We start from the raw sequence: 72,089 nt of genomic DNA, 5'->3' as shown, positions 1-72,089 counted from the left end.
AATTTGCGACTGTGTGCACTTGCATAGCAAAATTATCGCAACAGAACCCTTAAAAGCTTATCTGAGCAGGTTTGCCAACATGGCGGCCCGAGCTAAAGACACGGACAAATGTTCCAGACTCATGGTTATGAGAACTGGAATCCTTGTTGGGGGCGATTTGTGGAAAGAAAACCAGAGGAAGGGTGTCAGCACCATGGATGAATTCCTAAACAAGGCCTAGAGATGGATAAACTTGGAAGAAGCATGAGCGTCGGTCGCAGGAACCGGCCAAGTCCCTGACCAGCCCGCTAGAGCGGAAACGGACGTCGTAACTACGAATCAAATCGTTCCCCAGAATAACCAAGGGGGAGGAAGCAAGAGAAAGGGAAATGGAGAGGGCAACCAGAATGGTCCTAAGAAAAACAAGCCCATGGAGAAGTTCAAACCAGTCTACGCTACTTATGCTGACCTCACGGATACTAGAGAGCGTATTTTTCTGGCAAATTCTCCTCGCCTTCCATGGAAAAAGCCGGAGCCCTTGAAAAATCAAAGGGAAAATAGGGACCCTTCCAAAAAATTTCGATTCCACAATGACATTGGTCACAACACAGAAGATTGCAGGCATTTGAAGGATGAGATCGAGACGCTCATCAGGGCTGGGCCCTTGGCCCAGTATGCGCGGAATCGAGTCCCTTCCAGTAAGCTCGCTGGGCAAAGCACTCAACAAGCTCTGGAGGCTCCTATGAACCAGCCCGTGGCCCGGGTAAATCAGGATACCCCTCCTCCCATAGTGGGGGGAGAAATAACCACCATCTCCGGAGGCCCTCATCTGGCAGGCACGAGTAGATGTGCCCAAAAGAGATACATCAATGAACTGAGGACTCATAACGGAGTTGAGTTTATCCCGGAGCAACATCTGGCTAAACAACAGCAATTGGAGAGACAGCCAATCAGTTTTATCGAAGAAGATGCTGGTCATGTCCAGTTCTCGCACAACGATCCTCTAGTCATAACCGCCTAGCTCGCCAATCGGAAAGTTAGAAGGATACTAGTTGATAATGGAAGTTCGGTGAACCTGTTTTGTTGGTCCACGCTAGAAAAAATGGGGTTGTCTGTAACCGAGCTAAAGGCCACCTCCATGATGTTGTATGGGTTTTCTGGTGAAGGGTCGGCAGCGATAGGAACAATCAAGTTAGTAATAACCTTGGGTGAGGGACCCCGAACTATTTCCAAGCTCCTCGAGTTTGTGGTCATCGATTGTCCCACCGCGTACAATGCAATTTTGGGTCGCCCTACGTTGATGGCATTCGAAGCCATAACTTTTATCTGCCACCTCGTAGTCAAATTCCCCTCTTCTACGGGGATATGTATAGTCCGAGGCAATCAGCTCGCTGCCAGGGAATGCTATAGCATTTCCATGAAGGGAAAGTCACAACTCGGGCAGCAGACAATGGCCATCCAAGACGGGAACGAGGAATCCCAAGAAGTGAGTGATAGCCTTGCGATAGAAGAACCTAAACAAGCCGATGGCGTAGGTACAATCATGAGTGATGATATCGACCCAAGAATAGGCAAAGATAGATCCAAGTTCCAGGCTATCGAAGAGCTCGAAGAGGTAAACATCGATCCTAAAGACCCTTCGAGGGTGGTTAGGCTCAGGAAAAACCTTGGCCGTGAGAAAAGGCGGAGCAGCTGAAATTTCTGCAAGAAAATGTAGATGTTTTCACCTGGGCTCATGAAGACATGGTAGGGATAAGCCCGAGCGTCATCATGCATATCCTTAACTTGGACAAAAACATGCCTGCGAAGTCCTAGAAACAAAGGCGTCTGGGCACGACCCGAGCTGCGGCCCTGGAAAAGGAAGTACCTCGACTTTTAAAATGCAGCTTTATTCGCGAAGCAAAATACCCAATCTGGGTCGCCAATCCTGTTCTGGTTCCAAAACCTAACAGAAATTGGCGGACTTGTATCGACTTCTCTGACCTGAATAAAGCATGTCCTAAGGATTGCTTCCCCTTGCCAAGAATTGACCAATTGGTGGATGCCACGGTGGGACACGAGCTCATGTCCTTCATGGATGCATACTCTGGTTACAATCAGATCGCTATGAATCCCGCGGACTAGGAGCATACAAGCTTCATGACTCCAACCAACGTCTATTGTTATAAAGTCATGCCCTTTGGGCTAAAGAACACAGGAGCTACATATCAGAGATTGGTTAACAGAATGTTCGCAAATAAAATCGGGAAAAACATGGAAGTGTATGTTGACGACATGTTGGTCATGTAAAAACCTGCCGATAACCATGTTCCCGATCTGAGGGAGTGTTTTGAGATCCTAAGGAAGTATGGTATGAGGCTGAATCCCCAAAAATGTACCTTCGAGGTGGCATCAGGAAAATTTCTAGGGTTCATAGTCAACACTAGAGGGATAGAGGCGAACCCTGACAAAATCAGATCGCTACTCAAAATACCACCTCCCAGGTCACGAAAAGACGTCCAGAGTTTGACAGGAAGAGTGGTAGCCCTTAATCAGTTTATTTCAAAGTCTACTGACAAGTGTTTGCCATTCTATAACCTGCTCCGGGGGAACAAAAAGTTTGAATGGACCAAAGAGTGTGAACGAGCCTTCCTCGATCTAAAAATGCATTTAGCCAAGCCATCGATGTTGTCTAAACCAACGACATGAGAGCCTCTTTTTCTTTACTTAGCTGTTACGGAAGATGCGGTTAGTGTCGTGCTGGTCCGGGAAGATGACCGAGTTCAAAAGCCAGTCTATTACATTAGCAAAAGACTTCTCAAAGCTGAATCGTGGTATCCTTTGATGGAAAAGATGACTTTTTGCCTTATCACGGCCTCCAGAAATCTTAGCCCATTCAATCCACGTCATGACCGATCAACCTTTAAGGCAGGTACTCCAGAAACCTGAGGCATCGGGATGTCTTTTGAAATGGGCTATCGAGCTCAGCCAATTCGAAATATTGTACGTACCACGGACAGCAATCAAAAGCCAAGATTTGGCTGATTTCATGGCTGAATGCATTGGATTCCAAGAGGAACCTGTGGGAGAACCGGTGCAGACCCTGTGGAGAGTCTTTGTGGATGGTTCATCTAACGAAAATGGGTCTGGAGCTGGAATTATTTTGATATCCCCAGAGGGGCATCGTTTCCACTCCGCGTTACGATTCGGATTCAAGGCGTCCAACAACGAGGCCAAATACGAAGCTCTATTAGCTGGGCTTAGAGTGGCAAATGAGTTGAAGGCCAGGGCCATCCAGTGCTACAACGATTCCAGCTCGTGGTAAACCAAGTATTAGGGGAATACTAAGCGCGGGGAACCAAGATGGCAGCCTATCTGGCCAAGGTGAAGACAGAGCTATTTGAATTTGAATACAGCCTAGTCGAGCAAATCCCTCGGGAATAGAACGCCAATGTTGATGCTCTAGCAAGACTCGCCACCTCAAAGGAGGCCGAAACCTTGAGCCTGATACCGGTGGAATACTTGGAAAGACCAAGCGTGGTGGAGATCACAAGGGAGGTCGAGATGATTGACACCAGGCCGACCTGGATGACTCCCATAGTCGAATACCTTACAACAGGGAAGTTACCCAACGAGCGAAATGACGCGAGGAAGATACTCTATCAAGCTCCAAGGTATACAATCATAGACGGAACATTGTACCGACATGGCCTTTCCCTGCCTCTTCTGCGATGCGTTCTGTCGGAGGAGGCTAAAACCATTTTGCATGAGGTGCATGAAGGCTTTTGTGGAGATCACACCGGGGGGCAAAACCTGGCCTTAAAAATATTGAGGCAAGGATATTATTGGCCCACTTTATCAAATGACCCAATTTTCTACGTCCGAAAGTGTGACAAATGCCAATGGTTTGTGTGATTGCCCGAGCTCCACCAGTCGAGCTGAAGATGATCTCGTCCCCATGGCCGTTCGCGGTCTGGGGAATTGATTTAATTGGAGCCTTGCCCACGGGAAAAGGAGGAGTTCGTTATGCAGTCGTGGCCATTGACTATTTCACGAAATGGGCAGAAGTAGAGCCCCTGGCAACAATAACGTCAAAGAGAGTCCTCGATTTTGTGGTTAAGAATATCGTCTTCCGGTTCGGACTGCCAAAGAAGATTGTATCAGACAATGGAACCCAGTTCGATAGCGGTGTCGGCGGTGCATTGCGGCTGGCAGCAGCACGTACTCCTCTTCTGCGAACCAGAGGGGCTTCATTGTTCACCGGAGCAACGTTGGAGGCATTTCCATTGGTGCGAGCAGACTTCGGAGCGACATTGCTGTAGAGTTCTAACAGTTGAGAGAAACATGTCAGAACTTTACCCTAATGGGCTCTAAGGAAAAACTTAATATAAACAAACATAACTCGAACCTATTAATTATGACTTCTTATGAAAAATATATAAGCATTCTTTATTATTAGAGTGGGTTTCTATACTTAGAAAAATAAGCCATCTTTATTTTCTAAGTCTGTTTCTAATCATCCTATATGACTTAATTCTCAGACTCAAAACTCATCTTTGTTCCAAAGTTAACCATATTGAGGGAGGGCTGGGATCAGTAAAATCGTTCCCACTATTATGACCCCCTAACTCTCAATATAGAAATATGGTTCATTGATTTGTATCCACCCTCACGAACTTAGTCATTATTTATTATTTATTATGATTGCAAAAGAAAAATCAAACTCATACATGATAACAAAATAATCATGATATTAATTTGGAAGAAAAAGTTTTCACTATTTACAATCATAAAAGTAAAAAATAAATAAATTAAAATAAACATTGAAACTAGTCTATTCTAAAAATTGGGATCTTTTACATCCGATCCTTCATCTATCTCTTCATAGTCATCATTGTCTTGTGCCTCAAAACTCCCTCGAGGAAGATTCGTAAAAATTCTATGTTTTTGTCCATTTGTAAACTGAAATTCCATTTTTGAAGTGAACCTAAGTATGAGAAAGTAATGTAACGCCCTGGTTACCCCAGAACAGTTACGGTGAACGGTGGACCAGAAATTTGACTCGCTACCCGAGTCCTTTGGTCAAAAACGTGCTCTAAGTGTAATTAAGGTATAAAACCAATAAAAAGGGGAATGGATATTTTCATTACAAACTGCTCTGCAGAGCTAATCAAAACATTTACAAGTTGTTCTCAGTACAAAATGGTCACTACTGCTTTAAATTTACAATCCCGCCGACCTAAGCGGCAAAAATAGGGTAAACCCCCTAGTTCCTCTGAGAACTCCTTGGACGTGGTGGTCAAGCGGCCGCATATGTACACATCACCACCTAAGCTCTCCACTCAAGGCTAGGTGAGCTTTTCTTTCCCTTTACCTGGACCACATAGCACCCATGAGCCAAAGCCCAGCAAGAAAACATAACATTATTCATAAACATTATCAAATGATTATCATTATAATCACACTGAGCATAAAGCCTTCAAACAAATGAGTGAACATCACATGAGGTCCTGATAAACCATACTGAGTGGCTGAAAAGCAAGTCACTAAAACAAATGGAAGAGTGGCTGCTAGATAAGTCACTAGCCTTCAACAGGTTCTGGTAAACCATACTGAGTGAATGTCAAGCATGTCACTGTTTCAAGTGGGAGAGTGGCTGCTAGGCAAGCCACTAGCCTCCAAGTGCTTATTTCATTCATCGACCCTCGGGGTCAGCCTAGCATTAATGCTCTTTGAGTCATTCAATGCTGATAATCGATTAGATCTAATCTTTGTTGGCTTGCGTTAGCACGCTAAGGCCATCCTGACTAATGAGTCAGCTCAACGTGACCAGTGCCCAGTACTACTGCCGAACCTGACTAATAAGTCACAGCTTCACTGTTGATACTAGCACCTTTGCCAAATCTGACTAATGAGTCAGTACCATGCACAAGTGAGCAACATATGCTAAACATTCCATATTCAATCCAAGTCCATATTTACACAACCAGCATGCTTCATGAATATCCATGCATGTCACACTTGGGGTGCAGTTTTCTTACCTCTGGTTCGAGCTAGAATGGATAAAAGAACGACCCCTGAGAACGATCAACCTTTTGGTCTTTTAGCGGTTACCTGGTCATAACCAATTATGGGATTCCATCAATAAAATGAATAATAAAATGTTCGCAAACCAAAACCTAACCTCCGGGGCATCAAACACTACTCAACCGGGTAGTAGGTTCAACCCCGAGGCCTTAGGCTTGAATCCCCATGCTAGAAACCCCATTTTGGCCAAAAATTCCCTAAGGGCCGCGTCCCTCCTTGGCCATGCTGTGGCCCACCCCTCAAACAGAGGCTCCCAAACTCAGCATCCCCCAAGGGCCGCGGTGCAACCTCCAGTTCAACCAAAACCCTTGTTTTTCTTCCCTTACGTTTTCTATTGGAACCAACCCTTCAAACCCAGTTTAAACACCACCCAAACCTCCAATAAAATCCCTAAACTTGTTCTATATCACACCCTTAGCAAAACCCAAGACAAACCCCAATTAAAACTTCCATCAATTCCAACAATCCTCCATAAAAACACAAGCTGAAATCTAACACTAAAACGGGGTATAACCAGAAAGTACTAACTAAAACTCACCTTAAACCCAAGTTTGAATCTCCTTCAATGGTTGAACTAAGTCCACCAACTCAACCCTTGGATTTCCTAGCTTGAAACCCCACTTAGAGCTCAAAAACTTCAAAGGAAGAATGAAGGAAAATGATGTACGGGTTGGAGAAGAAAACTCTGTTTTTGCTCTGTACTTTCTACAGCCATCCAAGGTCATATAAATCCAAACCCCAAATGACCAAAATACCCTTAAGTCACTTAAAGCCTCTAAAACCATTCCAAGGGTAAAATTGGTACTTTCCACCTGTCCCGTTAATCATAATTAACGCTTCCCAATTCCCGTTAATCTCATTATGCTCAAACACCAATATTTCACATCTCGTTACCCTTTAATGCCCGGTAACACTCTAATCATTAAAACACCCCGAGACTCACCCCGAGCCCCGAGCATAAGCCTGTTATGACCAAACCGATATTAAATTTACCATGATCGTCTCATGCTGAATGGCTCGAACAAACCCACATCATAATGTGGTCTCAAAATATATCACCAACATGCATCCAAATAAACAATTTACCCTCAACAGGCCAAATTACCATCACACCCCTATAATTAGAAATATGGACCCACATGCATGCATTTCACATCATATCATAATATAATCAACATATACATGCATTTTATCAATTAATAACACAATTAAGCAAGTATGGCCCTCCCGGCCTACTATTCACGCCATTAAACACATCGGGGACATTCGGGGCATTACAAGTAATATCTCATAGCTACCGGCAATTCATCTTCATCATCTATGGTCTCCCAAATTTCTTCTAAGGTTGCAATCACAGTAGGATAATCTCTAAAAAGTCTAATTACTAAAACGTATTGCTGTGTTGATCTCATCATGATCTGCTTAGATTCTTGGAGGTGACCTATCTCCCTGTGGAACAAAAGTAGTATTCGAGTGATTCTTTCTAACACTCCTACGGTGTTTTGTGGTTCTCTAATTATTTTTACAGTCTTAATGGCTCGGATATCCTCATAAGTTTATGCCCCGTTCATTCTTAACTAAAAACATAAAGGCTAAATTCGTTAGCCATACATATAAACATAATAACTATAACTTAAACATTTACTTAGCGGCAGATTCGGAGCTTTGAGTGTGTGTATCGAGGAGAACTTCATGCGAATGAACCGTTGCTCTGATACCAATTGTAATGACCCAACTTATTCTAGACTTTGGACCATTAAAACTACTTATGCATAGACACTATTCTTAAGAAAACTTACATACAAAATAGTCATAACTTTATTAAAAACTGTAAAACCAAGATTAAAATACATGAAATTCGGGGTAGGATATGGGATCCCATTGTTTGAAAATAAAATAAAGCATAACTTAAATCTTAAAATTCGTTACAAAACAAAGTGTGGAAAATACATAGAAACATAATAAAATGACGAAAAACAACTTCATCCTCAAATCGTTCACGCAGTCCACCGAATCCATTCTCCCTCAATACACAATCCCAAGCTGCCAAAATCTTCCCGCCGCCATAACTATTTTCCTACACATATAAAACAAAGGAATGAACCTAATGCCCATCAAGGAAAATCTACTACAAGCATGAAACATATACATAAACATAAGCTATAAACATATAACATATAGTATAAACATATATCATAATTCTAACCCATGTACATGGTAACTATTGGGGTTTGCTAACTAAGCAACTATAAGCCTCAAAATACAATGAGGTTTGCTAGCTAAGCAACTATAAGCCCCAAAAACATAAAAGTGTTGGGGTTTGCTACTTAAGCAACTATAAGCCCCAAAACATATATCATAACATATAAAAACATACTATAGCATAATCATATAAGCATATAATACTATCCTATTTTCCTTACCAAATATCGGGATGTGAGAACAAGGATGGGATTTTGGAACACTCCTAAAAACCATTAATAGAAAGGTGAGTATTCTAAAAGAAAGAGATGAAAAGGAATGAACTAAACCACCGAGAAGGTACTTACCGACAAGAACCTCAAGTTCAAAGAACTTAGATGCCTAACCACGAATGAAAACAACGAGTAAGGAATTGAGTAGAGAAAAACTATAAAAACTAATGAAACAATACAAAAAGGAACTAGAAATAGGAATACCTTGAATGCACTATAACTGAACTACACCTCAATATCGGAATACACACTATTATCCTTACTTCCCAAGTGTTTAATAAGCTTAGAATGATAAAGCTTATAACCCCAACCCAAGTGTTTAACACTCTAAAGTAAACCTAGCTGCTTGAAGGCTCTGAACTCAGCTTGAAGAATGAGATAAATGGCTGGGTACTAGGTCCTATTTATAGAGTTCAAGAATGAAAAGATCTTCATTTAGCTTGAATAAAAATAATGACTTTTTAATTGAAAAACATTTGAATATTCGTTCAGCTGAGGCTTAAGACTCGTTCAAAAAGATTCTGGACTTATCAAGAGGTTATGGAATAAAATAAGCTCGGTTTCAAAACCATTCAAAAATAATGCCCTAGAGCCGATATATCGCTCATGGTAGGCGATATATCGTCTGGGCTTATGTTCTCGAGGCTCGTCAAAGTGTTCGTGCGAAGTTACGTGTTTTTTGTATTCCCCGAGTGGCGATATATCGCCCCTAGAGTTGCGATATATCGGCATACGCTGAAATATTATACACGTAATTGCACTTTTTCAGCCTAATTTAATTGAGTAAACTGCTTTGACTAAGTCCTATAACGATTTCAAAGCTGCTGGAAGACTCTGGGATTTTCAAATATTACTCTTAATAAACTATTCCTCAAAAAATACTTAATTTCTCAATAAACATGCACATGACAAGTGTCATTATCTTATTGGGTCTATCTAAACCTTATAGTATAATTAATACCATCTTCATAATCTGCTGTATTAATCAAACCTTATGTTATAATTAATATTCTTAAACTATAGGTTGTACTTATAAAATATACAAGTGTTGCTACGAGTGTCCAACTAAGTCCCGACTTGAACCAAAATCCACAGTAATAAACATACTATAACTACTACTAGCTATTACCATCTAACTAGCTAAGTAAAGTTCTTGGACTCTACATGGACACGACCAGGTTCCAAAACTTTTTTTTGATCAAGAAGAAGAATTAAACTTCATTAATCTACCAGCAAAACAAACACATTACAAACCAGACAAAACTACAACCAGTCCCAATCGGGACACCCTCCAATGCAAGCTAACAAAACGACAACCAAGAAAAACTTACATGAGTAATCTATCTAAGAACCTCTGCTGAAGGCCAGAAAGTTTCCTATTTTTTACAATGAAAAACCTAAACTTCATACAGTCTATTATATCAGAAGTTATGCTGGTTGCTGTCCTAGAAAAATTGTCAAAAACACACTGATTTTTGTTCCTCCAAACTCCATACACCACAGCTGCTAGCACAGAAAAACAGATGTCTGCTATCACTCCAGTCCGCCTGTTAGCTAGCCAAACCAGCCAGCTAGAAAAGTCTATTGGCCAAGCTTGAAACCCCAGCCAACTAAAGATTAATTTGACAACTTGCCTTGACAGATAACAATCAAAAAACAAGTGACCATGGGACTCATTCACCACTCCACATACTGGACACATCTGAGAATCAATCCTCACTTTGAACCAGACCAAATTATCACAAGTTAGGAGATAAGCATTGACTGTTTGCCACAGCACAAATCGATGCTTAGGCAATGACAGCCTGCACCAGACAACTTTGTGATATCCTACTTGCTGCTGGCACAGAGAGCTGTTGTATAGCTGAGACGATTGAAATTTCCCTGCATGACTAGCTGCTGTAATCTCTCTATAGGTGTAGACTTCCCTGAGTTTACAAAGCTTTCTCCAGTACCAACTTGTGTCTTGAGGAACCTGATATGACCAGAAAGCTTCCCCTTTTAAATAAACTGCATTAATCCATTTAACCCACAGAAAGTCCGACTTCTCAGTGATAGCCCATATGTACTTAGCTAAAATTGTTTTATTCCAAGCTAAGCCATTCCTAAATCCCAGACCACCATAGACTTTAGGGAGACAAACTTTATTCCAAGAAGCTAAGGGAATTTTATTTCTGTTCCCATTAACTCCCCAAAGAAAACTACGACATAATTTTTCAATCTCCTTAATAATGCTCTGCGAAAGAGTAAATATCCCCATCCAATAATTCCTAAGACCAAATAAAACTTAGTGAATAAGCTGAATTCTACCTGCAAAAGATAGGTGCCTACTAGCCCAACTGTAATGCCCCGAATTTCCTAATAAGGGTTAGGACCTTGATTAGGAGGTCGGGAGGGCCATAATTGAATTATGATGTTATTTAATGATCATATGCATGTTCATGTGAATTATATTATTATATGATGGTAAATGCATGCATATGGGTGTATTTATGGTTATAAGGGTATTTTGGTAATTTGGCCGCTGTGGGCGTAATTGTGTATCTTGGGTGCATGGTTGTGATTAATTAATATAGCCACATTATAAGGTGTATTGGTTTGAGCTATTCGGCATGAGACGATCATGAGATGTAAGTGTTCGGTCTAGTCATAACGGGTTTAAGTTCGAGACTCGGGGTGAGTCTCAGGGTCATTTTGATGATTAGAGCATTACCGGAAATAAAAGGGTAATGGGATGTGAATCATTGGTGCTTGGTAATTTTGAGATTAGCGGGAATTGGAGAGCGTTCATTATGATTAACGATATAGGTTGGAAAGGACAATTTTTCCCTTGGGGTGGCTTAAGGAACCTTAAATGACCTAGGGGCATTTAGGTCATTTAGCTTGGATATATATGAGGTTTAGTAGGCTGTGGAAAACAGAACAAAGTAGAGCTTCATCCTCATCTCCTCTTTTCTCTCCCGTACAAGCTTTTCCCTTCATTCTTCCTTTGAATTTTGAGAGCCCAAATTAAGGAGTTAAGCTAGAAGATCAAAGGTGGGAGCTTAGGAACTTGGTTCAGCCATTAAAGGGGATTCAAAATCAAGGTTGAGGTAAGTTCCAGCCATGAATTTTAGTGGTATACTCTGTTTTGGTTTTAAACTTTCAGCTTGTGATTTCTTAGTGAATAGTTGGAATTAATGGAAGTTTAGTTGATGTTTAACTTGGGTTTTAATGTGGGTGAGTTGTAGATGATGTTTAGTGGTTGAATTGAGTGTTTGGAGCTGGTTTGAAGGTTTGGTTCCAAGAGAAAACGCAGGGGAAGTCGAGCTGGTGCGTGTTGTTTTCTTGGCTGGTCTAGGTAATGAGCCGCGGCATGGCTGTGGTGCGCCGCGGCCCATGGTGTCTGTCAGGGAGAGGCCGCCTCTGTTTGAGGGGTGCGCCGCGGTGCAGCTAGGGAGGGCCGCGGCCCATCAGGGCATTTTTGGCCAAAAGTGAGTTTTTGACTTTGGGATGCTAGCCATAGGCCTCGGGGTTGATCCTAATACCCGATTAAGTGTGGATTGATGTCTCAGAGGCTAGATATTGGTTTGGGAACCTATATTGATCATTTTTATTGATAGTGTCCTATACTTGGTTGTGACTAGGTGACCGCTAAAGGACTAAAAGTTGATCGTTCTCAAAGGTCGTTCTTTAAATCATTCTAGCTCGAATCTGAGGTAAGAAAACTGCACCCTGTGTAATGTGACGTGCATGGCTATTCCTGATGCATGTTGGTTGATTATTAAACGTGACATGCATGGCTGTTATTGGTGCATGTTGGATTGTTAAATATAATGCATGTGATGCATGAGAAACATGTGATTAGGACATGCTTTGGATACTGAGTATGATATCGATCAGAGCTTGTGCCTCTGGTTTGTGCATGGTCCTAATTGTATTGATACCTATTTAGTAAGCATGCTGAATACCTTGTTTATGGATATCGAACATGTGATATATGTTTGGTGGCATGGCTTACTTGTGTATGGCACTGACTAGTCAGGGATACTGACCTAAGAGTCAGAAATGGCATAGCGTCAAGAACGCCAGGCCAAATGAAAATTAGATCTAATCTATATCAGCATTGAATGGCTCTATGGCATTAATGTTGGACCGACCCTAAGGTCGAAGAACTTATAAGCGCTTGCCTGGTCTAAGACCAGATGTTCAGAGCCAGGGCATATGGCACCGGTGACTGATTGTCACATGGCTAGGGGACGCTGTCCATAGTTACGACTCTAGAGTCAGGAGGAAGGTTATGTTGGTGACCAATCACCATGCACCTATCCTGTTAAAGCTAGTGAGATGCTCACTTATTTATTAAGCCCTGGTGATCCTACCGTCACATGGCTAAAGGGTGTTGTCCCCAGGTTATGACTCTATGATCACGAGGAAGGTTATGTCGGTGACCACTCACCATACACCTATCCTGATCGAACTTATGAAAGGATAACCTATCAGTTAAGCCCTGGTGATCCTATCATCACATGGCTAAAGGGTGTTGTCCCCACATTTGTGACTCTTGTGTTAGTCACCTATTTGTTTGGACTGTTGGTTCTGAATAGCCAATACAAATATTGTTGATATTATATCATGTTATATTGTGTTTTCTTGCTGGGCTTCGGCTCACGGGTGCTATGTGGTGCAGGTAAAGGCAAAAGGAAGCTGAACCATCCTTGAGTTGGAGAGCTTAGGTGATGAGGTGTACATATGCAGCTGCTCATCCACCACGGCTGAGGTTTAAAGTGGAACTAGGGTTAAACCCTCTTTTGCTGCATAGAACGGCCTGTTGTAAATATTTTCTTATAATAGACTCTGAAAATATAGTTTTGGGATCCCAGCATATATATTAAACGTTCTAGTGAAACGTTACATCTTAACCAAAAATTTTAATCCCTAAACCGCTAATCACACCTAGTTACACGATTTTGGCCAAATAACTCAGTTAGCGAGTTTAGCACTGTTTACAAGGTACACCGTAACGATCCTTGGAGTTGGGGCGTTACACCAACTATGAATTCGCACTCTAAACTTTTGAATTACGATGCCACAATCTTCATGCTTCCATTTTGTGGGTCTCATTGGCACCCCAAGATATTTAAGGGGAAAAGAGCCTTCGATCAGTTGCAACTCAATAGCCAGCCTCTGCCTTTGTTCAATTGGAACCCCTCCAAAATAAACATGAGACTTGCTAGTATTGATTTCCAGCCCAGAAACAGAACTAAACTCCTCAAGAGCTTCCTTCAGCACTTGAACCGAAGTTAAGTTGCCTTTGCAAAACAAGAGTACATTCAAGCTTTTGCACACCAGATGGTGTCTAAAGGAAGAGGCACAAGCAGCCAATTGGAGCCTCCGAGTTAGGTATTCCATGATTAAAACAAATAAAAGGGGGGACAAAGGATCCCCTTGCCTAAGCCCTTTTTCACCTTTAAACTTTCCTTGAACCCTTCCATTCATGAGCAATAAGTAGGAGGTATTAGTCAGGCAAGTCATAATCCATTTGATAAATTTCTCAGGGAAGCACAACTCAGATAGAAGGTCACCAACAAACCACCAGTCAACAGTGTCATAAGCTTTGCTTATATATATTTTAATAGCACACCTTGGGGAGGCAGCTGATCTCCCATAATTCTTGATAAGGTCTTGAAAAATCATTATGTTGTGAGCTATTGATCTGCCTTTTACAAAAGCACCCTGATTAGCTTGAACCAAAAAAGGTAGAACCTTAGCTAATCGAGAACAAATTAGCTTAGAAATACACTTATAAATGGTAGAGCAGCAAGCAATCGGTCTATAGTCACTAGCTCTTGAAGGATTCTCACATTTGGGGACCAGAGATAACGCGGTGTCAAGGAACTCCTCAGGGATTTTCCCTGTATCAAAAAACTGATTAATAGCTTGACAAACTTCATTCCCAACCTCCTGCCACATAACTTTGAAAAATCCTGATCCAAAGCCATCCGGACCTAGGGATTTAATGCAAGGAATGCTGAATAAAGTTGTTCGAATTTCCTGATGAGAAAATGGCTTTAACAAAGAGAGCTATTGGTCAACATTCAGTTTAGGACCCAGCGCTACACATTGAGTATTTATCATCTGCTTAGCTGAACTAGGTCTTCCCATAATACTCCTGAAGTGGTTCAAAAAATGAGAAACCACCTCAAAAAAATTATCCACCAAACTACCTTGCTCATTAATAAACGAGGCTATTATGCTTTCAGCTCTTCGTTTCTTCAAGTAAGCATGGAAATAGGCTGTATTTGAGTCTCCCTTCCTAAGCCAATCTATCTTACTTCTCTACATTAAAGAACTGTGATACATCTATTCTTTCCTGCCATATATTTCAGCAGCTGTCTTAACAGCATTCTGGAGTGCTATATCACATGGGAAGCGCTGAGCAATAAGACAGGCATCTTGAAAGTCAGTTTTAGCCTTCTGAAATTGAGAGCCAATATCTCCTATTTGATCTTTATTGAACTGTTTCAACTGATGTTTCAGCCTCAACAGTTTATAATACAGAGCCTTTAAACCAGAACCCTGAGAAAACTTGCTCCAGCTGTCAATAACCACTTATTTAAACCTTCTATGGTCTGCCCAAAAATTATAGAACCTGAAGAGTTTGACCCCCAGAAACTCCTTAGTCTGAATAGAAATAGTGCAAGAACAGTGGTCCGAAATTATTTCCCATTTGAAAATTGATGTGGCAGTAGGAAATAGATCCTGCCATTTCTCATTAGCAAAAGCATGATCAATTTTAGAATAAATTCGAGCCTGGCCTTCCTGATTGTTCGTCCAAGTAAAAAAAGAACCTGTTTGATTGAGCACTTCAAGCTGAGAATTATTTAACCATTGAGAAGAGTCCACAATCTCAGCCTTGGAAATAGGCTTTCCACCGTCCCTTTCATTAGCCTTAAACACTGCATTAAAGTCTCCCAATATAATCCAACCATCAGCTGTACTCATAGGTAATTTGTGCCAAAGGTTCTTCCTTTCCTCCAACGTGTTGCGCCCATAGACAAACATTACACAGAAGGGAAATTTCAACCCAGCCATTCAAACTTGACAGTGAACAAACTGACTATCTTCTTCAATCACAGTAACCTTAACAAAGGCCCTCCTCTAAATTATTAAGATTCTTCTTTCAGCAACCAAACTAGAGTAGTAATCCCAGTTCATAAACCTATTACTCATCATCTCAGTTATTTTTGACCCCCTCATTTTTGTTTCCAAGAGAGCACCCACTCCAATTTTATTCTTACTACACATATTCAACACTTCAACTTGCTTTTTCAGACCATTCAAACCCCTTAAGTTCCAGCTCATAACATTACAATTGTCCATGAGATGAGCAAGGATCACTGAAACCTCCTTTCCCTCTCTCAACCTGATCTTGCAGAACCACAAAATAGTTAGATTGAGGCCTCTCTAATGCAGCTGAGTCCATGTTTTCCCTCTACTTTCTTCTATCAACCTTCCCCTTCTTATAGACCATCTTCTTAGGAGATTGCCAGGCTGCTTAAGGCCCTCTCAGGCCCTTTTCATCTGTCGAGACCTCAACAGTCTTTTGAGTCTGATCAGTAGCCATTTCTGCATTATTTGAACTCTTTTTTACAAAAGATATCCCAGCAGGTATCTCAACATCTTCCTTTTCCTTATCTTCCCCAGCCACAGCAGACAAATCAGTAGCCTCCTTACCCTTGTCTCTCTCTGTCGGTTCAGAGCCCTTTGAAAGAGAATTCTTCTATATCTCTTGAACTTTCTGCTCCTTACGGCAGTCAGCCATTGAATGGCCATACCCAGCATAAGCTTTGCATTTCACAGGTAACCATTCATATTCAACCCCTTGTTCAACTAACTGACCATGTTCGTTCAAAAACTGAATTGTCCTAGGTTGGTTATCATTGATTTCCATCTTCACCAAAACTCTAGCAAACTGAACTCTGGATCGTTCTCGAGTAAACTTGTCCACCATGATTGGCTTACCTAAGGTACTAACAAGATCACTAAGGCATTTGCTTCCCCAATATTGGAGACCAAGATCTTGTAGTCGGATCCAAAGGGGAACTGACCGAATCAATCGAAATGCACTCAAGTCTACAGACCAGGGTCGAATAATCACTGGTTTCTTGTCAAAGTGTAAAATTCCAGTTTCCAAAACCTGATCCCTTGTGGCTTCATCATTAAATTTAATCATTGTCAAACCCATTGTCGTCCTTGCTATCTGCATAATCCCTAAATGACCCCAAACCCTTTTGATAAACCCTTCAAACACAGCCATGGGTGGGTTTACTCCAAGCACCATGCAAATAACAGCAGAGTTCTAATTAGCTGACTGGCTTATGACTTCCTCTACGTCCATTTGAGCAATTTTCTTGCCTTCCTTTAACAATGGTTCAATATACTCGAGTTTTTGGTCAGAATATGAGAGGTTACCCGAATTGAAGTTCTTCCAATGGCTCTGGGCTAAAGCTTGGAAGTCATTGGCATCCATGGAGTCCGCCCATCTAGGAGACGATTCCCTCGTTATCACATTAGCTCCAATCGCACTGGGAGTAACTTCCGTCATTTTCATTTCTTCAACAACATAGGGCAAATCAACCTTCATTTCATGACCATCCATCAACGTTGCCTCATTAACAACTCCATCCAACACAACTTCTTCTTGGATTGAAGGCAGGCTCTCCGAAACTGATTGCGTAACAGGCTTCCTTGTTGATTTCTTCCGCTTCGCCATTGAAGAGAGGAAAACGAGCCAAACAAGCCTTCCAGGTTCCAAAGCTTAGAAGTTGGTTAAATTGATTAACCAATGTTTTTTCTCAAAAAAACGCAAGGTGTCAATAAAACTAACGCGAACTAAGTTTTTCACATTAAATATCCTGGACACGACCAGGTTTCAGAAACTTAGAAGTTGGTTAATAGATTAACGTTGTTGCTTCTATAGAAATGAGGTGTCGACAAAAATTAACGCAAACTAAATTGTCTCGAGCACATCACAATGTATAAACTTAGCATTTACAAATAAAAATAAATAAATAAAATAAAATACAAAAAACTCTAAGCCCCTTCAAGCCGCTCTGAGGACGTCACCTTCTCAGTCTCCTACTTGCCAGCAGCATAGGCCTCCCTGGTCTCAGTCTGTAGCTCCTGTTGTAGTTGAGTCTTAAACTTCTCGAGGTAGTGCCCCCACCTGTCGGAGGCCATAAAGGAGAAGTTACTGTCCTGGTTAAAGGCCCAGCAGTGGTAAAGCATGCTCTCCATGGAGGAGGTCAATGCTTTGTTCTCCTCCAGAAGGGCCGCCTTGACCTTCAGCTGTTTGGCCTTAGCCCCTTCGAGCTCAGCCTGAAGGGCTGCCGAGGTAGCGTTCGCCGCCTGCTCACCTTCCTAAACAGTGGTTAAGGCAGCCTTTGCCGCCTGTTCACCCGCCTGGACCGCCACCAAGGCAGCCTTGGTGCTCTGTTCTCTTTGTTGAGAGGCAGCAAGAGTGGTTTGGGCCACAGTCAACTCGGCCTGGAGTTCATCATTCCTGGCCCTTGCCCGAGATATACTGTGATGTTGAGCCAGGGCCGCCTACAAAAAGGCAAGGAAATAGTTAGGCACGTACCAAGGAAAATAACAAAAATCATGTCAGGAAAAATGCTTACTGTGAGGTTCATTCCGAGGGCTGACTCCATGACGTTCTCTAGGCTCCTCTCCTCGATCGCCTTCAGGTCGTTGGGCTTGGCCTTGTAAAAATGTTTCACCGCGTAGTTCGCCGTCTCGTAGACAGTCCCCCGAAAGGTGTCTGGAATTTGCTCCAGGTCCTAGGGGTTGACAGGAATGCGGACGGAGGCGGAAGGGATTGCTGGAGCCGGGGGACCAGTTGGTGCTACCTGATCCCGAGCAAGAATTGGAGGAAGGTGAGGAGGTGGTGTGACCAGACCCCTCTTCTCAGCAGGTGCGGCGGGCGCAACTCCCTAGCCCATGCCTACCCCCTTGGCCGGGGATTTGGAAGCAGTCGCGGCCGGAGCAGTTTTCTTCGACGTAGGTCGAAGTTTCTTGACCAGGGGACCCCCACTGGATCTCCCTCTTGGAACATCGCCCGGATATCGGGTTCCCCTCGCTGTGCCATCTCCTCAACTGAAAAAGAAAGAGAAATATGTTAAGTATGCATACACGCTCATCAGTTTGCAAGGAAAGTACATTAAAGGTATCAGAAAATCCTACCCTCCGAGCTAGAGGAGGAGTCTATTTCCACAACCTCTGGCCTCGAAGCTGCTATGGAGGAATGAGAGTCTAAGTCAACCACTTCTTGGATTAAGGGAGGTTCCGGGTCAGGCTCTACCTCGGGGCTGGACTCATCTACGTATTGCCTAAGTCTAGGGGCAACAACACCTTGAAGAAAAGATGGCAACGACCTAAGATTAGTTCCATACTCTTCAAAGAAGGCTGACCTAAAGGACAAGGTATTGTCCACCACTACGGTCTCCCTAGGATGGCCCATATCATACTGGAGAACTAAGTGGTCCACACACTGGAGTATGGTAATATTGCGATCTGGGTCATCTGGGTTACGATGTACGAGCTGGTTGGGGTTAAACCTAACTAGCCTAAGGTCGGCCACAGCCCTATCTAAATCCCTAAAAGAATATGGATTACCTTGGCCGAAGGGGCCGGCTGCTGCCCCCAACGCAGCCCGCTCAACAATGGAGTCCCCGGCGGTCTCAGGAGCTCGCCTTTTTCGCACGAGTGGTACCTTATCCTCCTTCGACTCCTCGCCTGTAACGACCCAAATTTGCTAATAGGTCTTAGGGCCTTGATTATTGTGCCTGGAGGGCAATAAGTAAATTATGGATACAATATGTGAATTTATGTGAATATGTGATAGAGATGCATGTTTAGTTGAATTAAATATGCATGTGGGCCATGTTTGGTTATTAGGGGTATGTTTGTGATTTTAGCCCGTTGAGAGCATAAATGTAATAAATGTGATATGTTTGTGATATATCTGTGTAGCGCGATCCAAGACAGCCCTAGGGAGCAGTTAGCCAGAAAGTCACAACAGGGTTGAATACCTGACTCGGGGCGAGTCGAGGGGTATTTTGAGTATTAGGTGCTTTATGGGGTTATCGGGTTATGGAAATAAATATTTGGAGATATATTTGAGGTTAGAATGTCTAGGAGGGAATATTGGGGAAATTTACCATTTTGCCCTCGGGGACGTTTTTGGTATCCCAAGCCTTGAGGTAACCTTAAGCTTAAGTTAAATAAAACAAAAAAAATAAGAAGCTTTCATAATTTGTAGAAACCGACTTTTAGACACTTCTCTCTTCCATTTTTTTTCTCTAAGGCATAACAAAGGAAAGTGGTGGTGGAAGCTAATCTAACTAAGGAATTGAAGTTAGAGTTTGAGGGCTAGAAGCTTGGGGGCTTAGGAGATCAACTCAGAGACTTATTTCAGCAAGGGTAAACTTTAAATTACAAGAATTTCTCTTAAAGTTTCAGCTGGTTTTCTTAGAATTTGCATGTAGATGGGTGAAGGATTGATTTTGGGTTTGATGAGGTTTTTGGCTTAAGTTCTTGTTAGGTTTTGCTGCTGAAATTGTTTTAAAACTTCTGTGATTAATGTTTGGATTGTTAGGTTGATTTTTATGGATGATTGGCTGCATTTTAGAAGAGAAAATGGAGGATTTTTGTGGGTTCGAAGGGTCGGGCCGCGACATTGTTCTTGCTGAGCCATGGCCCTCTGAAGCATCTAGGTGGCCTAGAAGAAGGGCGGGCCGCGACATGCCCTAGCTAGGGCCGCGGCGCGCCTGCCCTGTTTTGGGTGTGCTCTCGGGTTTGGGGGCGGGCCGCAGAATGGCCTCATAGGGTCACGACTCTTAGTGCCATTTTTGTACTTTAAAGTGTGTTTAGGCTTGGGAACTCAAAGGTTAAGGCTCGGGATGGATTTTATCACCCGGATTGATAGAATTCAAGGTCCCGGAGATTAGAGTTATGGCTCGAAGCTATTTAATGGAATAGAACTTGATGGATGATTATTGTTAATGCGTTGTGATTAGGGTTTCGGCAAGGCTCAGGTTAGGGGACTATGCTCGGGATATCGGTGCTTGGAAGCTCGGGACGTAGGTAAGAAAACCACTGTTCCCATAGAGCTTGTAAGCAGGGCAGAGCCCTATATGATTGTATTGCAAGGCGTAGCCCTTTGATTGAATTTGTTCATGTTCAGTATATGCTTTATTATGCTATGAATGAAAATGTGTGAATGTTCGACAAGAGTCGGGAACGGCGCAGGCCGAGGTCGGCAAGACCGGGAATGGCAAGGGGCCTGGAACAGCGTTAGGCACGTGGAGTGCAAGGCCGAGTGCGGCAAGGGGCCGGAAGCAGCGTTGAGCACGTGGAGTGCGAATTGCCAGGGCGAGACCCTAAAGGATACCTGGGATATCCTCACAGTGTGGACCGCGAACCCAGGGCTTGGTAAAGCGCCTGGGACGGCATGGCCGTATGTGTTTAGCCTATTGATGGCCTGTGTTTATAAGCTAAGTGTATGTTATGCATATGTTTTCTGCTTGCAAGGGTTTTCTTGCTGGGCTTCGGCTCACGCGCGCTCTGTGGTGCAAGTAAGGGCAAAGGGAAAATGGACCAACCATGAGTACAGGAAAGCGTGAAGCGGCGCGTACATGTTTGGCCTGCCTGGCTGCCACAGCCAGTGATTTTGAGAGATGATTGTATTAAAACCTAGATTTTGTCGTCTAGTCGACTTTGTTGTACCTATATGTTGTAAATATTTCTAAACAATATTTTGGGATCCCAAATGTCAAACACTTTATGTTTTTCAGTAAATGGAATTATTTTTGAAGTTTATATCTCTGTTTATAATTTAATTACACTTTTGACCTAAAACCTCGATTAGCGAGTTGAATGCACATTTTAAACTCACTTATTAACGGCTCTAAGGAGGTAGGGCGTTACATCGCCGTCGGCCTCATCATTCTTTTCAGGAATAGGAGGGAGCTCGCGGATTATGGGAACATTGGCCCGCGTCCTTCTCAAGGCCAGGGTCTGGCCTTCATCAATCAGCCTACATGCCAACATCGTGTCATCAGACACGAGCTGGCGGTAGTCCTTCTCATTGGACGGGAGCCCCGCCAAAGTCTCGTACTGACCCCCAAGGGTCACAGATCTGGTCGTCCTTGCAAAAATGGCTGCACGAAAACATTCCAATCAATATACACACAAGGAAGACTAAGTATGAAAGGAATTTTATGCGATCTGAGGAAAGAAAACTTACGGGGGCGGTTGAAGTATCGGTGTTCGCAGTTGCGGAACCCGTTCGACATGAAGAATTGGTCTTTGAAATCATTAGGGTGATTGGGCAGCTCGATGTCTGTAGGCGAGTTCGGGAACTGAGTCAAGTAATAGAACCCGTCCCCTTGACCCCTCTGGTCCGGGCTGGCTTTGAGGCAGAAGAAGTAGAGGATGTCCGCCGGAGTGGGGACCTCCCACTCATGCTTCAGAAAAAGGTATTTCAACCCCGCCAACAGCCGGTACGAGTTGGGGGGAGCTGGAACGGCGCCAACCTCACATAATTGAGGAAGTCCGCAAAATACTGATCGAGGGGAAGAAAGGCCCCAGCCTTCAGATGTTCATCACTCCAGGCCACGAAATCATCCTGGAGTGGTGAACAGCTCCGCTCCCCCTCGTAGGGAGGTCGAGCGATTAAGGCACCTTTCCTAGCCTCAATGTTGTGGGACAAAAGGATTTTGGTGACCCTTCCTTGGGTCGTTATCTTGGAGATGATCCGCTCGGCCTCGAAAAAGGCATCAGGGGCAACTGTGACCTTCGTCTCCACCACAGAACCAAACTAAGGAAGGGGGGAGTCGGGGACGACCTCCTTTTCCTTGCGAGGCTACTGGGACAACGAACCAGCCGCGTTCTTTTTAGATGCTCCTTTCTTTGGTGCCATCAGATCGCCTATCGAATAAAAACGACGGGGTTTTTAGTGGGCGACGTAGAATATTTGAACAGGAGAAATAACAAAGGCGAGATGTCCTAAGACGCGAGCTAATGCAATATCAGCCTGCGTGATGCCACGCGTTGCCTGTACCACGCGCCTAGGTTTTCCAACAAACCCTTGATATTCAGGGATCCGTGTGTCAGGCGAGTCAGGCCACTACTTGCCTTGGGAAGAGGGTTTTAAAGAAAAACCGCCCAAGAAACGTGACCCTTAAGCTACCCAGCTTTATACCCTAAAAACCTCTCGCCTTCCACACCCCGAATGGGTATTTCCTAAATTTACCTAGAAACTTACCCCAGAAATTTACCCAGAAATTACCTAGTTATGAACATCACAATCCTAGTCATGTTTTAGGGTCTACTCAATACGCCTAAAATCTAAACTTGTGCACCAAAGTGATTCAGGAACAACCTACTGTTTATCACTACGAAATGTAGATTTGCATAACAAAGAAAAAGGAAATCAAAACATACGGAAAATAGAAAACTTACAATATATTTTCCAAGCGAAGGTTGCAGGTAGCGTAGAAGTAGGAGTCCTAGGGGAATCCTTAAGACTGGAGTTCTGAAGGGTTTTTGTGGTGAGAGTATGGGGATTTTTGGGATTTTAATCAGAAGAAGAAGAAGAGCTTTTGAAATTCGGAAGAGAGAAAATAAAGAAATTTTTTCAATAAAAGGTGATGAGTACTAAAAACTGCCGACCCTATTTATACGTAAGAGGCGTGAGGAAGCGAGAACCGTCCGATCAAATTAATACGAGGGTCATAACTCGAAAGACAAAATGATAGCAAAAATGTGGCCAGGCCATTTAATACAATCCTCGAAACCCAAACAGACGCCAATCACGACGTTCCACGTGTCTGATACTCAAGTAATGGACAGGGTCCGAATGCTCGCAATAGGCGTTTAAAAGTCCCTACCGTGTAAGTCCGAAGTACCATCATGGAGCATGAGCAGGGACTTAGGGGGCAAATGTACGCCTAAAAAATCAGCACGTACCTTGTTGAGAAAGCTCGGGTACGACGAGCTAATAAAAAGCTGTAATCTATGCACCACGTGTTCACCTCTCAGCCGAGGACATTCGGTACCATCCCCTATACAAATAGCTCGAGCTGATGAGACACTTAGCAACCTGTCACCTGGAACCACTTCATGCAATATGGCATCAAAAGGCACGAGCTAACATTACGTTAAGCTCATGGTACGCCAAAGGTCTGACGTACCTCAGGGTCTTTATAAAGTTGACCACATGATATAAACGTGCATAAAACATACATCACGTGTCTGTTTTATTCCCGAATTCCCGGATACACAATATAAATATGCGTGATCAGACACCAAACGCCTGATTTAGGCCATGCGGCCCATTACCTTTTTTATCTGTTGATTAGACAACACTTCAATGTAAAATTTAGATATTAATCATCAATGTCGCAGAAATGATGTGAAGGATCAAGAGATCATGGGATGACCTCAATACCTACCCAGAGATCATTCTCCTATAAATACCAAGATCCTGGGTAGTGCAAGGGGTTGGATTCTGTAATGCCCCGAATTCTCCGTTATGGTTTAATGACGGGAATAGTAGGCCGGGAGGGCCATACTTGTTTAATTATGCCATTAATTGATAAAATGCATGTATAAGCGGATTATATTATAATATGATGTTAAATGCATGCATGTGTGTCCATTTTTCTAATTACAAGGGTGTGATGGTAATTTGGCCCGTTGAGGGTAAATTGTTTACTTGTATGCATGTTGGTGGTACATTTTAAGACCACATTATAATGTGGGTTTGTTCGATCCATTCGACATGAGACGATCATGGTATGTTTAATAGTGGTCTGGTCATAACAGGCTTAAGCTCGGGGCTCGGGGTGAGTCTCGGGGTGATTTTTAATGATTAGAGTGTTATCGGGTATTAGAGGGTAACGGGATATGAATTATTGGCATTTGAGATTATTGAGAATAGCGGGAATTGGAGAGCGTTAATTATGATTAACGAGATAGGTTGGAAAGGAAAAATATTCTCTTGGGAGCCTTTAGAAACCCTTAAATGACCTAGGGGTATAATGGTCTTTTTACCCCTAGGATAGATATAAACTCCTTTATGCTGTAAGTTGATAAGAGAAACAGAGCAATTTCTTGAGCTTCCTGCACCTTCTCTTTCTTCCATTTTCTTTGTGATTTTTGGTGATCTTGTTGAGGATTCAATCTTGGAAAATAGACCTTGGGAGTTTGGGAGAGTGTTCCACCATTGAAGAGCATCACAACCTGAGTTTGAGGTAAGTTTCTAGCCATTAGTTTACTGGTATACTTTGTTTTGGTGTTAGTTTTTAGCTTGTGTTTTTATGGTGGATTGTTGGAATTGGTGGAAGTTTTGATTGGGGTTTATCTTGGGTTTTGCTAAGGGAGTGGTATAGATCAAGTTCGGGGGTTGTATTGGAGGTTTGAGTGGTGTTTAAACTTGGTTTGAAGGGTTGGTTCCAAGAGAAAACGCAAGGGAAGAAAAACAGGGGTTTTGGCTGAACTGGAGGTTGCGCTGCGGCATGGCCGGGGAGGGCTGCGGCCCTTGGAGGATGCTGAGTTTGGGTGCCTCTGTTTGAGGGGCGGGCCGCGGCATGGCCAAGGAGGGCCGCGACCCTTAGTGGCTTTTTGGCTTAGGGATGCAAGCCTTAGGCCTCGGGGTCGATCCTACTACCCGGTTTAGTAGTGTTTGATGTCTCGGAGGCTAGGTTTGGGTTTGGGAACCCTTTGTTATTCATTTTATTGATGGAATCCCATAATTGGTTATGACCAGGTAACCGCCAAAGGACCAAAAGGTTGATCGTTCTCAAGGGTCGTTCTTTTATTCATTCTAGCTTGAATCAAAGGTAAGAAAATTGCACCCCAAATGTGACATGCGTGGTTGTTCATGAGGCATGTTGGTTGTATAATGTGGACATGAATTTATTGTGGAATTTTTATCAAATGTTGCTCACTTGTGCATGGTACTGACTCATTAGTCAGATTTGGCAAAGGTGCTAGTATCAACTGTGAAGCTGTGACTTATTAGTCAGGTTCGGCAGGGTACTGGGCACTAGTCGCATTGTGTCGACTCATTAGTCAGGACGGCCTTAGTGTGTTCAACGCAAGCCAATAAAGATTAGATCTAATCGACTCTCTGCATTGAATGACTCAAAGAGCATTAATGCCGGACCGACCTCAAGGCCGATGAATAATATAAGCGCTTGAAGGCTAGTGGCTGACCTAGCAACCACTCTTCCACTTGAAATAGTGACTTGCTTGTTAGTCACTCAGTATGGTTTACCAGAACTTATTGAAGGCTAGTGGCTTACCTAGCAGCCACTCTTCCATTAGAATTAGTGACCTGTTTGTCAGTCACTCAGTATGGTTTATCAGGACCTCAAGTGATTTTCACTCACCTGTTTGAAAGCTTTGAGCTCAGTGTGATTATAATGATAATCATTCGATGATGTTTACATATAATGCTATGTTTTCTTGCTGGGCTTTGGCTCATGGGTGCTATGTGGTGCAGGTAAAGGAAAAGAAAAGCTCACCTAGCCTTGAGTGGAGAGCTTAGGTGGTGATGTGTACATATGCAGCCGCTTGACCACCACGACCAAGGAGTTCTCAGAGGAACTAGGGGTTTTACCCTATTTTTGCCGCTTAGGTCGGCGGGGTTTGAAATTGTAACACCCCAATTTGCTAATAAGGTTTAAGACCTTGTTTAGCGTGCCTGGAGGGCAATAAGTGAATTAACATGATAATATACGAATTTGAATGAATATGTGATTAGAATGCATGTTTAGGTGGTATAATTATGCATTTGGGCCCCGTTTGTATGTTAGGGGCAAATTGGTAATTTTAGCCCGTTGAGGGCATAAATGTGATAATTGTATTATGTGATTTGTACCACGTGAGTGTGGTGTTATTATTGTGATGCACGCGTCAAGACAGTCCTAGAGAGCTAATTAGTATAAAAGTCACAGCGGGATTTTATACCCGGCTCGGAAGGAGCCTAGGGGTACTTTGGGAATCTTATAAGTTGAGTTGAGAATTAGTGGTTATGGTTATTGGTGTTTGAGTAACCATTAGTTACTGCTGAGGGTAACAAGTTTAGATGGAAATTGGTAAAATTGTAATATAGGTAAAAGGACAAGAGTGCCCTTGAGGTTTAGTTAGGAAAGGATTTCTATGAAGGGGTAGAATGGTCATTTGGCATGAGTTTAGATAACTTTCAGCTGGGAAAAAGGGTACACGGTTTTAGCACTTAGTCATATTATGGTTTTTTTGCTAGAAATTGAGAGAAGAACAACTAGAAGGAAATCTAGGGCAAGAAGAAAAAGAAGATGAAGAGTAGAAGGAGCTGAAGTGGGAAAGTAGGAGGAGAATCAAAGAAGCTTAAGGTTGAATTCTTCACGTGAGGTAAGGATCCTATGCAATTTTAAGGTTTGATTCTGTTTTGGTTTAAGAGATTTGAAGCATGGTTTAAGTTTTTGATCTATGAGTTTAGATTTTCTGAAGTTTGAAATCAAAGGTGTGGATTTTGGGTATGATTGTGTGTATGATCTTGATACTAGTGTTTATAGGTTGTTAGATGGTTCATTTGAGGTTTCAAATTGGTGTTGGGGTCTAGGTGTGTGTTTAGGTTGGTTTAGAGGTGTTTTGGAGCAGGAAATTGCAGGAGAAAAACCCAGAATTCTGGTTTCGCATATGGGTGCCGCGGCCCTGTTCTTCGGCGCCGCGGCGCGAGGCTGAGTCAGGGGGGGGGGGGGACTTTCTGACTTTTCTGGGCGCCGCGGCCCTCACGGGTAGCGGCGCGACGCTAGGCTATTTTCAGGATGGGAAAATTTGCATTTTTGGGCATTTATTCCGGGGGCTCGAGGGATGTTTCCGATGCATTGTTTTGGGAATTTGGGGGTTCCGAGAGTGTGGGATTGGCCCCGGAAAGTGGTTTTGGATTGGTTAGCATTAAAGGGTGTTTTATATGTGTTGTGACTAGGTTTTCGGAGAGGCTCGGGATAGAGGATCGTGCTCACGACCTTAGTGCATCAGAAAGCCCGGGATACAGGTAAGAAAACTGTAACACCCGTAGAGCAGGGCTTGGGCCCATAGTTTTGTTGCAGGGCGCGGCCCTAGACTGTATTATTTCTAGGATGTAGCATTACATGAATGATTATGTATTTGATTGTTATTTGAGTATGCTAAATGTGGAAATAGCATAATGAACAGCGAAGGGTTGGGAACGGCGAAAGGCCGAGAACGGCAGTGGGGCCGAGAGATACAACTTAGTACATGGAGTGCTTGTGGTTAGGGTGAGACCCCAGTGGATACATGGGATATCCCTACGGTATAGACCGAGATCCCAGGCTTTGGTAACGCCTCTGGGACGGCATGGCCGTATATGTGTTGATTATATGGACTGTCTGACTAGTTATGAGCTATCTGTTGTAGTGACTGTATAATATGCATATGTTGTGTACTGCTTTAGTTTTCTTGCTGGGCTTCGGCTCACGGGTGCTCTGTGTTGCAGGTAAGGGCAAGGGGATAGTCAACCAACCATGAGTACGGAGAGCGTGAAGTGGCGTGTACATGTTTGGCCTGGCTGGCTGCCACGGCCAGTGGTTTTGGGAGACGATTGTATTAAAACCTAGATTTTGTCGTCTAGTCGACTCAAATTTGTAAATTATATGTTGTAAATATTTCTAAACAGTATCTTGGGATCCCAAGTGTCAAACTCTCAACGATTTATAGTAAATAGAATTATTTTCAAAGTTTGTTTCGCTGTTTATGATTTAACTACACTTTTAGCCTAAAAACCTCGATTAGCGAGTTGAGTGCACGTTTAAAACTCACTTAGTAACGGCTCTAAGGTAGTAGGGCGTTACAGAAATCTTGGAACTGTAGTGCCCTTTTTGAGTTGTAAATAACTTGTAAATGTTCTTGTGGGCCCATGAACAGTTTTATGTATCAATAAAACATATCCTTTCCTTTTTATTGGTTTTCACTTAACTTGTTAATAACACTTAGAACACGTTTTTAACCAAAGGACTCAGGCAATGAGTCAAATTTTTGGTTCACCGTAACTGTTCTGGGGTAACCGGGGTGTTACAGATTCTTTCTGTAATGCAAATACTCTGTAAAAATAGAGAGAAGTTTATAACAATAATATCAACTCGTGGACTAGGGGGATTTTGAACCTCCGAACCACGTAAAAAGGAGTGATCATTTTCTTGGCAGCTAATTGCCAACATCCTTGAGCATTATCATTATCATTTTCTTAGTACGGTTTATCATTAAGCACTAATCCATCCTAGTTATTCATATAATTTACTGTTGGCGAAAAACCGCGTCAACAATAATAATTAATCATGTAATAAAACATGTAAACAACGGAATTTGATTGAACAAAATAATTTATACTACTACTTATTGATAATGAATGAATTACGTGAGAAATGTGGTTTTATAAGAACATAAAATCCAACACATATATTACACCCAGTCATAAAGGATTAGTTTATAGCTCTAGCGAAAAATGACAAAGAGGCCAAGTGGCTTAGGGATTTCATGAGGAATATCCTAATGGTGATAGTCGAGCCACATTAGCTAGACCCTACAATGACATAGACTATGAGAAATTCTAGACATATAAGTCTAAGTCATGGATATGTGATATAATCGATTCAAAGATGGAATCATATGTGAGAACTTGTGAGAACTTAACGAATCCGTTTACCAAACCTCTAGTGAGATTTGGTTAGTTATACAAATTGAGGGATGAGACTAGAACTCCTTGACAAATATATTTCCAATCCAATGATGACAACCTAACTCAAAGCTTGTATACATCACGTGTAGAGTTCAATGGGTAAGAATAAGTCAATGATAAAAGAATAATTTCAACATTAACGACATAAAAGTCCAATCTAGGATGAGTTAATGTTGGTTGCTACCAGATATGAGGGTTAAGCCATAGACTTTTAATGAAATTCAATTGAAGAGCAACTAGCATCTCTAAAGGTAGCAAAGACGCTGTAAGAATTTCACATATGACCTACAGGTGGAGCCGCCTATCAAGAGAGTAGGAGTTTTCTCTCCGGATGGTTCATGAATGGATAAGCACAAGGCCATAAAAAGTTCTGAGTGCACAAAGTGGGAAATACATGAGTAATTAGATAGAGGTGTGTGAAACATTACAAATTTTTATCACTAGAAATGTTGGGTTTTAAGAATTCCTTAGCATTTTGGTAGAAGCTTTGTAGTGTTTTCACTAAGATAAAGTTCAAACCCAAAATGTACTTTATTTTATGGACTAATATTGTTTGGCTAGAGAATTGATGATGTATTTAACAAAGTGGGGGAATGTTATGATTGGTTAAATACATGGTGAAATTGGTTGGGCATGAAGAGGTGCAAAAACCATAACGATTTCACTAAAGTCAACATGAGTAGCTTGACTTTCGGTATAGGAATTTATAAATAATCGTTTTAGGTCCAAAGTGTTTATTTTGAGCATATGAGAGCACCCAAAAAGTTTGCGAGCATTTGGGGATGTTTTGAGACAAGTTTTGGAGTGCCAATTCAGAGGCATCAACGATGCCTCACCTCTGGGAGGCGACGTGTTGCTCAACCAAGAAACAATAGACCATACAACGTGTTGCCTGGTGCTAGGCGATGTATTGCCTAGCAGTCAATGCATCGCCTGGTGCCAGGCGACCTGTTCCTTAGGTTGACCGTACAATTCCGTACAGTGACATGTTTTGACTCCAAAATTCAAATTAAAATGCTTTAATCTCATTGGTTGAGTCTAATGAGGCTCCTATACTATTTAAAGAGGTCATTTGAGTTAATTGGTGAATTGATCACTCACCTCTCCCTCTCTCTAAACCCCCCCCCCCCCCAACTCTAGCTCTAAAGATTACTAGTTTTCTCGAAGATCTTCATCAAGAAAGGTTGACTTGCATGAAGATCGAAGTCTTGTAAATCCTAATCTCATTCCATTGTAGTAGCTTAAAGAAATCTCAAAGGGAGGCTAGGAATAGAGATTTTTGGACAACAAATTTGTAAAGCCCTATTACTAAGAGACCATTATACTATGTATTTTAAATAGTGCTAAACTCGTTAAAGAAGTCATTTGTCCATAACCATGTAACTAAACGTGATTAACGGTTTAGGGTTAAAAATTTTGGTCGATGGTACCATCGTTTCATTAAAACGTTTACCTCATACATGGGATCCCAAAATACATTTAAAATGTTAACTACAATGGAAAAGTTACAACCAGCCGACCTAAGCGGCAAAATAGGATTTGACCCTAGTTCATCTTTAAACCCTCGACCGTGGTGGTCGAGCAGCCGCATATGTACACATCGTCACCTAAGCTCTCCAACTCAAGGATGGTCCAACTTTCTTTTCCCTTTACCTGCACCAAATAGCACCCGTGAGCCAAGACTCAACAAGAAAACTTAAATATGTTCATAAGTAATTAATAACATGTTACTAAATCATACTAAGCATGCCTAACAGTAATAACCTTACTCATGCATGCATACCATTCATATAAATAACTACAACGTCATATGGGACCAATTACCCTACATAAATGAGCAATGCATCATACCGGGGTCCAATACCCAAAATACATAATTATGGAATCATACTGGGGCTTAGCGCCCAAACACATGATTAATAAATTATACTGGCTCAGCGCCTTAGGATATGGGACAAATGAGCCACCCCGGGGCGCTTTGCCCTGTCCTTTGTATAACCAGCCTTAGAGCTGGCCCAGCGTACCTAACACTCTAGTTTTCTCATGACCAATAGGTCGGTCAAGTGTATGATACACTCATGGTTAGGCATAACCATATCAACCAGTGTTCAACGTGCTATTGCCATCCTTGATTAATGAGTCAATGCTTTACGACCAGTATACAGCGTGCTAAGACCGTCCTTGCTAATAACCATAATCATGCACATTCTCAGGCGTTCATGCCCTATTCATGTTCCTGTTCAACAATCCGGGCCAAGTCATAATCACATGTATCACACATCGGGTGCATTTTTCTTACCTTTGGTCCAAGTACAGGTTACCAATGAACGACCCTCGAGCATGATCCCGGTTCCGAGACCCTAGCGATAACCTAGTCACAACCATAATATAAAATCCCGTCAATAACGAGTAAACAAAGGCTTCCGGACTGAGTCCTAGCCTTTAGAACGTCGAATCCTACTAAACCGGGTAGTAGGATCGATCCCAAGCCCTTAGGTTTGAGTTCTTATCACTAAAAACCCATTTGGCCATTTTTCCCATTTTGAGTTGCGGCCCCAAGCACTTGAGCTGCGACCTGCTCAAGTCAGGGGCCCAGCCTCTTCTCTGCCTGCGACCCACACCGCGGCGTGCCTATCAGGCGCCGCGACCCAAATTGCTCAGCAACCAACACCTTCTCCTTCGTCCAGCTTAAGCCGCAGCGCCCAAGAATAGGGCCGCAACCCGACCTGAAATCCAACCATTTCCTCCGTTTTTCTCATTTCAAAACCCTCCATAACCCTATCAAAACATATCCAAATCCCAAAAGCCAAGTTCTCAATTAACACCATGGCCCAAAACCATCAAAACCCAAGTTCCAAACAATTAAAAAACTCATCAAAACGTAAAATCCAATCAAAGCTTAAAAACTCAAAAACTTAAAACTTAAAGCTTAGATTACCTCAAATTAAGTTGTTTCCCAGAAAAATCCTCCAGCTATCAAGCTTCTAATCTTCCCTAAAATCGTTATGACTCTAACCTTGCTTGAATCCGAGTCCTAAAACTCGAGTTTCCTTTTAAAACGCTCACGAATGCCAAATAAGAGAATGGGAGAGAGAGAACGAGACTGAACGTTCTTTTTATTTCTGATAGATTACTTCAAGCTTAAGTAACCTTAAGCAAATCCAAATGCTCGGGGTACCTCAAAAACGTTCCCAGGGGCCTAATAGTCAAAATCCCCATAATTCTCTCCTGATCTCACTAACTCCAAATATATCATCAAATATTTATTCTCATTACCCAATAACTCGGTAATGTACTAAATACCCAATATACCCATTGACTCACACCGAGTCAAGTATGGGTCCCGTTGTGACTTTCCCATTAGTTTGCTCCCTAGGATCGTCTCGTGTTGAGTAACCCAAATATATCCACATAATGATGTGTTCCCACACATATATCACATATATGTCAAATATATCCATAACGGGCCAAATTACGAAAATTACCCATTTAATCAGGAATGGGCCCATATGCATATTTAATACACCTAAACATGCATATCAAGTCATATTATAATATAACTCACATAATCATATAATGATACATATGTACATCACATAATCATATGATTTCCATAATTTACCATCTTGGCCTCCTAATCAAGGCTCTAAGCCTTATTAGGTAATTTAGGACGTTACAAAATCTTCATTTGTGTCAGGCCTTGTTACATTTTGTGATTCACATAAAATCATAGACTTATGATTTTATGTAACTTGGTTTTATATGGTTAAATCTATGGTTATATTGTGATTAATTTATATTATTGTTACATTATATCTTTTTCTATGGTTGTCTATTCTTTGTCTTGATCTAATTTATATTATTCTTATATAAAATATATGGCTATATTGTGATTAATGTTTCTAAATTCATGTCATAATTATTTAATTATGTAATCTTTGATTATCACGATTTGCATTCATATTTTGAATATGTTTCTTTAATTTTCAAGATTTGCATTCATACTTTGAATATGGTTCTTGATTAGGCTCCAGGGTTTGAAATATTGAATTATTTCTCATTATTCATTGTTGGTTTAGAAAGTGTAAGTCATAAATCCCTAACATTAATTGTCTTTATAAACCTGAAAAGAAGCGATCTTTTCTAAGTCAATTGTTTCTAGGTTATCAGACTCTCTCAAAGAAAAGAAACGATATAATTTTCTATACCTGGAATTCTAGAAGTTTCCATAGCCTCTCTCTTCTCAAACCTCTCTAGATCTTATGAGCTGAGTACATCTAGAAAGCCTAAATCAATCTGTGAAACCTACGTGCCCACACACGTCCTTGTGTGTTAGAGGAACGTCTTGGAAGACTAAGGCGTGAGCTTTCATAAGGATAGGAAGATCGTTGATTTTTACTAAAAGACTCAATGACACTTGATAGACTAAGAGAGGTAATATCTATTCCTTGTATGTGTTGATTTAATATATGTATATATGTATGATCTTGACTGGTATTAATAATTTTTTTTAAAATCCCCTCCTCTTACATTCCATTGCGTATTTTGATATTTTTCTTATTTGATACAAACAATTGAACCTAATCAACCAACAAGATCTTGATATCAAGTTGTTCCTCCTGGACAAACTCGGAGTAAACACACAAATAGAGAATATCGATCAGTGCATCCTCGCCAATTGCATCAAGATGAACAAATCCTGCCTAATGTAACCAGGAGCAATGTCATGGCAGACAAGTATCCGGAGGAGGAAGACCTATTGATGAACGACATCTGAGACAATCTGTAATACCCCGAAATCCCTAATGCGGTTTAGTGGCTGGATTGGTAGGCCGGGAGGGCCATAACTGTTTAATTATGCCATTAAATGATTATGTGCATGTTTATGTGAATTATATTATAATATGATGTTATATGCATGCATGTGGGTCCACATTTGAATATTATGATGTTTTGATAATTTGGCCCATTGAGGGTAAATTTTGTGTATTTGGGTGCCTAATGTGATTTGTGAATGAGATTCCATTATTATGGAGATATATTCGAGCTATTCGACATGAGACGATCCTATTTAATGGATTAGCGGTTTTGTCATAACGGGGTCAATTATTGGGTAATAAGAATGTAATGCCCCAAATTTCCTAATAAGGTTTAGGACCTTGATTAGGAGGCCGGGAGGGCCATAATTGATTTATTATAGTATTTAATGATTATATGCATGTTTACGTGAATTATATTATTATATGATGGTGGATGCATGCATATGGGAGAATTTATTATTGTGAGGGTATTTTGGTAATTTGGCCACTGTGGGCGTAAGTGTATATTTTGGTTGCATGATTGTGATTAATTAATATAGCCACATTATAAGGTGGATTGGTTCGAGCTAATCGACATGAGACGATCATGAGATGTAAGTGTTCGGTCTAGTCATAACGAGTTTACGTTCGGGGCTCGGGGTAAGTCTCGGGGTGAATTTAATGATTAGAGCATTACCGGGAATTAAAGGGTAATGGGATATGAATTATTGGAATTTGAGGATATTGAGAATAGCGGGAATTAGAGAGCGTTAATTATAATTAACGAGATAAACGGGAAAGGACGGTTTTACCCTTGGAAACTTTTAGAGGGGTTTATTTGGCTTAGGGGCATTATGGTCTTTTGACCCTAAGGATATATATGACTTAGGAAGGCTGTGGATTGATGTTAAAACAGAGCCTATCCTCTCTTCTCTCTTCCATCCCGTACAAGCTTCCTCCCTCACCTTTCTTTGAATTTTGAGAGCTCAAATGGAGGTGTTGAGCTAGGGGATTAAAGGTGGCAGCTAGGGAATCTATAACAACCATCAAAGGGGATTCAAAGCTGTGTTAAAGGTGAGTTTTAGTCTTTAAGTTCAGGTGATACTCTGTTTTCTTCTTTGATTTTTCAGCTTTGATTTCTTGCTAAAAGTTTGGATTCAAAGGGGTTTTGATGGATGATAAGATTGGGTTTTGATGAGGGGAGGTTATGGGTGTTGTCTAGGGGTTTAATTGTATGTTAGGAAGAGGTTTTATGATGATTAGAATGACTAGTTTGAGAGGAAATAGCACAGGGGAAATTCTGGTGCGTGTGGCCGACTTGGCTGGTTTGGGCTGGGCGCCGCGGCGCAACAGGGGAGCGCCGCGGCCCTTGGTGTCTGTCAGGAGGGAGCCCTTCTGTCTGAAGGGCGCGCCGCGGCGCAGCAGGGGAGGGCCGCGACCCTTAAGGCCATTTTGACCAAAAACATGTTTTTAAGATTGGGGATTCAAGCCATAGGCCTCGGGGTTGCACCTAGTACTCGGTTAAGTGGGGATTGATGTTCCGGAGGCTAGATATTGATTTGGGAACTTATGTTGATCATTTTTATTGATGATACCTTATATTTGGTTATGACTAGGTGACCGCTAAAGGACTAAAAGTTGATCGTTCTCAAGGGTCGTTCTTTTAATCGTTCTAGCTCGACTTTGAGGTAAGAAAACTGCACCCTGTGTATATGAGACATGCATGGTTGTTATCGAAGCATGTTGGTTGATTATTAGGTATGACATGCATGGTTATTCTTGATGCATGTCAGTTGATTATTAACCGTGACATGCATGGTTGTTATTGGAGCATGTTCGATTGCCGGATATACTGCATATGATGCATGAGAAACATGTGATTAGGACATGCTTTGTATACTGGGTATGATATTGTTCAGAGCTTGAGCCTCTGTGGTTGTGCATGGTCCTAATTGTACTGGTATCTGTTTAGTAAGCATGCTAAATACCTTGTTTATGGATATTGAACATGTGGTATACGATTGGTGGCATGACTTGCTTGTGTATGGCACTGACTAGTCAGGGACCGACTCTAAAGTCGAGAATTACGCATTGAATGGCACTATGGCATTAATACTAGACCGACCCTAGGGTCGAAGAACTTATAAGCGCTTGCCTGGTCTACGACCAGATGACTATAGCCAAGGTATATGACCCCGGTGACTGTTTGTCACATGGCTAAGGGACGTTGTCCATAGTTTCGACTCTAGAGTCGTGAGGAAGGTTATGTTGGTGACTAATCACCTTGCACTTGTCCTAAACAAGCTTAAGTCGAGAATCACGCATTGAATGGCTCTATGGCATAAATGCTAGACCGACCCTAAGGTCGAAGAACTTATAAGCGCTTGCCTGGTCTATGACCAGATGTTTATGGCCAAGGTATATGACCTCGGTGACTGTTTGTCACATGGCCAAGGGACGCTGTCCATAGCACGACTCTAGAGTCGGGAGGAAGGTTATGTTGGTGACCATTCACCTTGCACCTGTCCTAATCAAACTTATGAAAGGATCACTTATCATTTGAGCCCTGGTGACCCTATCGTCACATGGCTAGAAGGAGCGATGCTCATTATTGTGACTTTTGGCTATTGTCACCTATTTTCTTGGACTGATAGTCCTGAATGGTTATTATGATCGTTGTTGATATTATATCATGCTTTATTGTGTTTTCTTGCTGGGCTTCGGCTCACGGGTGCTACGTGGTGCAGGTAAAGGCAAGGGGAAGCTGGACCATCCTTGAGTTGGAGAGCTTGGGTGATGACGTGTACATATGCAGCTGCTCGTCCGCCACGGCCGAGGTTTAAAGTGGAACTAGGGTTGAACCCTGTTTTGCCGCTTAGAACGGCCTATTGTAAATGTTTTCTGTAATAGACTGTGAAACTTTATTTTCGGGATCCCAATGTATATATTAAACGTTTTAGTGAAACGTTACATCCTAACCAAATTTTTAATCCCTAAATCGCTAATCATACTTAGTTTCACGATTTTGGCCAAATGACTCGATTAGCGAGTTTAGCACTGTTTACAAGGCACACCGTAACGGTCCCTGGAGTTTGGGGCGTTACAAAGAATGTTTATTTGATGATAAATTGGGAGTTAGTGAGATCAGGGTGAAATTCTAGAAGTTTTGACTGTAATGTCCCCGGGGAGGTTTTTGGGACCCTGAGCACTAGGTTTTATTTGAGTTTACTTAAGCTTGAAGTAGCTTGTCAGATAGAACGTACATTAGAAAACCTCGCGTTCTTCCCCGTTAGCTCATTTTCATCGTTCGAAGCGTTTTCGAAGATATCTTGAGTTTTAGGAGTCGGAATCAAGCAAGGATCGAGGCATAACGATCCTAGGAAAGATTAGAAGCTTCTTAACCGAAGGATTTGACGAGAAACAACCCAATCAGAGGTAATCTAAGTTTAAAGTTTTGAGTTTTTAGAGTTTCTAAGCTTTGGATTGGCCTTTGTGAATTGTTGAGTTTTTGGTTTGATTGAACCTTCAGTTTTGATGGTTTTGGAGCATTGGGAAGCTTGGGAACTTTGATTTGATGATTTGGTAATGTTTAGGCATGATTTTGGAGGCTTTGGGATGTTGGAGAACAAGTTTGGGCGTGTTCTGGGTTGGGTGTCGTGGCCCTGTTCTTGGAGAGCCGCGGCCCTAGCTTGAAGAAGCAGGTGGGGAAGTTTGTGCCTGCTAGGCGCCACGGCCCTTGCTTCAGTGGTGGCTGGGGGTTGCGGCCCAAGGTGCCAAGGTTGCAGCCCTTGAGCAGGGTTGAGCCCGTTTGAGTGTTTTGGCCCCAAGAACATGGTTTTAGGCCTCGGGATCGTTCCTACTACCCGGATTAGTGGGGATTGATGTCCCGGAGGCTAGATCTTGGTTTGGGAACCCTTGATTATCATTTTATTGATGGTGTCCCATATTTGGTTATGATTAGGTGACCGCTAAAGGACTAAAAGCTAGATCGTTCTCAAGGGTCATTCTTCAATTCATTCTAGCTCGAATCAGAGGTAAGAAAACTGCACCCCATATGTGACATGCATGATTATTCTTGAGGCATGTTGATTGTGTAAATGTGGACATGGATTGATTATTGAATGCTTGACAGATTTTTCTCACTTGTGCATGGTATTGACTCATTAGTCAGAATTGGCATAGGTGTCCGTATCAACTGTGAAGCTGTGACTCATTAGTTAGGTTCGGTAGTGGTACTGGGCACTGGTCACATAGTGCTGACTCATAAGTCAGGACAGCCATAACATGTTCAACGCAAGCCAATAAAGATTATATCTAATCGACATTCTGCATTGGATGACTCAAAGAGCATTAATGCCAGACCGACCTCAAGTTCGATGAATACTATAAGCGCTTGTGTGACTTACCTATCAGTCACTCATCCGTTAAGTTAGAGACTTACCTATCAGTCTCTCGTCTGTTAAGGCTAGTGGCTTACCTAGCAGCCACTCTTCTGTTTAAAGTTAGAGACTTACCTATCAATCTCTTGTCTGTTTAAGGCTAATGGCTTACCTAGCATCCACTCTTCTGTTTAAATTAGTGACTTGCTTATCAGTCACCCAGTATGGTTTTCTAGAACCTCAAAGTGATATTCACTCATCTGCTTAAGAGCTATAAGCTCTGTGTGATTATAATGATAATCATTTGATAATGTTTATATTCAATATTGTGTTTTCTTGCTGGGCTTGCCTGGTCTACGACCAGATGACTATAGCCAAGGTATATGACCCCGGTGACTGTTTGTCACATGGCTAAGGGACGTTGTCCATAGTTTCGACTCTAGAGTCGTGAGGAAGGTTATGTTGGTGACTAATCACCTTGCACTTGTCCTAAACAAGCTTAAGTCGAGAATCACGCATTGAATGGCTCTATGGCATAAATGCTAGACCGACCCTAAGGTCGAAGAACTTATAAGCGCTTGCCTGGTCTATGACCAGATGTTTATGGCCAAGGTATATGACCTCGGTGACTGTTTGTCACATGGCCAAGGGACGCTGTCCATAGCACGACTCTAGAGTCGGGAGGAAGGTTATGTTGGTGACCATTCACCTTGCACCTGTCCTAATCAAACTTATGAAAGGATCACTTATCATTTGAGCCCTGGTGACCCTATCGTCACATGGCTAGAAGGAGCGATGCTCATTATTGTGACTTTTGGCTATTGTCACCTATTTTCTTGGACTGATAGTCCTGAATGGTTATTATGATCGTTGTTGATATTATATCATGCTTTATTGTGTTTTCTTGCTGGGCTTCGGCTCACGGGTGCTACGTGGTGCAGGTAAAGGCAAGGGGAAGCTGGACCATCCTTGAGTTGGAGAGCTTGGGTGATGACGTGTACATATGCAGCTGCTCGTCCGCCACGGCCGAGGTTTAAAGTGGAACTAGGGTTGAACCCTGTTTTGCCGCTTAGAACGGCCTATTGTAAATGTTTTCTGTAATAGACTGTGAAACTTTATTTTCGGGATCCCAATGTATATATTAAACGTTTTAGTGAAACGTTACATCCTAACCAAATTTTTAATCCCTAAATCGCTAATCATACTTAGTTTCACGATTTTGGCCAAATGACTCGATTAGCGAGTTTAGCACTGTTTACAAGGCACACCGTAACGGTCCCTGGAGTTTGGGGCGTTACAAAGAATGTTTATTTGATGATAAATTGGGAGTTAGTGAGATCAGGGTGAAATTCTAGAAGTTTTGACTGTAATGTCCCCGGGGAGGTTTTTGGGACCCTGAGCACTAGGTTTTATTTGAGTTTACTTAAGCTTGAAGTAGCTTGTCAGATAGAACGTACATTAGAAAACCTCGCGTTCTTCCCCGTTAGCTCATTTTCATCGTTCGAAGCGTTTTCGAAGATATCTTGAGTTTTAGGAGTCGGAATCAAGCAAGGATCGAGGCATAACGATCCTAGGAAAGATTAGAAGCTTCTTAACCGAAGGATTTGACGAGAAACAACCCAATCAGAGGTAATCTAAGTTTAAAGTTTTGAGTTTTTAGAGTTTCTAAGCTTTGGATTGGCCTTTGTGAATTGTTGAGTTTTTGGTTTGATTGAACCTTCAGTTTTGATGGTTTTGGAGCATTGGGAAGCTTGGGAACTTTGATTTGATGATTTGGTAATGTTTAGGCATGATTTTGGAGGCTTTGGGATGTTGGAGAACAAGTTTGGGCGTGTTCTGGGTTGGGTGTCGTGGCCCTGTTCTTGGAGAGCCGCGGCCCTAGCTTGAAGAAGCAGGTGGGGAAGTTTGTGCCTGCTAGGCGCCACGGCCCTTGCTTCAGTGGTGGCTGGGGGTTGCGGCCCAAGGTGCCAAGGTTGCAGCCCTTGAGCAGGGTTGAGCCCGTTTGAGTGTTTTGGCCCCAAGAACATGGTTTTAGGCCTCGGGATCGTTCCTACTACCCGGATTAGTGGGGATTGATGTCCCGGAGGCTAGATCTTGGTTTGGGAACCCTTGATTATCATTTTATTGATGGTGTCCCATATTTGGTTATGATTAGGTGACCGCTAAAGGACTAAAAGCTAGATCGTTCTCAAGGGTCATTCTTCAATTCATTCTAGCTCGAATCAGAGGTAAGAAAACTGCACCCCATATGTGACATGCATGATTATTCTTGAGGCATGTTGATTGTGTAAATGTGGACATGGATTGATTATTGAATGCTTGACAGATTTTTCTCACTTGTGCATGGTATTGACTCATTAGTCAGAATTGGCATAGGTGTCCGTATCAACTGTGAAGCTGTGACTCATTAGTTAGGTTCGGTAGTGGTACTGGGCACTGGTCACATAGTGCTGACTCATAAGTCAGGACAGCCATAACATGTTCAACGCAAGCCAATAAAGATTATATCTAATCGACATTCTGCATTGGATGACTCAAAGAGCATTAATGCCAGACCGACCTCAAGTTCGATGAATACTATAAGCGCTTGTGTGACTTACCTATCAGTCACTCATCCGTTAAGTTAGAGACTTACCTATCAGTCTCTCGTCTGTTAAGGCTAGTGGCTTACCTAGCAGCCACTCTTCTGTTTAAAGTTAGAGACTTACCTATCAATCTCTTGTCTGTTTAAGGCTAATGGCTTACCTAGCATCCACTCTTCTGTTTAAATTAGTGACTTGCTTATCAGTCACCCAGTATGGTTTTCTAGAACCTCAAAGTGATATTCACTCATCTGCTTAAGAGCTATAAGCTCTGTGTGATTATAATGATAATCATTTGATAATGTTTATATTCAATATTGTGTTTTCTTGCTGGGCTTTGGCTCATGGGTGCTACGTGGTGCAGGTAAAGGGAAAGAAAAGCTCACCCAACCTTGAGTGGAGAGCTTAGGTGGTGATGTGTACATATGCGGCCACTTGACCACCACGACCAAGGAGTTCTCAGAGGAACTAGGGGGTTTACCCTATTTTTGCCGCTTAGGTCGGCAGGTTTGTAATTTTGAAACAGTAATGACCTTTTTAAGTTATAAATAACTTGTAAATGTTATTATGGGCCCATGAACAATTTTATGTATTAAATAAAACATATCCTTCCCTTTTTATTGAATTTTTCCACCTTAGCCTGTTAATAACACTAAGAACACGTTTTTAACCAAAGGACTCGGGTAGCCGGTCAAATTTCCGGTTCACCGTAACGGTTCTGGGGTAACCAGGGCATTACACAATCAGTCTCAAGAGGAGGAATTCCTCATCCTCAACAAAATCAATTTATTGGTCAACAATTATGACAACCAATGAATGATCGACCAATGAGTTAAAATCGAGGCCAACAACCTCGATGCAACCATTCAGGTGGAAATTATCAATGACAACCAAGGCAGCATCGCTGAAGAAACGACCAAGAAGTGAGCAGTAGCTATTGATCGTCTTTTTGAGATGGTTACAACGATGATGAAGGAGATAGTGGATATTATAATCCTAAAGACAACATCAATATGACGTTCCAATAAGGCCACCTGTGCCCCAAAACATTCTTCCTCGGGATAATGTACATGGCGAAGGATCGTTTGTCCCACCCAATTTTAAGGGTGCATTTGGAAAGCCACCTTGTAATTGGAACTGTGTATAATTCAGAGTAATTACTCAATTTAGCGCGTTTGTCTAACCACATAATTACACAATAACTATGTAATTGAAGGTAATTAAGGGGTCCCAATTATACTAGCAAATTCTCATAGCCCCCATGAGAATTGGATGTAATTACACGGTGTAATTACTGAATACTATCAATTTTAAATAATATATATTACATAGTATTATTTTTCTATGTAATTACTAATTGTTTTACCAAACATGACAATATGAATTCATAAGTAATTACTACTTGACATCTAAACACACCTTGTATTTTAAAATATAGTGTAATTACTCTAATATGATATGTAATCACACTGGAAACAACTGTGTAATTACTAGGCTGTGTAATTACACTACAAATTATGTTTGGATATCAAGTGACAATTATTTATGAATTCTTATTGTCATGTTTGACAAAATAGTTAGTAATTATACAAAAAAAATATATTATGTAATAAATACTATTTAAAATTGATAGTAATTATTAATTACACATAATTCTCATGGGGCTTTAAGAATTAGAAAGTGTAATTAAGACTTCTCAATTACATCTAATTACATAGTTACTATATAATTATATGGTCAGATAAATACGCAAAATCGAGTAATTACTTTGAATTGTACCTAATTTCAATTACAGGGTGGATTTTTTATTGTCTAAACATCAACTAGAGCATTTTGCAATTTTATTTTTTCAATGAATAGTAATAATTTATATTAAAAATATTACTTTCTTTCAATATATTTTGGGAGGATTCTCTTATGCGCCTCAAAAAGGGGTACAGTGCATCCTTTTGGTATTTTTAGCTCGGAGTTATTTTTTGTAAAAAATATTTATAATTGTATATGTTGTAATTATTTAGAGTAAAATTTTTTTGATTTAAATAATTTATGGGTAATGTGTAGAAGTACCTATACTTTACTTTCCATGTCTTCCAATATTTTATTTCTGTCATTTATACCAATTCCAATTAGATTAAAACTTCCATTCATCTAAAAAACTAAAAAAGTAAAACTTCCACCGCTATTACCAATACGTCCACCGCTATTACCAACCAATTCTGAGGTCTTGAATAGGCTAACCAATGTTTTCACCTAGTCTTAGTAGTCTACCTACCTACCTGTCACCAGTGTCAATTCAATGACTCTCCACTCTCATCATCGCTTAACAATACACACTCTTTTTCTCTCTCTGTAATAACTACTCTAATTTGCAGGTCTTCTGTGCCTACCCCACCAAGGTAACTGATTTCCAATCTGATTTGAGGCATACCCATCTTCATATTCTCACTCCCCACGCTTCTATCGCTTCAGTACTCCGCAAAGATAGCCAGGAGAGCCAAATGGGTAGTGATGGAAAGGTCTTCACTTTGGCCCAAGTTTCTGAACACAACACACCAAAGGACTGTTGGCTAATCATTAATGGCAAGGTTATCTCCTTTCCCATTTCTTGATCCCTGCTATAAACTTATGGATGCTTTTGTTTCTGTGTTTTTCTTCTGATCCAAGTAGATTATAAGGCATTTACATTGTGATTCCACTTCTTGGAGCGACTAAAAATTGAAGAAAAAAAATCCCTTATTTGAAATCTCACTTGGCATTTCATTGTTTCTGTGTTTTTCTTCTGTTCAAATTGTGTGGTGTGTGTGTGCCTTGTCTTTTTTTGCTTCCCCTGACAAAGTAGCTTTTGCCAACATTAATGGTTTTTTGCATGTTTGGAGTGGTGATGATGGATTACATTACATGTTAACTGGTACTGTTGTTCGTTTAATTAACTGGTTATACGTACTCCTTTTTTTAAGTCTCGAAATGGTTTCTTTCAAAGTTTGGATTTTTTCCTCCAGTGAAGTTTAAACCTTTGCATGTGATTTATCTCATGGTTATGGTTTATCCTAGGATACCTCTATATGATTTTTTATTTATTTATCAAGTTTCTTTTGGTATATAATGGTGTATCTATTTATACTTCATAATCCACGCATCCCCACAGAACATAAAAAAATAGCTGGTTGTAGATTTTTACTCTGTTATCTATTTTTGAACTTTTGATTTCTTGATTTAAGTGAGATTTCATGAGTTCACATAAGGACCTGGTCTGTGTTTAATGATTTCCTAGAATTTAGTATATCGTCTTTGTTGTGATTTTGGTGTTCTGCTTTCAGTATTGGATCTTCATGGTTATGATTACTGCTTGTAGAAGCCTGAATCTTTTAGCTTGTGTCTATATGTATGTTTGGTCCTGATTGTGTGACCTTCTCCAATGTTAAATCTTTTCATAATCACTAATATTGTTGAGGACTTGACAACAAAAGGAAATTCCTTATCTAATTGGTGGATGTATTTGAGAAGCTGCTCAGCTCTTGTATTACTTGTGACTTGTGAGGTTGATTTTCCATTTTAGTTCCTGACTTTCTTCATATGAGATAAGCTGAACTGTATCATGTTGGTTGGACTTGTGTTAATCCACTGACAAAATTATTATAGTTCAATGACCATAAGTTTCAAGAATAGAAAAATCTTCAAATATAAGAGTGTCTTTTTAGAAATTTTCTTTGGAGAGTGGAAGGTCATAGAGAGTGCTCTTGTGTATGTGATGGGGAATCTCTTTGACAGTGCGAAATATACATTAGCATCCCGGTTTTGTGAAATCATACATTCAAAACTTCCATTTGCTGAAAATGAAAGTTGAGTTTCAACTTTGTGTCTATAATTGGTACAAATAGCTCATTGTGTGACCTTACTCACCATGGTTGAGATTCGTCTATATTCTAGGTGGGATCCGACCAAAATGGTCTCTTAGGTTTGTAAGATTTTCTCTTAAGAAACTGGCAAGGCTGGGGTTGGCTACATGTCAAGTAATTTCAAATGATTGGGAAGAGATTAGCCTAACATTGTTATATGGTTTGAGTTATTGATGGCATTGCTTCTGAGCAAATTGATGTTTGGTTGTATGGCTTCTCATGATTCTGGTTTGCTTGGGATGGTACTTTTATGAAATCCATGAAGAAATGCATTGAAAAAAGGAACAATAAAAGGCATGAATATGGACACAACTATCACGATAAATGTCATAAATTGAGCTTTGATCAATGTAGTTTTAGACTATACATAATTGGTAGCCTTAGTAGATGATCACTTGTCATCTCCTGACACAAGTTTTTCTTCTTTTGCCTTTTTATACTAAAGCATTTTTTTTTAAATATAAAGAACAGCTAGTGATTACCAATTTGTTAAATTAGCCCAGCTGGGGTTTGAACCCAAAACCTCTTACTTACAACACATACACCCAACCACTTGGGGTTGATCTGTATCATCTTGACTTGGTTTTGAATTTCTCTCTCTGTATATATATATATATATATATATAATATATATATATATTGTTTTCTTTTTTCTTTATATGAGCTGATTCAAGTAACAAGTTCCCACAGCTTTTCAATTTAGAACTAACACACAAATTCAAATCTGCACTCCATTTTTATTCTTTTATTGATATACATTGTTTTTTTTTTGTGGAGATTTTTTAATTGGAGATTAAACTATAACAAAGACATGCTCATCCTCTATTTATTTATTTTCAAAGAAAAATTATGTATGAGCAAAAAGTGAAATATAAAAGCATATGTTCCTACTAAGATCTTAAACAGAAAGAGTTATCTGCTATCTTAGTATTTGTTTCAAAGCTTAGTATTAATTTGAGAAGTGTATAACTGCACATTGCTGCGGGGCGTAGGTCTAACCTTTTCCATAACAATTATGAATGATGTTCTCTTGTAATCGCTCCTCATTTTTAATGCTTCTCCACAAGTTTTAGATATAGTCCCCAGCTGAGGGGTTTTTTTTTTCTCCCCTGAAACTTGTAGCTTTAAGAGTTGCTGTTTCCTTCAAGATGAAATCATTTAAAAGCTTTATAGGCTACTTATTCCAGTTACTTTGGATAAACTTTGAAACCTTTCTATTTGGTGAAACAGGTGTATGATGTGACCAAGTTTTTGGAGGACCACCCTGGTGGTGATGATGTTTTGTTATCGGCAACAGGTATGGTTTCAGCCAATTTTTCTCGAGTAAATGTGTTTCAGCTTTACTAATAAATTGCACATATGTGAAAGGAATATTACAAATAACATCAGCCTAGATAAAAGTGATAACTTATATTTACAGAAAGTGAAGACCTCCTGAAAGTAGTAAAAGGCTTATTTTTAAAAACTCTTCACAAAATAATCATTTTGCACGATTGAGAATGGTCAAGAAAGACTAGTTTGCAAAAAATTCAAAACACAGGCCTTTTACTGTTCTATATTGCAAAAGAACCAAAATCATGCTTTCAGGTTGTAAATTCAAAAGTTTTTTATTCCATACACAGTGTACTATAGCTTGGAGTTGGATTCTGTTTTTTGAATTGTGTACTGCTTGAAAACATGTTTATCGTTTTTTTTCGATTATAATAGGGAAGGATGCAACGGATGATTTCGAGGATGTGGGTCATAGTGATAGTGCTAGAGACATGTTGAAAGAATACTATGTAGGCGAGATCGATGTCTCAACTATTCCAAAGAAGACAACTTATTCACCTCCAAAGCAGCCTTACTACAATCAAGACAAGACATCTGAGTTTATTATCAAGCTTCTGCAGTTCTTAGTTCCCCTTGCAATCTTGGGTATTGCCGTTGGCATCCGCTTTTACGCCAAATCACTCTAAGGCTCTACTTCTAGTTAGTGTTTGTTTGGTGATAGACCATTACTTGTCTAGTTATGCTAGCTATTTGAGACTGCATCATTATCTGTATTTGTTGCTTGTTGCAAGTTGGGATCAGAGCTAAGTTAAGTGTAACTTAGTGTGTTTGTCCTTTCTTTTTCTCTAGAATAATGATATTGTATGACCTTAATTCATCCTTAGTAAAAAAAAGAAAGATTATAAATGGAGACTATATGGTACTATGTTCATCTCTAATCTCTATTTCAATATACTTCACTCTCAACAAATTGGACTTTGGGCTTGCTTGGCAACAGGTTGGTTAATACTACTAGAGATATTATGCATATGGAACCTTTAAGATAAGAAATGTAATACAATTTGAAACATTTGGATAAAGAACAATTCTGTAAACTTGGGGGTGTTTTGAGCCTTTCTTAGTATTTACAAGCAAAGTATGTGATCACAAGTTTTGAGTTTGTTTAAACAAGGTATTTCGAGTGTTAGCATGAGAGTAGAAGTGTTGGACATGGGCTTTAACAATTATGGACTAAAAGCCCATATACAAGTGTGGGCCAAAAATGGGCCTTACCATGCCCTTAAGTGTCAAATTCTCTTCAAGTGTTTAACAAAATGGCCAAATTGTTGACTTTTCTTTTCAATGCAGCAACATTGTCATCATATCAGCTAAAAAGGGACATTAATCCCAATCACTCAATTTTTTGTATTTTTGAGGTTCATATATTGGTACATGATTGTATAAGAATTTTACCCCTAATAAATTAAATGATTATATATAGGGAATTTACTTATTTGGTACCTGTAATTTTGCAAAGTATTATTTTGGTACCCTTATTTTTTAATAATTCTTATATGGCACCCTATATTTTAAAATCATACATATTTGGTACCCTAAATTTGGATTTGATAGATAAAATTTTGTCAAAATGACCAAACTGTCATTAGTTGTATGTAATTAAGTAATTAAATATAAATTTGGAACTCGTATAATTGAGAGCATTTTGACTAAATTTGTAAAATTTTATTAATTAAATTTGAGTTTAGGGTATCAAATATGTACGATTTCAAAATACAGATACTAAATTAGCGTTATTGTAAACACAGGGTACAAAAATAATACTTTGCAAAAATACTGGTACCAAATGGTTAACCATCCTTTTATATATATATATATATAAATATATATATACTTATTTAAGAGGAGTCCTAGATTAAGCCACTTGTAATGCCTCTAAAGTTTGTTTTGTATCTATCCACAGCTCAATCTGGCCCTATGATTGAGTGCAATTTACAAACAACACATGTTTGCAAGACAGCAAATAGATTGGAGGGACCCCAATAAAATGAAGGTAGATATGCATGATCTGAATATTTATATATATATATATACATATATACACACACACACATATAATATGCATGTTTTATCTTTTTTCTTCAATCATCTTATGTAAGTTTGTATAGTGTTTCACTATGGTACAATACACAATCTAGTAAAAAAAGAAGATGAGTGCTGCTGTTTGTAAATATTCTCAGGAGATAGAGCTCTCTAAAAAAGTGGCTTTAAATTATGTAAAAACTAAAAGAGGTGTCAAAATCAATGCAAAGGAGGAGTAAGAGGAGTATAGGACCACCTTAGTTAATAGTTATGAATCAAATAGTAAATGGTTTATGAGAATGGGATGGTGGCAGGACCCCTTAAAAGATACTCTGAGTTCTGAAAATGCTAAATTGAAAACCCAAGAGAGACAGCTACATTTCTAGGCTTAATGAAACGTTTACAGTTAACAGTTTATGTATGACCACAAATGTCCAAAACGATGACGTTTACTAACAACTCTTTCAGATTGATAAGCCTCCAAATCATAGACAGAATGGGTCAATCTGTTTATGCCCTGCCCCACTATCATCACTTCGAAAAAAGTTAAGAGACCAAAGGTGGTGGTGGATCAGCCTAGTTTTCTTTATCTCTTATGTGAGTGTGAAGACATTTTAGCCTCATTTGGATGAGTTTAGCAGAGAACCATATATATTTTAGGCTATTTTACATGACCATATCTATCTATATATTGAAAAAAATAAAATTATATACTAGTAACTTTGTCAGATGATTGGTTATGAGTTTAGATGACATAAGTGGTTTCAAAAGTTATCTAAAGTTGTGCATTTTGTATATTTAGAATCACTTAAATAAAAATGTTTAAAATATAATACGAAGTGTTCGACAAAATAATCTTATTTTTACCGTTACTATGCACAATAATTTTGTTTTAATTTTTGCAAGATATCATTTCGGACATCCCGGACACCCCCTCAATAGTTTGTCGAAAATTTTAAACACCGTATTTAGATTCTCAACACCATGTTTGGAAGAGCAATTTGTAAGAATTTATCAAATGAATGTCATTTTGCAAAGTGACTATAAAATGGTCAATAATAATACAAAATTTTAGATTTATAATACAATTTAATTATATTACTATTCTTACAATAAAAAGATCTCAAATATGTTACCAAATAAATGAATATGCTCTATTTTTTTCTTTCCATATTAAGTCATACCAAATACCTCATACCTCATACAAGTGTTAGTGGTATATTACTAAGTATAATTGAAGAAAACTACATGAACAGAAAAAGTTAAATTAGACTGTCAATATAATTGTGAAGAGATACATTAATATGTTTAATTAGAAATTATATGAATGTATTCCTACTTTACATCACAACTTTCAAAATAGAACAATAATAGGTGGCACAATCAAGGTTTAGAAGACATCAAAGGTGGGCTATCAACCATTTTTTCATATATTAGTTTTTTAAGACATTTTCACCCTTAAATTTAAATGTTACTCAGAAGGGTAAAACTTTTAAGAAACAATAGTCAAAGCCACACTCCTGCAAGTAGGAGAATCATTTTGTTTTCTGGGGTCTTCCATTGGTGAGTAAATAATCAATGTTCAAATTGAAAAACTTAAAAAGATAATCTGTCTTGAAAAGATTTGATTTGAATGTGTTATAGTTTCATTGGAAATTGAAGATTCTTCGGTTTTCAACTATAGTACTATTCTAGACAACATCAACTTCCACCATAACCACCAATTTACCCTCTTTTTTTTAAATATAAAAAAAACCCACCAAAATTTTCTTAGCTAAATACCCACCACAACAATATAATGTATTAAAAATTAATCAAATATACAAAGATATTTACTGTTGCCGTGTGAAGCAGATAGTGTATGATTGAATAAGATAGGAATCTTTTGTATATGACTTTGTGTGGAAATGAACAGTTTTCACATTTGCAGACTTCCCATTTTGCTGTCTTAATATGACAGTTGGCCTTTGTTTTTTGTCTCACAATGGTAATCTTAATCTCCACATGAAAACAGTTCATAGGCCATGGCCATGGACAATTCCTCCTGTCATCTTAATAACTAGTACAATTTTTTAATCATTCGACATATATTTTTGAAGGACAAAAAATTTCTCTTACAAGTCATAAGTGTTTCAAAATTGTTCTATTTTCATTTAGATTTTTTTTTATAAAATTACTTGAGCAATTAGATAAAAAAAAATAGACCGTCACCTTTTAGCACAAGTGGAAGTGGTGGCCACCTTTGGTTTTATAGCGAAAGGTGAAGGGTTCGAACCGATTCGAATTCTGTAATTATTATGTAAATATATAAACATAGGATAATTCTCTTATAGAGACTTCATTTTAAGTCTTACCGGTAAGGCTTTCAGTGTTCTCAACCCTTGAACAGTTTTCGGTGTGATTTTTTTTTATGACCGTGTATATTGTAGCTATTTACAGCATTCTGCAAATTTTCAGAAAATTCCGAATAGTTTACAATACCGAAAATTAGGTTCAAACATGTTGCATACGTGACTAATTTTTTTTATGCGCGTGGAAAACAACATGTTTGAACCTAGTTTTCGGTACTGTCAACTATTCGGAATTTTCTGAAAATTTGCAGGATGCTCTAAATAGCTACAATATACACGATCATAAAAAAAAGTCGCGCCAAAAACTGTTCACGGGTCGAGAAACACTGAGAACTCTACCGGTAAGGCTTAAAGTGAAACTCCTATAGAAAAATTATCCTATAAACATAATTATATAATAGATATTTTTTTTAAAATAATGGGATTTGATTCATTTGAACCCTTCTTTCCTTTCCCATGTGACACGTATTGTTCTCTTTATTTGGGTGTTGGTGGTATGTGCTACTGGTATTGAAGATCTTTATTTGGGTTGTGTTGGATTGAGAATTATCGCAAGTATTGAGAATAAAATTTGTTAACATGTACTAAATTGTAACTAAAAGAAATAGATCAAAGCAAAAGAAAAAGTTGCATGTACCAAAAAAGTTCTTTATAATCCCAATACCAAAGTTGGTAGTTTCCTTTCCTCAGCTACTACCTATACCAAACCATATTACCATTTACAATGTGGAATTGGGGTGAAGAGACTAATGAATAAAACAAAGAGAAAGGAATCTTCTTCCTTGGGTCTATTAATTGATATATTTTTTTAGCACTTTACTGCTCTCTGAACTTTCTATTTTTATTTTTTTAGGTTTGTTATGCAATATCTAATTAAGACAACAACCTTTACTAAAGTTCATGCATTATGCTTATGGTTATATAATGGTATATCTTTCTGGATCTTCTCATCTCATCTCTGCCCCTTAAAACTTTAGAGAATTGAATAAAATAATAGCTAGTTCAGAGCTCATAATTGGCCATTCTACAATGACTATAGTAGTACAAAACTTGTGACCCTTGTATACACAGTTAGGTAACAAAAATAAAAATAAAAAGTGGGACAAGATTCTTCCAAACATCACCCAAAAAAACAAAGTACCCTACCATTATAAGCAAAACGCACCAACCAGTTGGTTTCTTGGTTCTTTGGTTCTCAATAATAATAGTATTTTGATGTATATATCAATGTGGGGTAGCTAAGTCATAAAAGGTTGTTGAAAGATGCATTGTCCCCCACTAGAGTCAAAAAGGCCAAAATTTTAACTGGTGAGAACACAGAAGATGATAGAGGAAAGGACATGGATGTTATGAGAGGGGAAATGGGGCATGTTTATTCCATAAGAGTTTTTTTCTAAAGTTCCATCAGTACAAGTATGGACAAAGAAGAGGAGGAAAATACAGTACAAAGAGACCCAAAATCTAGTAAATATTTTTTTTTTTGCTGTACCAGATACATTAGTGACCTACCTGACTGAACCCTAAACCTAACACTAATACTTCATACCCTTTTCTCCTTCCTTCTTCTTTTCCCCTCTTAAGATGATGATCTGTTAGACAAAGGAGTTGTGATTTGTAATTTGTTGTGTACTTCATAACCTCTGTTATGTTACAGACCATTAGTCTAGTCTACACATCTTTGATACTCCCTACTTCTTTACAAGTAAAAGAAAGGTTGATGGAAAATGGAAATAATACCATCCACCTTTACAACTAAAAAAAAAAAAAAGAAAAAAGCTAATTCCTGCTAGTCTAAAATCTTCTAAGACCAAGTTCAACCAAGAATATGCAGGAAAGGAAAGCCCAGACGGTCGTCTAGGAATCCACCTTCTCCCAACAGTAACGCCCGGGGAGTGGTTTGTCGTTCACAGGATCGAAATTGTACCTGCAGATATTCGAAAATCTCCAACTATTAAATTTACATGTATATATATAAAAAAAAAAGCTTCAGAACTTGACAACTATCATGAAAATTGTTGCATACTTGTCAATGAATTGTTTTTGCTGCTCCACTTCGGCACCAGCAAAAAACTCATCCATTTCATTTGCGGTCGGTATATGTCTCTGAGATGAGTTCTGTATTCTCCGGTTAGTATCGGCTGAGTTAGTAGGCCTGGTAGTAGAACCAGGTGTTCTGATTGTATCTGGATCCCTTATCAGACTGGAAGGAGTAGACTCTCTTGTGCTCCTGTCACAAAGAAGATTAATGTGCATGAGGAATTACAAGCAATGTAGCAAAAGCATCTTAACAAGACAAAAGCAAGGCATGGTTTTTTAATGAAAAGAGAAGGGCTTGAACTTTAGCTAAAATTAAGTATCAACACAAACTAAAACCCAAAAAAACAAAACAAAAAAAAAAGTTTTTCCTTCAAAAACCCGTAAAGACAACCCTGTTACTTTTGATCTCTGTTACCTAACCCAAAAGCCAATCATGCAGATAGCATAGCAGCAGGGTTATCAAATTTGTATGATCCTAATTTTAAATGTTAAGGACCCACCAATCATGCATAAAATAACAACTCCAACACACGCAATATGCATTAATGCTAGAGTTACTAGTACAACCACTGTTTTAGGTTTAGTAAAAAACTTTTTTCTTTTTGCATTTTCCATTTGTAAAAACCACACTAGGTTTGGTTCAGCTTTTTAGCCACAAAAAAGTTAGTTCATTTTTTTTTTCTGTGCGCCATACTGAAGATACAGCATCTGACACTTTTTTAAACTACTAATTTTCATTTCTCCTGCTCTGAAATCTCTCACTTGAGAAACAGCAGACTCTCTCTCTGACAGTCATATATTACTAGACCAAAATTTCCAGAAAACGTAAGAGAAAGGTAATTTGACGAAATAACTGAGCAGTGAGCACAACTCCTTAACGGCTAACATTTTGATCTGATCTTCACTAACAGATTGTGTCATTTCTTTTATGTCCAAAAATAACAAATGAGAAAGAAACATATTGATCATTTCAAGCCAAAATCACAGAATGACAATTTCTAAAAAAATTCAACAATATCAAGCTGAAGAAAATACACTTGCTAATAATCTAATAACCCATGAAGTAAAAGGAAAGAAAAAGAATAAAAAAGGAGTAAATAACTTTAGGTTCAGCAACAAAAAAAAAAAAACATTTTTGCATACATAAATGAGAGAGAGAGAGAGAACGGGGTTTGGCTACAGCCGATAACAATGAAAATCTGATAAAACATTAAAGTCGAAATCAGTTGACCAAAAAATAAAAAATAAATGCTTTAGCTTTACTTGAAGGTGAAAGTTTCTTAGACATTTACGTATGATGAAATGAAAGTATCAGACTCTGATAACAGCTGCAGAGAAAACACTTTAAAATAAGGGAAAGAATCAAACCTTAGAGAGGGTAAGTAATCCAAATCCTATAGAGCATAATAGGGCATGTCTATTAGTAATTTGAGTTTGGTTAAGCCAAATGATTTTGCAGAGACCCAAAAATTGAAACCCAGTTCTTTATATATCAATCAATCCAAATTTTATTATAATTTTTTCTTAAAAAATGGGGGAAAACAAGGACGTTGAAAAGAAGTTAACAACAAGGAAAAGGGGGGAACTCTTCAAAAAAATTTAGACAAAAGAATTCTTACAGATTTTTTTTTTAAAATGTGCATTTCATTTAATCTATTGCTAAGATAGCCATTGGAATTAGTCCTCACAAAAAGGAGAAATCCAAGATAAAATTTGAATTTTCCTATTTCATAGTCTGACAGAAATTGCAGAAACCCTAAAATAAAGGGACTCAACGGCTAAAACAACAGTTACGTTACAAAACCACTAAGAGAACATTGTAATTAGTAGCATTAATTTTGAAATGGGTAAAAATAAAATATATCCGTAGCTAAAAATTTCTCCAAATTTTCATTCTTGGTGTATTTTGTAGCCAAGTAAGAATAATAGAAACCAATAAAAGCAGCAGCAAAGAAAAATAAAATTGAACCCAAAAGAAAATGATTCAGCCAAAGATGAGAGAAACAAAGAATAACCCACCTCTCTCTACCCTCAAATTCCAACACATTCTCTCCAAATGAAGCTTCTTCAATACCCAAATCACCATTGCTGATTCCTTGTTGAACATGTTCGCCGTGACCCACAATTTCCTTGGCCTCCTCATCACCAGCCTTCTTCTGGCCACCGCTCTCGACATCGTTCAGGACGCGCTCGAGCGAGATGGAAACAGACCCAGAAGAAGGCACGGGACCCACCCTGAGGCTGGAGCTCGCCCTAGGGTTTTGCACGCAACCCAATTTCGTCACCTGCTGTTTTTGCCTCTTGCCTCCGTCTTGGCTCGGCGTCACAATTGGCGGCTTCACCAACCGCCGACTCCTGAGCTGGATGTAAGAGCCGGAACTCGTAGCCGTCGGAGCCGAGGACGGCGACCTGGCCGGCGGCGACTTCTGAAGTCTCCGCAAGGCCAAAGTCTTGGCTCGGGTCCGAACCCCGAGGGAAGCCTGTGAAACCTCCATTACTGCCACTTCGCCTGCTGCCTTGGCCTTCCTCATGTACTTGCCCATCTGCACCGCTAATCTCTCATTGAAGAGAGAGAAAGAAGGAGGAGAGAGAGAGAACTGTGGATGGTTAGGGGGGACGGGGTTCGTTTGTAGAGAGAGAAAGAGAAAATGGAGAAAGGAAAATGTAGAGAGGAGGAAGGTGTGGTATTTGTACTCGCGAGTAGTAGAGAATAATAGTATAGTATTATAGCGTGGTCTTTTGGCCCTGTGTGTTAATATTATATATATATTACTATTTTCTACTGGAAAATATTGAAAGGGTAGGGTTGGGTAGGGTTGGGTTGGGTTGGGGTTGGGGTTTCAGGGCCACACTGTACTTTCGCTCTTTCTCCTTCTCTACCCCATTTTATCATCTCTTCATTGTATCGCGATATTTTCATTTTCATTTTCATTTCCATTTTCTACTCCTTTCCTAATTTCGATGCTGATTTTTTATTCTAATTTTTGGGATAATTGGTTTTGTAAAAAGAAGGGGAAATACTCATTTGTTACCTTATGTCTTTGCAAAATATTATTTTGGTATCTTCTGTTTTCAATAATACTCATATAGTACCCTGTATTTTAAAATCGTACATATTTGGTACCCTAAACTCAGATTTAATAGATAAAATTTTATCAATTTAATCAAACTACTGTCGATTATGTAAGTTACAAATTTAAATTTAATTATATATAACTGATGACAGTTTGATCATATTGATAAAATTTTATCTATTAAATCTGAGTTTAGGGTACCAAATATGTATGATTTTAAAATATAGGGGACCATATGAGCATTATTGAAAACAGAGGGTACCAAAATGATACTTTGCAAAAACACAGGGTACCAAATAAGTATATTCCCTAAAAAGAATGATATCCATATTTTCTTCTATTGGTACTATTGGCATCTAATTCTACTAACATAAATTAATTTTGATCCATTTTTTTAATAGTAGTGTTATTGTATTCATAGTAAATCTGTAAAATTTCAGGAAAATTAAGATTATTTATGTGTTTTTTTTTTAAAGAAAGGAAGAGATATATTCAATCAAACTAAACTAACCAATACACACTACAATAAGCAGCTACCAAACAATTACAAGTTGTTTAAAGACAACATTACATTTTTTTCTTTAGCATTCAGCTTTGAATTATAAAGTTGAGCTCTAATTTGGACAATTTTCTTCACTTGGTCACTAATAGAACCAACCGAGCCACAAATATTTTAAAAAACGCACCGATTCCTATTACACCAGATCAGATAGATTACTGCAGCAACTGTGACCACATTCAGCTCCTCAAATTTTTTTACTCGTGAAAAAATAGACTACTTGAATTTTATTTTGGGCATAATAAAATATTCAATTTTTTCTGAAATTTCGACAAGAGACCTGCTATGATTATAATGAACATCATCATAAAATAAAAATTGATTTACGTGCCTAAAATAGGACCGTACCTTACTGGTGTCTTACCGTAGCGTACATTACTTTAGAATTTTCCTTTATAAATATTATTAAAATTTATATAATTTTTTTAAAAAATATAATATTATTTTGCACTACTTGATTTTTAATGAATATATGTATGAATTCTTTATTTTTTGAAAAATATTTTTTTAACCCCATTTTAAATTTAATTCTAGTCAAAATAATTTTAAGTATAACAATGTAAAGATCGATATTCGTCAAAAATTCTCATGTTTCCCAAGTCGATAACTCGATAAATAAATTCTAAAGATAAAAAATATTTTGACCAAAATCAAACTAAATAAATTATTTTGAACCAATTTATAAGATACAAGGTCCAAATCAATATTTAGGAAAAACATGGAGTCAAAAATAATATTATCCCTTTTTTAGATAAATATGTTTAACATTTTTTTTACCTGCCAATCCAATTTTGTATCACTTGTGACAAATAAAAAATATTAATAAATATTTTTAATTAAATTGTTCTAATGTTTTATATATATTTTTGTTGGTGAGGCCAGAAATAAGTTATGAATTTATCAGTTACCTCCAATTGATTTTGGTTATGAATATGAAGTTGAATTAAAGACAAGCCATAGTTTATGGGAAGTTCTGCGTTAATTGATGTTTGTATAATGTAGATAATAATTTTGATTGTTTTTCAACAAATTCAAACTATTTTTTGCTTCATCATTGTTATTTATTTATTTATTATGACATCTATCTTTCTTGATTTCAACACTGTCGGTAAGATTCTTCTCTTCTAATTTACTTTTGTGTTCCAAAATTCATTCTATTCTACAAGATTATATGTTTTTTTATTCTAGATCCAAATAAATTAATAAATATATTAAATATACAATTATTTTTCCAACCTTTTTTGAGTGCAAAATAATTCAACAGAAAATATAATTATTTATTACACATTCATAATTTTACAACAACACGTTTACTTATTATTTATAACTTTTTACAACAACACATTTACTTATTATTTAGGGTTTATGTTTTTTTGTCCTGTGCTTTGTCTCATTATTTGTTTGGATTATGTGTTTTGACAATTTTTTTTTTGTACCCTATATTTTGTAAAATGGTTAAAATAAAACCCTAAACCCGATTTTGGTCAATGTTTTATCAACTAAAATTACAAATAATTTACCAAACTAACAATTCAGAATAAAAATAAAATCATTCTGCTTAAAAATTATGTTGTTATATTCAATTTTTTCTTCATCAAAATTGAGTTTAGGGTTCTATTTGAACCATTTTACAAAACATAGGGTCCAAAAAGTAATTTGTCAAAATACAGGGTCCAAACAGATAATGAGACAAAACACATAGTCCAAAAATATATATACCCTATTATTTATAACTTTTGTTTTTTCACCTTATAAATATATTTTTTTTTGTCACAAGATACTGTTCTATATTAAGAATGCATCGAAATGCAGTTATTGATAGGATGAGGGGTTTCTTTTATTCAAGAAAGCTCATCATCTAGCTTAAAGACATACTTAACTAATTTATGGGACACACTTTTAAAGTTACGATTGAATTAGACAATAAAAACTTAATGTAAGGAAAAATAACTCTTAACTCATTATTACACACCGCAAAACTGTCTAATGCTAAGACCAGGGACAACGAATCAGAGAAAAAAATATTTGACCAGAAAACCAATAGCTCACGCCCAACTTAATCCCATAAAAACAGCTAGTACTTCTGGCTGAAAAGCTCATAATAACGAGTTTTAAGTATTGAGAAATGTATCTAACCAAAGAGGAATCCTTTGGTTAGACACTAAGAAATTATTTAATATTGTTGAGAGATCGATACTATCATTATTCCCAAATTTTGCTTAGTGAAATCAAGATAATTGTCTGTTTGTGATGATAAAGAAAGATGAACATAAAATTTTATGTACTTTGTAGTGGTTTAGAAAGAGCTCCATTATCACTCCTACACTAAAACCAACCATGCTTGTAGATGTTGAAATCGTTGCATCTGCAAAAAAAATGTGAGATCATGACTTTCTATTCATTCCCTCCTTTTATCCAAAAGCACCCCCTCTTATTGTAATGTTCTAACTTGTTGATAGTAAATTTTCTTATTTTTTTCAAACCAAACAATCCAAACCGCAATTAGCATCTTTTTGCAAAAGATTCTTTTCCGGAGTGATAAAAACATTTACCTTATAAATATTTGAAAAAACTAGTTTAGGATTAAAAAAAAATTGTCCCTAAATAATAATCTGACAAGCGATAGAAAATTTTAGAGGTCATATATATTATTTTTCTAAAAAGAAAAAATGAATCAACTCAAATCAACTCTATTGTATATATTTTCAGCAATGCTTCATTAGAATGATATATAGCTACGCTCCGGGATCACCCAATAAATATAAGGTATATTGGTGACAAAAGTTTTTTTTTTTTTTGCTTTTAATTTTTTTTTTAAGTTTTGCTTTTAAATTTTTAGTATATATTTTTTTTACAGAAAAATACTATGCTATCACTAAATATATACGGTCATGGTCATTGATCCCTCACCTTTAAGTAGTGACATGACTGAAAGTACAAAAATAAGAATAAAAATACTTGTATTTGTGCCATAAAATTTATCTTTGCCTTTTTTTTTTTTCTTTATGAAAAGTCATTTGTAAGTATTATGAAAAGTCATTTGTAAGTATTGCACTTGTATTCTTAATTTTTAAATAATGATACTTTTTATATTGACAATAATATTACATTCTTGAATTTTTGATTTATTTTTCTTTTCATAGTTGAAATAGTAGGATTTGTACTTCTTATTCATTGAGTTTCATCAAATTTAATGTGGAATAAATAATTAGAATGGGTTTATGAAACAAGAATGCTTCTTAGAGTGAGTTGTGTTGGCACATCCATCTGGAAATTGCAGTCATCTAGAGGGTGGTGGATTGATTTATTGTTAGCATAATTTTGTTTCATCTTTATAGAATGAGGGATTGTTTAACAAGGCTACTGATTGATAGGTGGGGGTTTAATCCATCACAAAGGGGAAATGGTAGAAAGTGGGGATTGAAGAACATGTAACAATGGTAGGTGACACAATTTTATTGCCGGAGAATGGCATGCTACAAAGAAATAACCCAATGGAACGGGACAGGGAACATGATGAGACAGAGGTTTGTGGGATCCCTATCACTAGAATAAGTGGCTGATTTTGAACATGGGTGATGTTTGGTTGTGGGTAATGGAATAGAATAGAATGAAAGTGAAATGAATCAATTTTCATTCTATTATTTTGTTTGGTTGCATTTTAGAGTATTAGAATGTCATTTAAATGAAAAAAATTTAGTAAATTTTTTATCAATTTTTTATTCATATTAATTTTTTATTCCATTCTCAGTCCTATTACTATATTTTCATTTCCTCCAACCAAACGTCACCCTGGTGTAGAAGTCACAAAAACAACAATTCTAGTGAAGGTGTTTAGGAAAAGAGGAGTCGCATAAAGCTTGGTGTAACAAATTTTAACAAAAATATGGTCCTTAAAAGGAAACTAGAAAATGCCTACACTAGATTAGGGACTTTAGGGCTTACCATGAAAAAGACTATGAAATGGTCTTGAATAAAGACCATGGATTATAAATGGAGAGTTGTTGAACCTTAATAAGGCTTGGCCAAAAGATGGAGAGTGGCAAAGGTAGATATGGAGAAAGCCCTCCTTTGGGTACAAACACATGGCTTGCTGACCATACCTTGTGTGGAGAAATATCCATGTCATTGCACGAAAAGTGGGAGATTTCTTGGGGTTTGACCTTGCAAATTGGAAGAAAATTGTGATAAGAGATTGTTGACCGCGTTTTTGGCCAACGACGTGAGAACGTCAAAAACGATAAAACCTTCAAGAGAAATTAAACGACACAGACAATTTTATAAAGAAAGTAAATAACACACACAATTTTTATAGTGGTTCGGCCCCAATATGTTGGTAATAGCCTAATCCACTTAGAGTTGTGATTATAGATCTGTACTCAAGATCAGATGAACTGAGCCAACTGAGTTTCTTCAGTACAGATTACAAGAATACAAGAATTCTTTCAGATACAAGCACTTTCTCTCTCTAGAAAATTTAGACCCAAAATTTCCAAAAATCCCTTTCTGATCCCATAAGCCATATATTTATAGGCTTAGGATCATACATCTGATATCCCTAGAATCGGGATATTTTATTATTCTTATTATATTTAAATTACAAAAATATTCAAAATGTAACAGAACACCAAATTTGTGGGAAGAATGAGAAATTCCCGCGTGTGCCAAGACCGATTCTTGTTGAAGCCGTTTCTGGGAATCTTGACGTAGTCATGCTCTATCTAGTTGATCCACATCACCTTCATTCTGGTCGAACACACCTTCACTGGGCAGATTGCCTGTGTTGAAGTGCACGCCAATATACCTTATGTGCACGCCAGTATACTCTATGACTGGGCAGTCATGCACTTAGCTGGTCGGACATGTGCATGACCGATCGCCCAAGTTCATTCCTAGGCAGCAAGGTCATGACTGGGCAGCAAAGTCATTACTGGGCAGACAAGTCATTCCTGGTCGGTCATGACACTTCTCAAGCCAGTCAAAATTCTTCATCAGTCTACCGAGTAACTTTATCACAACTCTGAGGAGTCAATGTATTTATTTACTATTTAATGTGTCTTTTACGGGCCATGTACTGCCACTTGTCACCTCTATTGCCACGTCATTTATCTCCAATTTTTTGGGATAACAAAGATTATTTAATATTTAAAGCACAAATCCAGGTCACTCAACAAATTCCAGCTAGTTTCTTTCTCAACATTGCTAGAGAAAGAAATTAATGGATATAGTTCAAATGTAGTAAACCAACACTCTTTTGTTATAATTGTTGTTTTTTTACGCAAAATACTAAAAGATTAAAAATATAAAAGCTTTCATATACTCATTAGAAGGAAAAGATGTACAAATGTATGGTGCGTGGATGAAAATAGAGACGAGGATTACTTCGTGCTTCGATATCCAAATTCTGGTAACTCACAAACTATATGTTAAAAGAGACATTAGTGATATACATGAACTCTAACAAACTCTGGCGATCGACAATGCCTAAAGAGAACCGAGGCCATGAGACCGAGAGTCAAACGATAGAGTGCAGAGCCAATTACATTTGCGGTTACAACATAAATGCAAGAATGGAGCAAAACCTAGCCTCAAGCACGTCTACAGGTGGTTGTTCCATTTTGGGAAATCAGGCTCCTGCAACCAATGGAACCTCAATGAATAATGGCCATGTCCACCTTGATAATGTTGGGGTAATACACAACTTTTTAGCTGAGAAAGGTCCTTCCATCAATCAGATGCTTAAAATCTACCATCTTGAGCCGAAGATGTTGTCTTGGCCTAACAATTCCCGAATGACCTAATATGCAAAGAAGCTTATTACAGGCTCGATGAAAGTTGACAAATTTGAAGCCCAACCTTCCTTGTTTCACGACCCATAAGATTGAGCAAAATCAATCCACAACTCATCATGGCCAAGGAAATTTTCATGATGCACACACGGAATACTCCAGCTTTAGACCTCATTCTCCAATTGTCACATAAAAGACGGGTTTAGGAAATGATGCATCATCTTCAAGAAACCCAAAGAAGTAACACAAGGAAGAGCTCATGAACTAAGTGAAGCTTGAGAAAAGGTAAGGCCTAACCAAGCTTAGTACCCTTCACTTTTCTGAATCCCTCCTCTAAGGAAAAGATAATGAATGTAGTGGAAGTGGGAGTGCAATACAATCCAAATTTTGAAATGGTCAAGAAGGCGACCATTATATGCCCCATCTTCCCTAATGAAATGCCTAGCCTTGAATCTTACTATTACTATTAGAATAATGATATGTGCACCAAAACATTACACCAACTGAAGTGATACTGTTTTTTAAAACAATGGGTCCCGCCTGAAATAAATTTAATTGGTTAAATGAAACTGCCACGTTAGTTAGTGTAATGTTTTGGTTCATAATTTTGGTGCACATATCATTACTCTTACTATTATGGTGTGTTTACTTGCACATAATCAGAACGATGTACAATCAGAATCACTAGTAATCAAATTTACCTTCAATTAGAATACTGAATCGAAGTCAGAATAAGTTGTTTACCTAATTTGGGAGAATGAGAATCGAAAGCACCAGTACTCCCATTGATATGTTTACTGTACTGTGAAATCATAATTGTTGACCGCGATTTTGGCCAACGACGAATAGACGTCAAAACTACAGTAAGCCTTGAATAGAAAATACGACACCAATAATTTTATAGTGGTTTAGCCCCAATTTATTGGTAATAGCCTAATCCACTTGGAGTTGTAATATATATGACCTACACTTAAGATCAAATGGACTTGAGTCAATTGAGTTTCTCAAGTGTAAGTAGAAAATATAGAGTTTCTCTCTCTAGAGAATACAAGCTTTCTCTTTCTAAGCTCTCTCAGAAAATGCCCCAAGAATGCCCCAAGCAACAGTCTCAAAATCTCAAAATTAAAAAGATTAAAAGTCTCCAAAAGATCAGATCCTTAAAATGATGCCATGAGCTCTTTATTTATAGGCTTATGGATCGTACATGAAAAATGTCAGCTACTCCTTCAATTTGACATAGTTGGTCGGATGAAACCCATCTATGAGATGACTAGTCGGCGAAAACACATTATTGGTCAGCCAAGACACATTACTGGTCGGCCAAAACATATTACTGGTCGGCCAAAACACTTTACTAATCGATAACACTATTTTCTGAAGTGATTGGTCAGACATAATTTTTTACTGGTCGGTCAAGAACCTTACTGGTCGGACAAAAACCTTACCTGGTCGGTCAAATTACTTCCTGACCAGATAAATCAGTTTCGTGACCAGTAATATCACAACTCCGAAGATTAATTTCCAACATATTCACTTATTTAGTCAACACATTTATTGACTATTAATGTGTCATTTACTAACCATACATTGACACTTGTCTCATCCCATTGCCATGTCATCGAACGAAATTTTTGGAGATAACAATAATAAATTATTCATAAGTTACAAAAATGCTCTTGATTAAAGTAGAAATTTTATAAGCTACATATTTTTATATAAATATTATAATTAAATATATTTTTAACTTATGATATTAATTTTAAATATAAAATATACTAGCAATTTTAAATAAAAACAAATGAAAATTGACAAATATTTAACTAATGTATTTATATTATTTTTTATTAAATAAAAAATATTAAATATTAAAATTATTAATTTAATTGATTATATATGCTCTTTTATTAAAAAAATGATATATTATAAATATTTAAAAAAATAATATGTATATATATTTTTAAAATTATATCCAAATTTATTTTTTTAATTAAATAAAGGAAAAAAAATATTTTATAATTTGAGGAGGAATAAGAATGACAATCCCCAATCACATGGGATTGCCAATCTCTTCTCAATCCCAAATTGGTATGGATCTCACATATTTCATTCATATTCTTAATAAAAATTAGAGAAGTAAACAAAGTTAACGAAACTAATTCTTCATTTAGCATTCTTTAATCACATAAGTAAACACATCATTATTATAATTGTTATTTGCCTATTGGGAATAGGGCAGTGCCTTTGGTTGTTTGTCATGCCTCATTGGACTGGTTGCTTATTCCTATGCAATTCAAATGTTGTTGTAAAAATATTATAAATTATTAGTATAACATATGATTGTATTTAACCTTTCTCAAATTTATTTGTTTAAAGAATTTATACCATCATTAAAAGTAAAAACAATAAATTATTATACCATGACAATAAATTGAGAAGACATGCACCAATAAGTGATGACTTTTGTGCCTAAAAGACAAGATTTCATTTTGTTGTATTTAAAAAAAAAAAAAAAAGCACTTCCATAATATATGCGAATAGCTTGTACGGGAAAAAGGAATAATTCCATCGAAGAAAAAAGAATATTACAAAAATATCTCACATTACAATTTATAATATCCCGAAAAATTCAAATATATCATCTCGCGATAAGATATTAAATACATATTTTATCGGCCAAGTCATTGCATCGGATACCCTTTGTCAGTGGCCAGGTGGAAAGTGCATTTTCATTTTCTCCTATTATTTTTTATTTTTATTTTCTCTCATCTCTTAATTTTTTTATTTATTAATTTTTTTATTTATTAATTTTTTTTATGTAATTAATTGATTAAGATAAGATTCAGCCTTGTCCAAATCTTAAATAATTTATCATTTTTCAGAAGATGAAAAAGAAAAAAGTATTTTTTTCTTCTTTTATTGCATGAATTTGTAGGCTTGTAGGGCTAGGGTACTATTACTACCCTTAAGAAGACCACATTTTTTTTTTCATTTTTTTTCTTTCTGTGAATAATAAATGTTACCATTTATTGAGAGAGTGACATCCACTCATTCTACCTTAAAGAGGTATTTTATTTTTAATTTTATTTATTTTTTTACTTGATAAGCAAGAAAAATAAAAATAAAAATAAAAATAGGACAAGGGGTTGTGACTACGTTGACAGTCTACCAAATTGGAAAGTGATTGAATTTTTTGTGAAAATAAAACTTACCCAGAAAGCTATGAGCATTATCCTATCAAAGTTTTATTTATTTATTTATTTTTGAATAGTCAAATAAAACTTGGTAAAAAAGGGTCTCAACTCTCAAGTGGGTACTACTTAACTATATAAACTATAAAAACTGACTAACCAGTCCTTTGTTTGGGACACTGCTATTTTTTCATGGTAACACCTAAGAAATATTACTACTTTTTAATTTATTTTTCTTAAATTGTTTTTCTTTTTCTACTTTTGGATGATTAGTATTTGCATTTATTACGAGTGACAATGCCTAGAAAGAAGACTTAGGGTCTCTTGAATTCAATAATTTCTCATTTATGTGATTTGGTAACACTTTTAAATGTCGGCTTTTATTTTATTTGTTTTTTTTAAGTATAAATTTTTGTTTCACAAGAGTTAATATAATAAGAACGATCCAAGTGTGCAAATTTGAAAATGACTTAACGAAAAGCTGCATGTGTTTTTAAGTCATGTAAGTTTGTCTTGAGACTCACACAGAACTCTCATTAATGGGTGAGACTTATTTTCAATTTTGAAGGAAAATGGAATTTAAACAAGTGGTTAAAATGTAACAAGTCATACAAGTTTGAAAATTTCAAAAGAATGATTACAAATCTTACAAAGAAATAACCCAAACAGATTAATTAATTGAATACAATAATGACTCACATCAATAATACAGAATTAAGTAAAACCATATCTTACTCTACGAAGAGATGCACAATACAATGAGACTATTTAAAAATAAGGTAATTGGCAGTTAAAAATAAGGGAATTGGTTGTATAAATACCTAATATTTGCAATTGAGTAATCATATATGCACTAAAATTATGCACAAAAATATTACCAACTAATATGACAGTTTCTTTTAACCAATCATATTTATTTCAGACGGAAACCACTGTTTTAAAAAACAGTGCCATATCAGTTAGTATAATGTTTTTGTTCATAATTTTAGTGCACATATCATTATTCTTTGCACTTTGTTGTAGTTGTATAGCCAATTTTTTATGGTCATTATATCTAATGTTGCCAAAAATAGTAATCTCGTTACTACTTTCCCCATTTTCTTTGTTAATTGTTGACTTAAGGGGCACGTGTCAGGTCATTATTGAAATTAGAACAAATATCATTTCCCTCCTAAACTATAGTACTTGTAGAGTTTTGCCTCATGAATTATTTTTTATAGTAAAAATGCCCCTCAAACTATGTAAATCATTGCAAAAATGCCCTTTTTGTTACATTATGTTCATTTTTTTAAGCAATTTGCTATGTAATCACATGTCACATGCATAATTACAGTACAATGACCTATTTAACTAACTGAAGTTAGTCGAAATCAAGTTTTTTGACACTAAATATAAAATATTAGATCTAAAACTACAGATAACACATTCTCAAAATTTGTCATTATATCACTATAAATGTATATATTTGTCTGTTAGCACTATCGAATCCCGACACACTAGTGCAACATTAGTGCTACACGAGCAAATTGTTTAACAAAAATTAAATGAATGAAATGCAATATAAGGAGCACATTTACAATAGTTGCTATAGTTCAGGGGGGATTTTCGCTACGAAAAAAATTCAGGAGGCAAAACTCTACAAATGTCATACTTCAAGGGAAAATTTTCCTATTACCCTTGAAATTAATATAGAGAAACGTATCAATAAAGAACTAACACATGTCTGCTGAGTTATCAATTAACAGAGAAAAACGAGGAAGATAGCAATGTAATCAATGTTTCTGTAACATTGGGTATTATTTGTAATGCCCCAAAATCTCTAATGAGGTTTAATGGTTGGATTAGAAGGTCGGGAGGACCATAATTAATTTATTATGCTATTAAATGATTGTATGCATGTTTATTTGAATTATATTATTATATGATGATAAATGCATGCATGTGGGTCCACATTTCATTATAAGGGTATTTTTGTAATTTGGCCCGTTGATGGCATATTTGTATATTTGCATGCATTTGTGGTGATTATTGATGAGGCCACATTATAATGTGGATTTTTTCGAGCTATTCGGCATGAGACGATCTTGGAATGCAAGTTAGCGGTTTGGTCATAATGGGGTTAATTTCGGGGCTCGGGGTGAGTCTCGAGGTAATTTGGTGATTAGTACATTACCAAGAATTAAAGGGCAATGGGATATGATTTATTAGCATTTGAGAATATTGGGAATAATGTGAATTTGAGGACGTTAATTATGATTAACGGGATTAAAGGAGAAATGACAGTTTTACCCTTAGTAGCCTTAAGAGGGAATTAAATGACCTAGGGGTATTTTTGTCTTTTGACCTAAGGTTATATGTGAACTAGGTAGAAGGCTATGGAAGGACTTAAGCTGAACCAAAACATAGCTCATCTTCTTCTTCTCACGATCACCATTTTTCCCTCTTCTTTCTTTGGAATTTTTTGAACTCCATTTTGAAAGTTGGAAAGTGAAGAAGTCGAAGGGGAAAAACTAGGGATGAATCACCCTGGTTACAGCGCTACAGCGCCCAAGGGAGGGCGCTACAACGCTGTCCAAGGCAAAGCATCCCTGCTTGTAGCGCCTAGTAGGGATGCACATTTTCCCCATGGGGATGGGGCCCCATGGGGACCCGCCCTTAATGGGGCGAGGAATCCCCGTCTAAATGGGGAACAGGGCGAGGATGGGGATAGCACTCCCCGCCCCAACAGAGCCCCGTTTAATTTTTTTTTTATATATATTTTTGTAATATTTTATATGTATTCTATATCTTTCTTTATGTGTTTTTGTAGTATAGTAGTAAATTTTTTAATATTTTAAATTTTATTTAGGATAGTGTTTAATATTTTAAATAATAAATATTGTGCAATATTTTTATTTACATATAATTTATGATTTTTATTTTAAAATTTAAATTTATTTTTTAAATAAATGGGTTCCTCGTGGGGATTCCCCATCCCGTCCTTGACGAGGAATAAGCGGGGATGGGGCGGGGACGGGGATTAAAAATATAAATGATGACGGGGACGGGGGGAGCACTCCCCGCCAATTCCCTGCCCCGTGTGCATCACTAGCGCCTAGGCGCTAGGGGGGCAGCACTACAACGCTACCCTGTTTTTCCAGGGTACTATTTTTGGCACTTTTGAGGGTTTTTGGCTTGGGGTTTCAATTCCTAAGGCTCGGGATCGAATCTACTAACCGTTTTGGTTCAATTCGAGGTCCCAGGAGTGAGGTTTAGGTCAAGAACCTTTTATTGCTCATTTTCATTGATGGAAGTTATATTTGGTTATGACTAGGTGACCGCCAAGAAATCAAATGATAGATCATTCTTAAGGGTCGTTCTTTATTTATTTCTCGCTCGAACTAGAAGTAAGAGAACTGCACCTAGTATGTGACATGCATAGTTATTAATGAAGCATGTTGAGTGCTCTATATGTGGACATTGATTGCATATTAAATGCTTAGCAATCTTGCTTATCTGTGAATGGTACTGACTTATTAGTCAGAATCGACAACGGTGTCAGTATTGACTGTGAAGCTGTGACTCATTAGTCAAGTTCAGCAGTAGTTGTAACGCCCCAACTCCAGGGACCGTTACGGTGTGCCTTGTAAATAGTGCTAAACTCGCTAATCGAGTCATTTGGCCAAAAACGTGTAACTAAGTGTGATTAGCGGTTTAGGGATTAAACATTTTGGTTAAGATGTAACGTTTCACTAGAACGTTTAACATATTCACTGGGATCCCGAAAATATAAATTTCAGAGTTTATTATAGAAAATATTTACAACAGGCCGTTCTAAGCGGCAAAACAGGGTTCAACCCTAGTTCCACTTTAAACCTCGGCCGTGGCGGACGAGCAGCTGCATATGTACACATCATCACCTAAGCTCTCCAACTCAAGGATGGTACAGCTTCCTCTTGCCTTTACTTGCACCACGTAGCACCCGTGAGCCAAAGCCCAGCAAGAAAACACAATAAAGCATGATATAATATCAACAACGATCATAATAACCATTAAGGACTATCAGTCCAAGCAATATAGGTGACAATAGCCAAAAGTCACAATAATGAGCATCGCTCTCTCTAGCCATGTGACGATAGGGTCACCAGGGCTTAACTGATAAATGATCCTTTCATAAGTTTGATTAGGACAGGTGCAAGGTGATTAGTCACCAATATAACCTTCTTCACGACTCTAGAGTCGAAACTATGGACAACGTCCCCTAGCCTTGTGAAAAACGGTCACCGGGGTCATATACCTTGGCTATAGTCATCTGGTCGTAGACCAGGCAAGCGCTTATAAGTTCTCGTTGACCTTCCAGTCGGTCCAGCATTAATACCCCATATGAGTCATTCAATGCCGACCTTGATTAGATCTAATATTTATTTGGCCCGGCGTTCACAACGCACTGCCACTTCTGACCCTTGGGTTGGTAAAACACGACCAGTGCTCAGCCCGCGGTGAACTTAACTAATAAGTCACAGCTTCACAGACGGATCTGGCACCATTGTCGATTCTGACTAATAAGTCAGCGCCATACACAGGTAAGCCATGCCACCAATCCTATGTCACATGTTCCATATCCATAAACAAGGCATTTAGCATGCTTACTAAACAGGTATTAGTGCTATTAGGGCCATGTATAAACACAGAGGCTCAAGCTCTGAACAATATCATACTCAGTATATAAAGCATGTCCCAATCACATGTTTCTCATGCATCATATGCAATATATCCATGTAATGCCCCGGATTCCCTAATGTGGTTTAGCGGCTGGATTTGTAGGCCGGGAGCGCCATAACTGCTTAATTACATCATTTAATGTGTTTATGCATGTTTATGAGAATTATATTATAATATAATGTTAATTGTATGCATGTCGATGTTATATGTTGAGACCACATTATGATGTGGGTTTGTTCGAGCTGTTCGACATGAGACGATCGTAGAATATTGATTAGCGGTTTAGTCACAACAGGTTTAAGTGTCGGGACTTGGATTGAGTCTCGGGGTGATTTTGAGGGTCAGAGCGTTACCGGGAGACAAAGGGTAACGGGATGTAAATTATTGGTATTTGAGAACATTGAGAATAGCGGGAATTGGAGAGCGTTAATTATGATTAACAAATTAGGAGGAAAGTACCAAAAATGCCCTTGGGAGCCTTTAGAAAGTATTGATTGACCTAGGGGTAAAATGGACATTTCACCCCTAGGATAGATATAACACTTGGTGACTGAAGAAAGTGATGGAAAACAGAGTATACTTTAGAGTTCTCCCGTACCTTCTTCTCCTCACTGTTCTTTGTGGTTTTTGAACCAATTTTGAGGATTCAAGCTTGGGAAGCAAGCCTTGGGAGTTTGGGAGTGTGTTCCACCATTGAAGACCATCATAAGCCAAGCTTTGGGTAAGTTTCTAACCATGGTTTTCTCTGGTTTGCTCTATTTTGGTTTGTTTTGCAGCTGAGATTACTAGGATGAATTCATGGTTTTTGTTGGGAGTTTTGGCTAGGGTTCCCATGCTTGTGATGTTTGGGGTGTGTTAGGATGGTTTTTGGGTTTATTTTGCATCAAGAATAGGCTTTGGAAGCTTGGGAATCGAGTTAGAATCGAGGAAGTTGAAGAAGGTCGATTCAGGGGTGTTTGGGCCTGGAGGTAGCGCTACAGCGCCCACCCTAGGGCGCTATAGCGCTCCTCAGGAGGCTTTCTGGCGCTTGGGAGGTTCTGAGTAGAGCGCTGTGGCGCTAGGGGTTGAGCGCTGTAGCGCTACCCTGTTCCTTCCAAACCCCGTTTTGAGTGTTTTTAAGGGTTTTTGACTTGGGGTTTCAATCCTTAAGGCCCGGGATCGAATCTACTCACCGTGTGGGCATGTTTCGAGGTCCCGAGGGTGGTGCTTAGGTTAAGACCCTACTATTGTGGATTCTCATTAATGGAGGTTATAATTGGTTGTGATTAGGTAACCGCTAAGGAACTAAAAGACCGATCGTTCTCAGGGGTCGTCTTTATCATACTTCTCGCTCGAACTTGAGGTAAGAAAACAGTGTATGGATACAGTTGCACCCTGTACAGGTATATGTCATGCATGGTTTGATATTGAGGCATGTTGGTTGATATATGTGAACGTGGATTGCATATTAAATGCTAATGAATGCTGATTACTTGGTTAAGACACTGACTAGTCAGGGACCGACTCCAAAGTCGATGATTACGCATTGAATGGCTTTATGGCATTGATGCGGGACCGACCCTAAGGTTGAAGAACTTATAAGCGCTTGCCTGGTCTACGACCAGATGTCTATAACCAAGGTATACGACCCCGGTGACCGTTAGTCACGTGGCTAAGGGACGTTGTCCATAGTTACGACTCCAGAGTCGTGAGGAAGGTTATGTTGGTGACTAATCACCATACACCTATCCTGATCAATTTATGAGAGGATCACTTATCAGTTAAGCCCTGGTGACCCTATCGTCACATGGCTAGAGGGAGCGCCGCTCGTTATTGTGACTGTTGGCTATTGTCACCTAGTTGTTGGGCTGATAGTCCTGGATGATTACTATGATTGTTGTTGATATTATATCATGTTTTATTTGTGTTTTCTTGTTGGGCCTTGGCTCATGGGTGCTATGTGGTGCAGGTAAAGGAAAGCAAAAGCTTAACCAGCCCTGAGTGAAGAGCTTGGGCGACGTTGTGTACATACAGGGCCGCTTGATCGCCACGGTCAAGGAGTTCTCAGAGGGACTAGGGGTTTACCCTATTTTTGCC

The 72,089-nt window shown here is 38.5% G+C and overlaps 3 protein-coding genes across 4 annotated transcripts; 1 reads left to right on the top strand and 2 right to left on the bottom strand.

The window, feature by feature from the left end:
• Positions 1–14,861: 14,861 nt before the first annotated feature.
• On the bottom strand, positions 14,862–15,593 carry LOC133815694 (uncharacterized). The gene is made up of 2 exons (XM_062248504.1): positions 15,151–15,593; positions 14,862–15,096 (listed from the first exon to the last, which is right to left on the bottom strand). The coding sequence occupies exons 1-2, from the start codon at positions 15,591–15,593 to the stop codon at positions 14,862–14,864; spliced, it is 678 nt and encodes a 225-aa protein (XP_062104488.1).
• A 27,720-nt stretch (positions 15,594–43,313) lies between these two features.
• On the top strand, positions 43,314–47,150 carry LOC133819792 (cytochrome b5). 2 transcript variants are annotated; one of them, XM_062253133.1, is made up of 4 exons: positions 43,314–43,463; positions 43,537–43,652; positions 46,194–46,260; positions 46,671–47,150. In XM_062253133.1, exons 2-4 carry the CDS (start codon positions 43,566–43,568, stop codon positions 46,919–46,921), a joined length of 405 nt encoding a protein of 134 aa, XP_062109117.1. In that variant the 5' UTR covers positions 43,314–43,463; positions 43,537–43,565; the 3' UTR covers positions 46,922–47,150. The 2 variants fall into 2 exon arrangements, with proteins under 2 accessions (XP_062109117.1, XP_062109116.1); XM_062253132.1 differs by having other exon boundaries at positions 43,332–43,652.
• Positions 47,151–52,012: 4,862 nt separating this feature from the next.
• Positions 52,013–55,406, bottom strand: LOC133819791 (cyclin-dependent kinase inhibitor 5). The gene is made up of 3 exons (XM_062253131.1): positions 54,722–55,406; positions 52,689–52,892; positions 52,013–52,589 (listed from the first exon to the last, which is right to left on the bottom strand). Exons 1-3 carry the CDS (start codon positions 55,243–55,245, stop codon positions 52,520–52,522), a joined length of 798 nt encoding a protein of 265 aa, XP_062109115.1. The 5' UTR covers positions 55,246–55,406; the 3' UTR covers positions 52,013–52,519.
• Positions 55,407–72,089: the final 16,683 nt, after the last annotated feature.

This window comes from Humulus lupulus, chromosome 2 (assembly GCF_963169125.1).
Source record: "Humulus lupulus chromosome 2, drHumLupu1.1, whole genome shotgun sequence".
NCBI classification, from domain to species: domain Eukaryota; kingdom Viridiplantae; phylum Streptophyta; class Magnoliopsida; order Rosales; family Cannabaceae; genus Humulus; species Humulus lupulus.
Note: the sequence above shows the minus strand (reverse complement) of the source record. Positions and strands in the feature narration are given on the sequence as shown.

What these genes read in the sequence shown, in the direction of transcription:
- LOC133815694 (XM_062248504.1), bottom strand. Translation starts at nt 15,593, where the DNA reads ATGGCTGGGTTGAAATTTCCCTTCTGTGTAATGTTTGTCTATGGGCGC. An exon ending in CTGGGGGTCAAACTCTTCAG is followed by an intron (nt 15,097 to 15,150) that starts GTTCTATAATTT and finishes GGTTATTGACAG; the next exon opens with CTGGAGCAAGTTTTCTCAGG.
- LOC133819792 (XM_062253133.1), top strand. Translation starts at nt 43,566, where the DNA reads ATGGGTAGTGATGGAAAGGTCTTCACTTTGGCCCAAGTTTCTGAACAC. An exon ending in GGCTAATCATTAATGGCAAG is followed by an intron (nt 43,653 to 46,193) that starts GTTATCTCCTTT and finishes TTGGTGAAACAG; the next exon opens with GTGTATGATGTGACCAAGTT. An exon ending in TGTTTTGTTATCGGCAACAG is followed by an intron (nt 46,261 to 46,670) that starts GTATGGTTTCAG and finishes CGATTATAATAG; the next exon opens with GGAAGGATGCAACGGATGAT.
- LOC133819791 (XM_062253131.1), bottom strand. Translation starts at nt 55,245, where the DNA reads ATGGGCAAGTACATGAGGAAGGCCAAGGCAGCAGGCGAAGTGGCAGTA. An exon ending in GAATTTGAGGGTAGAGAGAG is followed by an intron (nt 52,893 to 54,721) that starts GTGGGTTATTCT and finishes TCTTTGTGACAG; the next exon opens with GAGCACAAGAGAGTCTACTC. An exon ending in CAAAAACAATTCATTGACAA is followed by an intron (nt 52,590 to 52,688) that starts GTATGCAACAAT and finishes GAATATCTGCAG; the next exon opens with GTACAATTTCGATCCTGTGA.